The 72,089-nt window shown below is 45.2% G+C and overlaps 1 protein-coding gene across 1 annotated transcript; it reads right to left on the reverse strand.

Annotated features, from left to right (window-relative positions):
• Positions 1–9,242: 9,242 nt before the first annotated feature.
• LRFN1 (leucine rich repeat and fibronectin type III domain containing 1) lies at positions 9,243–55,127 on the reverse strand. The gene is made up of 2 exons (XM_033956568.1): positions 53,737–55,127; positions 9,243–10,347 (listed from the first exon to the last, which is right to left on the reverse strand). Exons 1-2 carry the CDS (start codon positions 55,110–55,112, stop codon positions 9,444–9,446), a joined length of 2,280 nt encoding a protein of 759 aa, XP_033812459.1. The 5' UTR covers positions 55,113–55,127; the 3' UTR covers positions 9,243–9,443.
• Positions 55,128–72,089: the final 16,962 nt, after the last annotated feature.

The following is a 72,089-nucleotide window of genomic DNA, read 5'->3' on the forward strand; positions in this document are numbered from 1 at the left end:
TCTGGCGAAGGACGTAAGAAGACTTGAAACGCTCCAGAGGAGGGTGACGAAAATGATAGGAGGCTTGCGCCAGAAGACATATGGGGAGAGACTGGAAGCCCTGAATATGTATACCCTAGAGCAGTGGTTCCCAACCCTGTCCTGGAGGAACACCAGGCCAATCGGGTTTTCAGGCTAGCCCTAATGAATATGCATGAAGCAAATTTGCATGCCTATCACTTCCATCATATGCAAATCTCTCTCATGCATATTCATTAGTGTTAGCCTGAAAACCCGATTGGCCTGGTGTTCCTCCAGGACAGGGTTGGGAATCACTGCCCTAGAGCAGGGGTAGGGAACTCCGGTCCTCGAGAGCCGTATTCCAGTTGGGTTTTCAGGATTTCCCCAATGACTATGCATTGAAAGCAGTGCATGCACATAGATCTCATGCGTATTCATTGGGGAAATCCTGAAAACCCGACTTGAATATGGCTCTCGAGGACCGGGGTTCCCTACCCCTGCCCTAGAGGAAAGGAGAGATAGGGGAGAAATGATTCAGACGTTCAAATACTTGAAGGGTATTAACGTAGAACATAATCTTTTCCAGAGAAAGGAAAATGGTAAAACCAGAGGACATAATTTGAGGTTGAGGGGTGGTAGATTCAAAGGCAATGTTAGGAAGTTCTACTTTACGGAGAGGGTGGTGGATGCCTGGAATGCGCTCCCGAGAGAGGTGGTGGAGAGGAAAGCTGTGACTGAGTTCAAAGAAGCGTGGGATGAACACAGAGGATCTAGAATCAGAAAATAATATTAAAAATTGAACTAAGGCCAGTACTGGGCAGACTTGCAAGGTCTGTGTCTGTATATGGCCATTTGGTGGAAGATGGGCTGGGGAGGGCTTCAATGGCTGGGAGGGTATAGATGGGCTGAAGTAGGTTTTAATGGAGATTTCGGCAGTAGGAACCCAAGCACAGTACCGGGTAGAGCTTTGGATTCTTGCCCAGAAATAGCCAAAAAGAAAAAAAAAATTTTTAAATTTAAATTGAATCAGGTTGGGCAGACTGGATGGACCATTCGGGTCTTTATCTGCCGTCATCTACTATGTTACTATGTTTGGGAGGGGGGGATGGATGGAGGAAGGGTGGATCGGAGGCGAGGCTGTATTTTGTTCAAGTGGGAAGGAAGGAGGGATTGGAACAACAAGGCTGGGATCTGAAAGTTAACCAAACACCAGTTGATATTCAAACCAATGCTCTGTTAACTCTTTGTGTAAAGTCAAGAGAGGCATTTTTCTGTCTTAACATCATTATTTGAGGACGTTTCTTTTGAATAGATGAAGAGTACTGTTTAATGAGGAATGATAGTTGCTGGATGAATAATTTTATGCTAGTTTATTGTTTATTTTATATCATTTGATTTTACTGTATTTTATGTATATATTTTGTAACCTGCTTAGATTTTAGGGAGGATATAGGTCTATTAAATAGCTAAGTGCCGAGTCTGCCCCTGGACAGCCCCCAAATAACTGGTTCTTAGTTCGGCATTAACCAGTTATTTCCAGCAGCACCAACCAGCGGTCAGCCCTGAACAGGTGATTTAACTAGCTATGAGTCATTTCTGGCTGGTTCATTTGTTCTGGGATATTAACCCCTTTGAGTTAAAATGTATGCACTCAGCCCTTGTAAATATTCAAAGAGGCCTATTTATGAGCATAACTCATATATTTCAGGTGCAAACTGTTTGTTTCATACTTTTCCAGAGCAAAATGAGAAAGAACAAAAAAAGCTAAAAGGAATTTTATTTTGGTTCTTAGAAAAGAGGTGAGAGGCCTGGGTCACTTGGAAAGCCCATCTCTCTAGCAGATGAAGAGAAGGGGAGAGCCTGGAGCTGCCAGGATGGTAAATGTGAAGCGGGAAGGGTAAAAAGAGATCAAAGTGGAACAGATGGTGGGGGTTGGTAGCAAACGGTCAAGCAGAGGCTACTGGGAAGGGGTAAAACGCGGACCTTACGGATCTAAAACCGCACATCCTTAAAAATCTGAGGTCCATGCCACTTGTAGATTCTGGCTCCGACAGACCTCTATGACATTTTAGCTCTGACGGATCCTAATGCTTTTCCCTCCCTATGCTGAGCCTAGCGGCAAAACTTTTGCCCTGAGGTCTGTGCCACTTTTAGTCTCAGCATAGGGAGGGAAAAGCATTAGGATCCGTCAGAGCTAAAATGTCATAGAGGTCTGTTAGAGCCAGAGACTAAAAGTGGCGCGGACCTCAGATTTTTAAGGATTGTGCAGTTCAGATCCGTGAGGTCCGCGAGGTCAGATGCACTGCAGATCTTTGCACGCAATTTTTAAACCCCCCTCCAACCCAGCTATTTGCCATCCAGTGTCATATTGCGGGGGCTCTCAGAATCAGCGCGGAGGGAGAGATCTGGAGGAAGGGACGATCGGGCTAATTAGCAAAAGCCACGGTGTGCCTCCTCCCTCCTTAGCCATTCGGGAAGGCAGAGCCGGGGGCCTGAGCTGCAGGGAAAGTGGTGGAATAAGGGTATGGGTAAAACAAGCTAAAAGGCGGGCTTGTCAATGCACGGACCTCAGATTTTTAAGGACGTGCAGTTTTAGACCCGCGAGGTCCGTGAGGTCCACGTTTTACCCCTTCCCGAGGCTACTAGTGAGCTGTCAGGGGGGAAAGCATGTACAGATGCTGAGAAGAGTGGTCTATTTTGGTTTCTATCACATTCAGGATGAAGGCCTTCACTGGTTGTAATAGAGAGGCAGGAGAACAGCCAAAACTAAAGCACATTTTTAAACAAAGAACTGGAGGAAGCAGAATTTGAAAACAAAACTCCCCCCTCCCCCCCCCCCCCCCCGCCCCCGGCACTGCCCTGTTTCCTGGTAAATGCAGTACTAGCTGAGCTGACATCTTTTAAGGATGATCTGATTCACTCCAGGCCTAGAATTCATCCCACATCACTCCCATCTGCTTCACCCTTCCGCCCCACCCCCTCCAGCTTTGGTTTCCAGGAACTGTGTACAACTCTATATATACCAAGGCTTCCAATTAGAGCATCTCCTCAGGCGGTCTGAGAAGAGTGTCTCAAAGTGGACGTCTCTCATTGCTCCCAGAAAAACATGAGGCACAGAGAGAGCATCTAATAAAGACGGGAGGCGAGGCTGATCACCTCCGGGGCGCCTTCACTCTCACACACAAACTTTATTGGAAAGGTGACCACTGCGGTATTGAAGTCCCTCCAAGAAGCAGCCCTGGACCTGATCAAAAAGAGAATGCTGCAGGAGGAGGGGAGGGGGGGGGGGGGCCTAAGTGCACTGCCCACAGCTAGAATAGACAAGTCAGAAACGGATCCCAAGTGTGGAAACCAAGAGCAATGTTCGGGTCTGCCCTGTAGTTCCATCAGTTACCAGATGGGAAGGAGGGACTATGAAACCCTTCTGCTGATCCCTGTAATCTTCACAAGGCAGTGGAGGAGGAAGAGCGCCTGCAGGGATCAGATATGCCATTAATATTTTATCAACTTTATATTAAAACACCAAGAAAAAAAAAAAAAAAAAGCCCACACTACCTAATGTTAGAATCCCAATCGGAGTGAGTTCTGCAGTGGTTGGCATGTTCACCCGTGCCCCATCATCTCTGTGTGTGAGACTACCTGGGTCTGTTCGTTATGCTCAGATATGAACGCACCCTAATGCTACTTGGCCTTGCAGAAGCTGTTTAACTCTCTCGGCTTTAACTTTTGTTAGTACAAACCCCATCTAAAGCATCGAGTTTTAAGCAGACTGGCATTTTGAGCTGGCTGATTTCCTGTCCGGGGAATGCTGCAGAGGGGTTGTTACGTTAGCTGTTTGTTGCAGTGTTATCGTTCGCTTCTCAGACTGCCAGGATCCTGCTATCGGAGTTGCCGAGTTGCCCAGTACCAGGAGGGAGCGCTTTTGGCCAGTGTGGACAAGTTTCAAGTTTATTAGGTGACTTGATCAATCGCTTAATCAAATATTCTAAGCGATGTACACTTTAAAATTTACAATTATTAAATATAAAAAAACAAACAATACAGTACATACAATTACTTAAAAAAATGGGTAAGAACTCTAGATTTTAACATTGATAAACATGGGAAAGGAGGGATGAACTACAATTCATAAAGTAAAGAAGAAACATTGAGGGAAAACATAAAGGGAAATAGTTAACACAGGGCTCATATAGGAAAACATGATACTGAAACTAAAATTATGTTGTAAAAGCATCTTTAAAAAGGAAGGTTTTAAGTTCAGTTTTAAATTTTCCAAGCTCTTTTTCCTCTCGTAAAAAAATAGGGAGGGCGTTCCATGTTTGCGGTGCAGTACATGAAAAAATAAATTGTCTCCTTGTATTGATAATTTTTAATGAAGGGATAGATAGCAGATTTTGTTCGCTAGAACGTAGAATTCTCTTTGTAGAATATGGAATAAGAAATCTATATAAAAATGCAGGGGTCTTATTGATTTAAAGATAATTAAACATAATTTATAAGTGATTCTGTAATTAACAGGGAGCCAATGAGCCTCTTTGAGGAGTGGTGTTACATGATCAAATTTTTTTGAATTGGTTATTAATTTTATAGCTGTATTTTGTATGATTTGTAATCGTTTAATTTCATATAGTGCAATTCCCTTAAATAAAGAATTGCAATAATCAATTTTAGACATCACCAAAGAGTGAATCAATATTGTAAGTGATTTGGGACAAAGAAATTTCGAAATGGAACGTATTTTTCAGGGTCATTAGAAATCTAGGCCTGGTCTAGCTCGTAGTTAGAGCAGGGGTGTCAAACTTTTTTGGTGTACAGGAAATGGCACTGGTGTGTCCAACTGGAGGCTCCCATCTATAGATTTCCCTCTCAGACTGAATGCCTGGAATATCCTGCCAGGGGAAATGTGTGTGGGGAGGGGTCAGAATTCAAAAGTATGTGGGATGCTTTAACCCTTTCACTGGCAGATGGTGAAACGGCCGCTTTACGTAACTTGAGGTTGAACGAGAGGAACAGTGCCAAGTAAACAGGCATTTGGAGATACAGCCATAAGAGCCATAGAAGACACATGTTGCTTCTGAGCAACAATGCCAAATAAAGGGTCAATATATTTTACAGAAGAGGATCTGTCTATATAGTATTCTCTAATTGTATTTTGGTGCACAGGAAATGGCACTGGTGTGTCCAACTGGAGGATCCCATCTATAGAATTTCCCTCTTAGATTGTAAGGGTGATGGATGCCTGGAATATCCTGCCAGGGGAAATGGAGGGGGGGAGATGGAATTTAAAAGTTATGTAGGATACACATCGAGTACCCTATATAGAAAGAGGACAGAATCAAAGGGTCCAGAGAAGAGCGACTAAGATGGTTAAGGGGCTTGAGGAGTTGCCGTACAGCGAAAGATTAGAGAAACTGGGCCTTTTCTCCCTCGAACAGAGGAGACTGAGAGGGGACATGATCGAAACATTCAAGGTACTGAAGGGGATAGACTTTGTAGATAAGGACAGGTTGTTCACCTTCTCCAAGGTAGAGAGAACGAGAGGGCACTCTCTAAAGTTGAAAGGGGATAGATTCCGTACAAATATAAGGAAGTTCTTCTTCACCTAGGGAGTGGTAGAAAACTGGAACGCTCTTCCGGAGGCTGTCATAGGGGAAAACACCCTCCAAGGATTCAAGACAAAGTTAGACAAGTTCCTGCTGAACCGGAACGTACGCAGGTAAGGCTAGTCTCAGTTAGGGCGCCGGTCTTTGACCAGAGAGCCGCCGCGTGAGCAGACTGCTGGGCACGATGGACCACTGGTCTGACCCAGCAACGGCAATTCTCATGTTAAAGCAGAAGTTAAGTGACCTCTTAGCTCTTGATGTTCTATGATGGTCAGGAGTGGTGCTTCAAAGGCAACTCCAGTCGGGAAATAAGGTGAAGGCTGGGCACACGAAATGGCAAGGAGAAATCAAGATCAAGTGTGCGTATTGTATACCGCATTCCTATCATAGGCAGTGGGTGCGGTGTATCCCAGTGGGGGAGGGGAAGAAACCTTATGGTTAAAATTAGTGAGTAAAAATGGTGCTAGCCACATTGTCAGATTTATCATGGTTCGGTAATAAATGTGACTATGCTGCAGCCATAACAATAAAAAACACTTTCCAGACTATTGCCACTGTGTTGTGATATTGTGTTCCAAGACTGCTTCATATGGCTCTAGGAAAAAGGAGGATGGATTGAGACACCCGGGTTGTGTTTCCATTGCTTTCGCCTGAAGTAAAGCCCAATGTCTCAATCCGTCCTCCTTTTTTCTGGAGCCATAGGGTAACCCTATTCATATATAGCTATGTGCATGTGATTGGCATCGTGGTGAACTGCCAACCGCTCTGCTTGTGATGCCAGGACCGGTCATCTGTATAGAGCAGCAAGTACATGTTTGGCTGCCTTGTTTGGCAGACTGGATGGACCCTACGGGTCTTTATCTGCCATCATTTACTACGGGATCCACTTAGTGGCCGCTAATGGAATTAGGATACGCTAAATGCTGCATGTCTGACCTATTTTATACATATGTACCACATGGCACTCAGCATATTAAGCTTTAGTAGAAGAGCTCCTATGTTACTATACTAAGATCTCCCTCCTGGGATTGGAAGTTCTCCTGTAAAAAAAAAAAGGATTGTGCCTTTCATACTACATTCCCTGTCTATTAAGCATTTTCCCCATAGCCAGAAAATGGTAGAAAGCCTTTAGAACACAGACCTCCAAAAGTCCCAATTAAGAATGGCATGGGGACAAATTTTTCCCATCCCCGTGGGATCTCTCTGTCCCCGTCCCATTATTGTAAGCTCCGTCCTCCTCTGCACAAGCCTCAAACACTTTAAAATCCTAAGTAGGAACATTCTAGAGCTCAGATTGTGATGTCATAATGCCTCATTCCACCAATGCCTAAGCTCCGTCCTCATTAAAATCCTAAGTAGCAACATTCTAGAACTCAGATTGTGATGTCATAATGCCTCATTCCACCAATGCCTAAGCTCCGTCCTCAAACACTTTAAAATCCTAAGTAGCAACATTCTAGAGCTCAGATTGTGATGTCATAATGCCTCATTCCACCAATGCCTAAGCTCCGTCCTCAAACACTTTAAAATCCTAAGTAGCAACATTCTAGAACTCAGATTGTGATGTCATAATGCCTCATTCCACCAATGCCTAAGCTCCGTCCTCAAACACTTTAAAATCCTAAGTAGCAACATTCTAGAGCTCAGATTGTGATGTCATAATGCCTCATTCCACCAATGCCTAAGCTCCGTCCTCATCTGCACAAACCTCAAACACTTTAAAATCCTAAGTAGCAACATTCTAGAGCTCAGATTGTGATGTCATAATGCCTCATTCCACCAATGCCTAAGCTCTGTCCTCATCTGCACAAGCCTCAAACACTTTAAAAATCATAAGTAGCAACATTCTAGAGCTCAGATTGTGATGTTATAATGCAGTTAAAGCAGAGCTTACAGGAATGGGACAGGGACAGAACTTGCGGGGACGGGATGGGGATATTGAGATCCTCTCTTTCTTCATCTTCTCCTTCCTTCCTTCTAGTTCACCCCTAATTACAGTCAGGGCAAACCTTTTGACCAGCCCTGGTTTTGAACCTTCATCTCAAAATTCTGTGGTATTTTGCTGTTCCAGATTGTACACATTAAAATCAGTGCTGCGGGTCCCACAATGTACGATAGGTTGTTAGAAATCCAGGACTGACCTACAGTCTCTCTTCTGGAACTGGGCAACTTGGCTGCTCTGAAATAATATTCTTTTGTGACTAGAGTTCCCTGGGATTTATTGCCTATCTTATAGAATGAAATGATGTAGGAGTCAGCCACGGAGCTGGGGCCGGGCTGTCACCAAGAAAGAGCGAGTGAAACTCTAGGCCGGCTATTCCTGCTCCCCACCCAACCCCAGCCCCAAAACTTACAAAAGTGGCCTTATCTGCAGCTTGGTTGTTCTTTTAAATTAGTTCATGAGAAAAAGACCCAGCGGGAGAAATAAAGAGAAAACAGTCCCAGCTCTGCCAAAGTGCCAGAGCAGCATCTATATTCCATGAATTTCCATTGTTAAAGTTAATTAAGGAGGGAAAACGTCTAAAGCTTCATGTGTATATTCTTGTCGGCTGCAGTCTGCTGAGTTTCAAAACAACAGGGTCTGCTTCTCATTGACGCATTACCCCGTTTTCCATTAAACCACGCAAAAGCAGAAAGATAAGCAGATGGTAAACAGAGTCTGTGAGCTCCCCTTACAGGGATTATGTACAACAATGCCTTCTCCGGGACTACGGAAGCTGTGACGTCTTCCTGCACTATCCCCTACAGCACTGCCTGCTGGGAGAGCCTGGGACTGCAGGTGCTATGAGAATATTTGGGACTTTTTTTGTTTTCTGATTTTGAATCTGTGATTTGTTGGTAAGCCATCTTACCCCCCTATGCCTCCAGGTCAAGGTGAAAACAAGGCATTTGACTTTTCTGGTAAACAATTAAATTGTCATTTTTATTAGAATAATACAGCTTCACAAATCTGGTTATAGTCTCCTACCATTCTCTCCAACAGCTAATGAAAACTCATTCCCAGCTCTCCTTTGCAAATGGCTGTGGGACAGATTTGAACTGCCTCCAGTTCCTCTCCCCATGATTTCCCCAGCCACAAAGAAAGGGTCCCACACCTCCCATGGTTTACACAGAAAGGTTTTTTAATAACCTCCTTTGATGAGCAATGCTCCAAATGGATTAGTAAAGATGAGAAAAATGCAATGGGCACAGGTTTTTAATGTAAAAACTTGTGTTTAGCACTCAGACTTTTTCGGTCCATGGATAGCCATGATGCGGGCGATAACTCGTTTGATACTGAACACACAGAACACCAAAGATTATCTAGACCAGCCAGATACATGAAATATTCACTGGGAGAGTCTGCAACTGGGCAGTCCCTTCTTTTTATCTCTCCAGTTTTCTTTTGAAATAGAATATTTTTTTTTAATTATCTTTTACAGTTGTGCATAAAGATTTAAACAGAATTATTATTTGAATTTTCGTGTCTTATGTGCATATGTCCAAATTGTAACCCTCCCCCCCCCCCCCTCCCTCAGCACTGAGATCCCAAAACCCTGGGAAGTCCCCTCAGTTGACAGGAATAGAAATTACAAGAAGCTCCACCTCTCCCCCACCCTCCTCCCTTCCCCTTGTAACAAATGTAAATATTTGCCTCCCTCTCCCGCTCAGCAGCAGCAGTCAAGCTTACGGGTTTCCTCTCATTTCAATTGCAGATTTAAGGCACTGCTGCAAGGGGGCAATGATGCTTGGAACCATGAAGTTCTACAGGCTGGTTGGTCCTCCTGAGTAGGATTGGAGTCCTCCTCCCTTTCCTCGCTTCCTGTCTGCCTGGGAAGGTTCAGAAACACTGCTGAATCCTCAGACTGTGCTTTCCAACATCCACTCAGTGCTGCTAAAGGTGACCCTCCTGTTACTGAGGGAGGACTCCTCTGAGTTCAGCTGGGAAGTGGACATGTGCCTCTTTGTCCGTGCCCTCCTGGGGTAACTGTGGCTCTGAAACAAAGAATAGTCCCCATCAAAGGAGAACCTGTGGTGGTGAGTTCTTGATATCTCTCTGGGTAGAAGGTCTGTATTGCTTAGTTTGCTTAGCTTTCCCCGATTGGACACAACCTCACGGTTGGAGTCTATCAAGCATAAAGACATGGTGGAACCAGCTGCACTGCCCTCACTTTGGCCTTCCTCAGAGGACAACAAAGCAATTGTCTGCAAGTCATTAGTGGTTCTAGTTTTCCTCTTGTTCATCTCAGTCAACATAATCTCCGATGTATTTTGAGTTCCTCGAGAGGGATCAGCTTTCTTGGGCTCAGAACTTAGAGCCTCATTAGGGGCCTCTTTGGCTGCAATAGTGGTAGATTGTTGAAGGTTCTCATACTTGTCTTCTCCAAGCTTGGAGGTAGGCTGAGACTGGGACCCCGACTGGTTGCCGTTGGTCTGGGAATAAACATTGCTAACTTTTGCCTTCTGTTGCTCTTCTTGGTTGCTGTAGACCTTGTACCTGATCATTAAGATGATGATAAAAACCAAGACCGAGGCCACGATGATGCCACCGATGATGATGATCATGGTGCCTCCGAGGAACTGCGTGTGGATGGACTGGCAGTGAGTATTCTCACTTTCAGTGGTGAACTGCACGCATCCCACAACCCTAGTAGCAGTCAAGGAGGTGATTCCGTCATCATAGACAGCCAGGACACATAGGTCATACTCACGGCCTGCTGCCAAGTCATTCACACGGAAGGTCTTATTGGTTGAAGGGATCATCCTGAAAGACAAGAAAAGATCAGTCTGTTATATGTACCCAAATTCCCACAGACATTTGTATCCTTGTAAATCAGTTTTCACGTGTTTTCCTTCAAACGGTCCTCAGTAAAGCAGCAATAAGTCAAAGTGACTTCACAAAAGGCACCTAGCAGTCTCCGATGTGATCTCTTGTGTCTAGTTGACCTCTCTAATTCTCTTTTAGCCCCCATGCTAAAAGGGTATAAATTAAGAAAAAGTCCCCCTGGCCTCACCATGGGGGAGCTCTATCTGAGGAGTAGAGGACCACCTCCAGCCCCAATACTAGTCTTCTTCCCTGCCCCTTTCTACAAAGCCCCCCCCCCCCCATTAAATACTAAAGCTGAGCCCTCCTTCCCCAGTTCACCAGCTTATTCCAAAGTGTCTCTGGAGTAAAAGGGACAGGATCAATTTCCATTCACTCCTACCTATCAGCTACCTCTTCTAAAATGGCCCCACTTGAATCCCCCGAATTCTATAACACTGCGTGCAACCTTAGTGAATGCCCCTGCCCCCACCCATGGCTTTGCGACCTTTCCAGTTGCATGCTAAAAAATTTACACACACATCTTTATAGAAGAGCGCCTAGCAAGATGCATGAGTAAATCCAAATTGTTGCCAATTGTTTATTGGCACTCAATTATTAGTGGTAATTGGCATGTTAACTATATTGAACAGATTGGCAACATGCCCACATTTGCACACACATTTCTGAGCGCCATTTATATAATGGAGGTAGGTGCCTATTACAGAGGTGCCCACACTATTTGGGCTTGCGAGCTATTTTTAAAATGACCAAGTCAAAATGATCTACCAACAATAAAAATTTTTTAAAAACACAAAGCACACTGTACGCTGAGAAAATGTTAATTATCATTCCTATTCCGGGGTTTTTTCAAAGAGGTCAAGGCAGATGACTCTGTGCACTGTCACCTCAGTAACAACCATACAAAAAAAGACAAATATACCCCCTCCCTTTTAACTAAACCACAATAGCAGTTTTTAGCGCAGGGAGCTGCACTGAATGTCCAGTGCTGCTCTCAATGCTCAAAGGCTCCCTGCGCTAAAAACCGCTATTGTGGTTTAGTAAAAGAGGGCCATAGTGCAAAATATAGACAGCAGATATAAATTCAGATACATTTTGATCACTAAATTTAAAATAAAATCATTTTTTCCTACCTTTGTTGTCTGGTGATTTCATGAGTCTCTGGTTGCACTTTCTTCTTCTGACTGTGCATCCAATCTTTCTTCCCTGCTTTCAGCCTGAATGCTTCCTCTCCTCCAGGCCTCATTCCCTCCCCCAACTTTTTCTTCCTCTCTCCCTGCCTCCCTTTCTTTTTTTCTCTCTTCATGCCCCCTTTCTTTTTTTTCTGTTTCCCTTCTTTCCTTCTGTCTCCTTGCCTACCCCCTTTCTCTCTTTCTTTCTTTCTTCATGCCCTTCCCCAAGCCACTGCCACCGCCATCGGGGAACAGGCCCCAAAGCCGCCGCTGCCCCAAGCTCTCCCTGCGTCGGGCTGACCAGCATTCCTCTCCCCGACGTCAATTCTGCCGTTGGAGAGGAAGTTCCGGCCCAGCCAGGCAGCGATTGGCTGGCCTGAACTTCCTCTCCGATGGCAGAATTGACGTCGGGGAGAGGAAGGCTGATCTGCTTGGTAGATCGCCAAGGCAAAGTGAGTCTATCACAGAGCCCGGGATGGGTTCCGCGATCGACTCACTTTGCCTTGACGATCTACCGGTCGATCGCGATCGACCTATTGGGCACCCCTGGCCTATAATATTATTTGGCTGTTTATGTTTACTGATAACCACTTTGATTTTCAAATTGGCCATATGCAAATAATGAAGTGAATGAAATAGGCTCCTGTACATTCTTCTGATATGTAGGGGGTAATTTTATAACAATAAAGGTTGCATCTTTTATGCTTATTTTGTAAAGGTAATATTAGAAAAAACACCTCTTCAAATGTGCAGGCACTCAGTAACTTACAAAACATAAAATTTAAATAGGACCATTATAGCAGAGGTATCAAACTCCCCCAAGTGAAACTTCTCATGTGCAATGCTACCTCTAAGTTAAGTCCTCCAGCCATATTCCTGGCCAGTGGAGGGTGATGCTTCAATATCATATTTTTAGTCACTAGGGACAAGCAGGTCCTCTGGAGTCCTGCAGAACTTGCCTGTCTCTCACTATTGAAAAAGTCTCTTGCCTGTCTCTCGATATTGAAACAGCATCACCACTGGTAGGTATGTAGGTGGAGGACTCCTCCACAGCTTAGAGCAGTGGTCTCAAACCCACGGCTTGGGAGCCACATGCGGCCCGCCAGGTACTATTTTGATGCCCTCGGTATGTTTATCATCATCACAAAAATAAAATAAAACAGTTTCTTGATCATATGTCTCTTTAGCAATAAATTACAATATTATTATTAAGACTTAGCCTAAAGGAAAGATTTATAAACTATAAAGAGTTTTACCTCATGCAAAATTGTCATTTCTTTAATAAGACATTAACTATTTTTTTTTCCTGAGGCCCTCCAAGTACCTACAAATCCAAAATATGGCCCTGCAAAGGGTTTAGAGGGAACATCGCTCACATGGGAATAATTTCTGTAGCTACAATAATCAAGTTGACAATATTTCAAAGTAGTTATTTAACAACATTCAAAGGTGCATTATTTGTATTATTTTAGTGCATTGCTTTGCTTTATATAATTATCGGTACTAATGATTTATTTTCTGTCGTTTCAATATAATTGACTCTTGAATTGCAAAGCCCTGAAGCAGAGCCAGTGCACAAAATGGAATTGTGTTGGTGTTTTTGTTTCCCAATAAAATAAGAGCCAGATTCTGTAATGGGCGCCTATCACACGTCAATCACTCTTAGATGCCCATTCCAGAATCACGCTTAGCGGCGCCTACCTTAAAACTTAGACGTCTGTAATATAGGCCAGATTTTAAAAGGCCTACATTATATGTGCCTAAGTCCTTTACAGAATCACTTCTTGCAGTGCTTAAGTCACTCTCCACCCTTAAACATGCCTACTTTCCTGTTAGGCGCCATGCGATAGGTGCCTATCTTTTTAGAATCACGCCTAAGATGATAGGTGCCTATAGCCCAGTTAATTTTTTTTTTTCAATTATTAACTTGTTAAAGCTCATAACTGAAGCCAATTTACTAATTAAGATAGGCACCCTTTATAGAATTTGACCCTTAGTGCCTTTCTGCTATATTTTTCTGCACTTTATGAAATTTTGTTACGTAATTACTTTGAAATATTATGGACCTGATGATTATAGCTACAGAAGGTGATTTCCATGTTCCCTCTAAGCTGTGTGGGAGTCCTCCACTTACATTCCTGCCAATGGTGGTGGTGCTGTTTGGAATATCACATTTTCAAAAGCAAAAGACAGGCAAGTTCTGAAGGACGCCAGACAGAGGACCTGCTTGTCCCTAGCGATTAAAAATACAATATTGAACCATCGCCCTCTACTGGCAGGAATGTAAGTGGAGGACTCCCACACAGCTTAAAGGGAGCATTGCATGTGAGAAGTTTCCACTGAGGAAGTTTGATGCCTCTGCTGTGATGATTCTATTTAAATTTTATGTTTTGTAAGTTGTTGTGTGCCTGCATGTTTGAGGAGGTGGATGGGGGTTTGTTTGTTTTTTGTAACATTGTTTTGTTTTTTCACCTTTTGCTAGACAATACACCTGGTTCCACCTATGCATGGTTATCTTTAAGCACATATATACACACATATGCTCCCACACAATTGTATGTGAGCCCTTTTCTGCATGAAAACCACTACTCCCGTAGCGGTCATGTCTATTTACTGTCCTCAGTCTAAGAGAACTAATGGGTCTGATGTTCAAAAGCATTTATACATACTGAAGCAGATGCTGTCCTCCTAACTCTGCTTGCAAGATTTTGTGCTTAGAAACATAGAAATATGACAGCAGATAAAAGCCAAATGGCCGATCCAGTCTGCTAATCTGCAACATCCATTATCTCCTCATCTCCCTAAGAGATCATAGAAATATAGAAACATAGAGTATGACGGCAGAAAAGGGCCATCAGCCCAACAAGTCTGCCCACTCAAAGAACCCTCCCTCAACAAAAACCCTCCTTCTAAGCATTTCTCCGGAGCGAACCCACATGTTTGTCCCATCGTCCCTTGAAGTCGAGCGCGTTACTGGCCTCAACTACCTGACGTGGAAGACCATTCCATTGATCAATCACCCTTTCGGCGAAGAAGTATTTTCTGATGTCACCATGAAATCTCTCACCCTTGAGTTTGAGCGGATGCCCTCTTGTTGCCGTGGGACATGTAAGGAAAAAGATATCTTCCTCCACCTCAATATGGCCCGTGAGATATTTGAATGTCTCTATTATGTCTCCCCTCTCTCTGCGTTCTTCGAGAGAATATAATTGCAGCCTGCTTAGACGTTCTTCATATGGGAGATCCTTAAGTCCTGAGACCATCTTGGTGGCCATTCGCTGAACCGACTCCATTCTCTTCACATCCTTTTGATAATGTGGCCTCCAAAACTGAACACAGTACTCCAGATGAGGTCTCACCATGGACCTGTACAATGGCATTATAACTTCAGGCTTTCGATTGATAAAACTTCTTTGGTTGCAACTCAGCATTTGTCTAGCCTTAGCTGAAGCTTTCTCCACCCGATTGGCAGTTTTCATATCTTCACTAATGATTACACCCACATGCATGTCCCCTGCTTTCTTACATTCAGACACAGTCTTTGTCTCCACTACCTCTACGCGAAGACTATTTCACTCATCTACCACCCGAACTGTAAAGTATTTCCTTAGATTATTCCTGAGCCTGTCACCTTTTAACCTCATTCTATGCCCTCTCACTCTGGAGATTCCTTTCAATTGAAAGAGACTCATCTTATGCCACATAGGTATTTAAACGTCTCTATCATATCTCCCCTCTCCCGTCTTTCCTCAAAAGTATACATATTGAGATCTTCAAGTCTTTCCCCGCACGCCGTATGACATAGACCAACAACCATTTTAGCTACCTTCTTCTGGATTGACTCCATCCATCTTTTTGAAGGTGCAGTCTCCAGAATTGTACACATGTTCTAAATGAAGTCTCACCAGAGTCTTTAAAAGGGGCATCAGTACCTCCCTTTTCCTATTGGCTATTCTTCTCCCTATGCATCTTTTAACTTTCGCTGTCACCTTTTCAACCTGTTTGGCCACCTTAAGATCATTACATAATATCACACCCAAGTCTCGTTCCTCTTCCGTGCACAAAAGTTCTTCACCCCTTAAACTGTACTGTTCCCGCAGGTTTTTGCAGCATAAATGCATGACCTTGCATTTCTTAGCATTAAATCTTAGCTTCACTAGATCCTTCCTCATGTTATTCACACCATCAGGGGTGTCTACTCTATTACAGATTTTGGTATCATTTGCAAAAAGGCAAATCTTACCAGTCAGCCCTTCAGCAATATCGCTTACAAAAATCTTAAAAAGACCAGGCCCAAAAACCAAATCTTGAGGCACACTATACAAGTTACAGAATAGGATCAGTTACATGCATAAATTAATAATTGGCTGCTAATTAGCATTAAGAAATAATTATTGGGGACACCTGGCACTAATTTGCAGTTACTTAAGTAACTGCCCTTAGTCTCTTTCTTCTAATTGTGCACGCAAAACCCAAAACGTGCAACTGGAAGGGAGTAGATCTGGTAGGGGCACAGGCAAGTCAGTTAGATGCAAGTCTATACCAGCCATAGAGTTGGCTTAAGTGTTGCACCTAAAATTAGGCACACAACTGTTGACTTACACTACCATTCTGTAGCAGCAATTACGTGCATAATTGCTGAAATAGAATTTGTTTTTAGCGCACATCACCCGGTGCCTAACTGTATGTGATCTTTTGAGAATTACACCTTCTAAGGAAAATTCTAGAATAGAGTACAGTGGTACCTTGGATTACGAGCATAATCCGTTCCAGGAGCATGCTCGTAATCCAAAATGCTCGTTTATCAAAGCAAGTTTCCCCATAGGAAATAATGGAAACTTGCTTTGATACGTTCCCACCACCCCACCGAGGCCAGCAGTGCTGCTCCCCCCCCCCCCCCACGAGAACCAGCATTGCTCCCCCCAAAGGCCCCGCGATCCGACACCCTCCCCCCGCGATACGACACCCCCCCGCCGCCATCGGACAACCTCCCGCTGCCATTGGGAACCCCCCGCCGCAACCTGAGTCCCCCAGAGCCCTCTTCTTACTTTAATGTAGCACCGGCATGTCGGCCTCCTCTTCTGTGCTGGCCTTGAGCATGTGCGCATGCTCAAGGCCTGCGAGTTCACGTTCTCTCCGAGAACATGCGCACATGCTCAAGGCCAGCACAGAAGAGAAGGCCGACATGCCGGTGCTACATTAAAGTAAGAAGAGGGCTCTGGGGGACTTCAGGTTGCGGCGGGGGGTACCCAATGGCGGCAGGGGGTTGCCCGATGGCGGCGGGGGGGGGGGGTGCCGGATCGTGGGGGGGATGATACCGGTTCGCGGGGGGGGGGGGGGGAAACGCTTGCAAATCGAGGTGCGCTCGGTTTCCAAGGTGCCGATTTTGCAAATGTTTTGCTCATCTTGCAAAACACTCGCAAACCGGTGCACTAGTAAACCGAGGTACCACTGTACTTGCGGTTAGGTGCACTTTGTGGAGCATAACTGCACCAGTTAGCACCAGGTACATACCCAAGTGCAATATGTCTAATATATAAGGTAGCACATAAGTGTGAGTGTGAGCACATTTGTGCAGAGCATGGATAGACTAGAGATGTGACACCAATCTATGCATTTGCACTAGCCACTTCTGGTCTTTCATATTCAGTTTAAGTAGGGTTACCAGATTTTGTTCTGATAAAACTTGGACACGTGGCCCCACCCCCACCCCATTCTACCCTAGTCCGGCCCCATCCCACTCAAGCCACACCCTGTTACACTCCAGCCCTGCCCCCAAACCTTTTCTCCAGCTTGAGGCTGCATCTGGAGGGCCTCCGAGCAGATGTGATACAATGACATCACGCACATGCGTGTGACATCATCGTGTCACGCCCACTCGTGCTCAGAGGCCCTCCAGATGCAGGGCCAATCTTGAAAACCCGGACGAACTGCTACTTTTCAAGAATCCGTCCAGACAGTCCTCTGAAAAGAGAACATGTCTGGGTATATGCAGAGGGCTGGTAACCCTAAGTTTAAGGGCTACGAAGGGGTCTCTGTCTGTTGTTTTGGCTTCTACTGTGAATGCTTATCAGCCATTTCAGTCTTTGCATTCTGGTGATTAAAGGCTGCTGATGGTTCCTTCTAAATTGTCAGCGTGTTTGGCGCAGTATTGAAAGTCTACTTTTTCTGTAATTGCTCTGCAACTTTGGAATGGAAGTTGAGAGATATCCAAAAGGGGAGCTTGTTTTGGAAAGAAATTAAGACTTTGCTTTTTTTGTCGGCTTTTGCAGAATGTTGAGTACCTATGTGCCACTGGGCCTGGTGGGCACTATTGCTTGATTTTGCTGGGGTTTTTTTTGTATATACTGTATATTTGAGACATTTGCTTGGATTTTAATTGTGAATGTTTGATATGTGAATTGCCTAGTGCGGTATATAAGATTTTTTTTTTTAAATAAATAAATGTAACCTATAGTATACAATTAATTATACTCACTTCAACACACTCTTATAGGCCTAGCCTAAGTGGCCATTCGAGTGTGGCACCCTGGGGTTGTGGGTTCAAACCCATGCTGCTCCTTGTGACCCTGGGCAAGTCACTTAATTCACCCATTGCCCCAGGTACATTAGATACATTGTGAGCCCACCGGGACAGACAGTGAAAAATGATTGAGCACCTGAATAAACCCATGCAAACCATTCTGAGCTCTCCTGGGAGAATGGTCTAGAAAATTGAAAAAATAAAATAAATACAATGGAACCTTGGTTTACGAGCATAATTCGTTCCAGAAGCATGCTCGTAAACCAAATTGCTCGTATATCAAAGCAAGTTTCCCCATAGGAAGTAAGGGAAACTGCTTTGATTGGTTCCACCTCCTCCCCCCCCCCCCCCCCCGAGGCTACCGGCGCAGCTCCATTCTCCCCCCCCTTGAGGAATCCGACGCTGTTCCAACCCCCCCCCCCCCCCGGTGATCCAGCATCCCCCCCCGGCTCGCGTTGCCCCCCTCCACCGTGATCCTACTTCCCCCACCCCGAGCAGTCAATGACACCCTTTACCCGACTTGGCACCAGTGCCGGTGCCCGAAGATCCTCCCTCTTCTGGCGCGGCTGGGCGGTGCGTCGGAGATCCTCCTTCTTCTGGTCTGGGCTGGGCTGGACTGGCTTTGAGATTGAGATTGAGATTGAGATTGAGAGATTGAGAGCGAGACCAGAAGGCTTTGAGCATGCGCAAATGCTCAAAGCCAGTCCAGCCCAGCCCAGCCCAGAAGAAGGAGGATCTCCGACGCACCGCCCAGCCCAGGCCGCGCCAGAAGAGGGAGGATCTTCGGGCACCGGCACTGGTGCCAAGTCGGGTAAAGGGTGTCATTGACTGCTCGGGGGGGGGGGGGGATGAAGGATCGCTGGGGGAGATGCCGGATCACGGGGGGAGGGCGCTCGTACAGCGAGGTAAGCTTGGTTTACGAGGCACCAAGTTTGCGAATGTTTTACTCGTCTTGCAAAACACTCGCAAACTGGTGCACTCGTAAACCGAGGTACCACTGTATAGGCACATCAATCCTGACTTGTCAAAATGCCATGGTGCCAGTGTGCAGCACTGGGGCACCAAGTTATAGAATTGCCCCCATATACAGGCAAGTGTCCTAGCCATGAGTTTTCACTAGCACAATGAAAACAGTGCTGCTGAAAATTCTTACAGGCTACCCTGACACTATCCAGATAGGGGGAATTGCCCATACACCTTCTTTGCACTAATTCTACTGATACTCTGCAATATTCAGCTGCTATCTGAAAATTTATATAGCCATCGTAAAATAAAAGCATAAATACCAGAACAAGTGCGACAACAAAGGGCAAAGAGTTAGTCATGGACAACGAAGATAAACCACACAGAATCCATTGATGAGAACCAGTGCAGAATTCCTTATTTACGACCCCGCATGGATGGTGTTCCAACCTCAGCCTGTCAGAGTGTGGTAGTCTGAAAATATGGAGGGTATTTGCAACAACAGCATGTGTGAACAGTACCCTAACCTTAGCTATTCTTAATTAAACCGTATAGCTATTGGGCAGGGATCTCAAAGTCCCTCCTTGAGGGCCGCAATCCAGTCGGGTTTTCAGGATTTCCCCAATGACTATGCATTGAAAGCAGTGCATGCACATAGATCTCATGCATATTCATTGGGGAAATCCTGAAAACCCGACTGGATTGCGGCCCTCAAGGAGGGACTTTGAGACTTCTGTTAAAGGGGGTAGCAGCAAAATATTGCTGTTTTCTATATTGTCAGTGCCAGCCAGCAATCTCTTTATATACAGTATATTCAGCATTGCTCACTATATATAGTTGCACTGAATGCACTGTACACAGTGGGGCATTTCCAAATGCATTCTCTTTGTCTTGTTGAGAAATGCCTTTCCCTTCAAACTATTCCTTCCATTCACTTCCCCCTTTCTGCTGTAATAGGGCTACCATATTTTACTTTAGTAAATTCTGGGCCCCTAGACCGGTCCCCCCAGTTCCACCCATCCCCGCCCCATTACGCCTCCAATCCAGCCCTAGCCACCATCCTCCTCCCCCCCCCCCCCCCCCCGCTGCCTGCTCTATTCGGGCAGGAGGCCATCCGCACATGCCCAACGCAATTTCGAGGAAGCTTTTCAAAACCTGGACAAAGTGCCGGGTTCTGAAAAGCCGTCAAGACTCCTTGAAAAGGACGACATGTCCGGGGAAAGCTGGACTTCTGGTAACCCTATGCTGTGAGCTTGGAAAGAAAGGCAGAGAAAGTAGCATCGTAACGGGGGTGGTGTGGTGGTGGAACGTCACTGAAAGTCTTGGCCGGGGCACCAGCATCTCTCCTCCCCCTCCCCCCCTTTCCAGCTGTGATGGGAGGGTCTCTTAGATGCACTCCCTCATATCTCTTCCAGGGGTGTAGCTACAGGGCAGGCCTGGCCCACCCAGCAGCAGAGGAATTTGACTTCACAGGCTGCTGGCAGCAGTTGCTACATGGCAACTGACTCGTAAGCCTTCCCTGTGATGCATTTGTGTTTTACGCCAAAGGGTAGGCTTCGGTAGGGTTACCAGACGTCCAGGGGTCCGGACAGCTTTTCAAAACTTGGCGCTTTGACCGGGTTTTGAAAAGCTTCTTCGACATCGCGTCAAGCAGTTAGGCACGGATACCACTTGCAAGTACAGATACCACACGCACGTAAGCGTAAGATCAGTCCTTCTTCAGTTTGTAACCTCAGCTCACAAACAGCTGTGCTAAATCTAGAAGTCATTTAGAATATATGTTCATTTGCCACATTCTAATTAGCGAAGTTGGGAGTGGGGGTGGGTTTCTCTCTCTCTGCTGCCTAGTTATTTCTCCCCACCCCCCACCCCAGCCTCTTCGGGTTTCTCTGTTCTTTCCCCTCTCCCTACCTTTAAGCAGCAGTCTGCCTTCTGCAATTCTCTCCCGACTCCTCAACTCCTAGCAAGACTCCCAAGCCCAAATGCACTAAACCAGCGATCGTCGCTAAATCCGTTTGAACAGCTTTAGCGACGATCGCATTTGCCGACCCGATTCAGAAAATGGCTCACGGCCTGGTTTTCTGCACGATCGCTCATTCCCCGATCTGACCATGCAAATAAGCTAATTAATATTAAAATGCTACGTAAACTAGTAGAGCGATTGATGCCCTAACATGGCTTACCGATGCACTAAAAACAAAGTTATCACTTTTAGCGATCAAAAAAAGCAAATGGACGCAGATGCTGTGTATGTTATGCATGCACAATATCTGTCCCATTAGAAAAAAAAGGAAAAAAGGCACCTCCCCACCAATGACGGCCCTCCCCAATGAAGGCACTGTGAAATGCCCCCCACCCCCGCACCAGTGAAAATGGCAGGAGGAATGCCCACTTCCTCCTGCCATGCCAAATCCCCCCTCCACTCAAAAAAATTGGTAGGAGGGATGCCCACTCCCTCCTGACAAGATGAGCCCCCTTGGCAGCGATATGGAAAGGCCCACTCCTCTGTCCCCCCAAATATCTCCTACCCTTCCTCCCCAAAAGGCAGGCGGGATACCCACTCCCTCCTGCCACTGAAGGTCCCCTGCCATCCCCTGCCACCCCCAACCCCCCTGTACCTTTTTAGACACATTGGAGCAGGACGGAAGCTCAGTCCGTTCTGCCCATAGGCCCGCCGCTCCAAAATGATGGACCTTTCCCTCCCTGGTGCATCATTTGATGCACAGGGTGGGGCCTAAGGCCCTGCCCCTTAGATTCAGATGCTTAAGGCCCTGCTTAGACTTTAACCTTGGTTTTATATTTACAGTATATTAAATAAATTGAACTTGAACTTTAGGCATTGAGCCAATCAGGGCCTTAGGCTCCTCCCTCAGTATCCCGTGATACAAGGGGGAGAAGCTTAAAGCCCTGATTGGCTCAGATGCCTCAGGCATCCCTCCTGCCTTTTTTGGGGCGGGGGAAAGTGGGAGATATTTGAGGAGGATGCAGAGTGAGGGGGTTGTATTGGCAGGAGGGAGTGGGCATCCCTCCTGCCAATTTTATTTCGTGTTGGGGTGGATTTGGCATGGTAGAAGGAAGTGGGCATTCCTCCTGCTGTTTCACTGGTGTGTGTGGGGGGGGGGGAGGGGGCAGTTAGTGGTGGCTTCGTTGGGGAGGGTCGTTATCGGCGGGAGTGAGGGTGGGTTCTTTTTTTTAATGGGGCAGATATTGTGCGTGTGAGAGAGTCGTTCTCATTGCAGTCAATCGGATGGCAGAGTCGGGGATTACGAGGAATGTCCACAGGAATCATTTGCATGCAAACATTTTAGTGCATCAATAGGACTTTCTAAATCAGCCCAAAAATTGGAAATGTGCAGACCCACACGGTCTTACCGATCCTCTTAGTGTATCTGGCCCCCAGTTCTTTCTGTCTCTTAAGATTGCCCTGCAGGCACATATCCCCATCTTTTCTTTCTTTCCTCATCTCATTTTCTACCCACCCTGCACCTCTCCTTTCTCCCTCCAGATGTACATCCCATGCTTCTGCTTCTTTCTCCACCCCCCCAGACATGCAGTGCCCTAGCTCTGCTTCTTTCTCCCACACTTCCCCCTCCTCATTACACTGGTTTAACTTTCTCAACCCCACCATCCTTTGGCATACCCCCAAGCTTGCTCTCCCCCACTCCCTATGACATATCTCCTAGTTTTTTTTTTTCCAGCCCACCCCTACTCCTACGCCTCCCAGCTTTTTCTACCCCCTCCAATGGCACACATACCCACATCCTTTGCACACTCCCAAGCTCACTCTCCCCACAACCCCTGTGGCATACCTCCCCCTAGTTTTCTCCAATCCTCCTCCCCTGCAGCAATGCTCCCCTCAGCTTTCTCCATGAGTCTCTGTTTCATGTCCCTGTGCTTGATTCTTTTAAGTCTATCTGTCTTTGTCTCTCTCGTCATGTCTGCATCTTTCTCTGCTTCTGTCCCTCTATACATATTCATTTTTCTCTTTTCCCTCCTAATTTGCATGCAAGTCAGAGGAACCAGAGCAACATGTCAGAATAAAAAATATTGCTCAATTGCTCAAGCAGACCTTTGGATAAGTCATTGAACATAACACCTAAAAACCTGAACGCACGATGCCTCTACTGGAGCATCTGGTGAATCAGCTGCAGGAGCACAACACCAGGCAAACTGCTAATGGTATATACGTAAATAGTTTTTAAAAAAATCTTTTCACCTTTATCACCTACCACCCTTTGGAAGTAGGTGATAAAGGTGGTATTAGGGATAGGGTTTCCAGACATATAGGAAAACTCGGACATGTCCTCTTTTTAGAGAACTGTCCAGGTCCCTGATGGACTTTCCAAAACACAGCAGTTTGTCCGGGTTTTGGAAAGCCCTGATAAGCTCTGGCCACATCTGGAGGGCCTCTGAGCATGCGTGGATGAAGCCACACACATCCGTGCATGCTCCAGGCCCTCCAGACACGACCGGAGCATGTCAGGGAAGAAGAGAGGAGGTTTGTAGGGGCAGAACTGGAGGCTGATCTGGGAGGGCCTGGAGCAGAGCCGAAGGCTGAACTGGGCAGGGCCAGAGGCAGAACAGGGCGGGGCCATGTGTCTGGGGTTTTGCAGCTCAAAATATGGTAGCCCTAATCAAGGACGGGTTGGCAGGGCCCAGACCAGTGGTTTTCAACCCAGTCCTCAGAGTGTTCAGGATATCTACAATTAATGTGCATGAGAGAGATTTGCATACCAATAAGGCAGTGCCTGCAAATCTTTCTCATGTATATTCATTGTGGAAGTCCTGAAAATCTGACTGGCCAAGTGGTCCCTGGGGACTGGGTCGAAAGCCACTGGCCTAGATGGAGCAGCTAAGACAGAAATGATCAACTCTGGTCAGCGCCACACCAAGACCTGTGCAGCAAGTGAGGCAGTGTGGGTTGCAGAAATGGAGGGGGGGGGTGTGTGTGTGTGTGAAAAAATTGCATTGGTAGCAAAATGGGTGGGCTGGAGGGGGCACAAAGGGTGAATTGCACAGGACACAGCTATAGCTTGCTTAGGGTTTGACTAGTGATTGAAAATTGAAAGAAGGCCTACTTTCTAGGATAGGCAAATTAACCCTATTTTTGTTTAAAATAGACACATTAGGTCTCGTTATGTATAGGACACCTGGTCTCAGCAGCCACCTAAGTGGCTTTTGAGGATCGCACATGGGCGTCCTACACAGAACTGTCTGTCCGTTAACCCACCTAACCACCCTGAGTCTCTAACTGGCATCCATGTCATATGTGCCGTTTAGAGAATCGCCTTGCCGCTGAACTGGTGATGGCAAGGGAATCTCCCTGCTGCAAGCAGCTCAGCGGCGGCAGCAGAGATCCCCACCGCAAGTCAGCTGGCAGGAGGCATGCCCACTCCCTCCCACCGCCACCCACAAACCATCCCACACACTGTCCATGGCATGAGGGATGCTCACTTCCTCCTGCTGCAAACCCTGACACCACCCCCAGCAGGAGGGATGCCCAATCAGATTTCAGGTTTATTTAAGATTGGATAGTATCGCCTATTAAAATTTCTAGGCAATGTACATAATAAAAACATAATCATTATATAACAGCTTAAAAATTTTTAAACAAACTAAGACAAGGACTAACTTGATACAAAAGGAAAAGGGGTAATGTAATGTAATGTAATTTATTTCTTATATATCGCTAAACTCCGTTAGGATTCTAAGCGGTTTACAGAAAAATAGACAATATTTTTTTTTTATTTTTGGTGCATTAAAATTATAAGTAAAATAGGTACTTAGAAATTCCCTTACTGTCCCGAAGGCTCCCAATCTAACTAAAGTACCTGGAAAAATGACAATTAGTAGAGTAATGAAGAAATAAAACAGAGAATTGATGAGAAAAATAAGAAAATAAACATTCTAATAAGACTACAATGATCTAAAGGACTTTGAAAGGTTGAAAAAAGAGGGGAGATAAGAATAGATGCAGAGGGAGAACCGTTGAAGCAATAGAATTCTGGAGAAATTTAAATGAAATTTGAATGATAAAATAAAACAAAACAAGTGGTAAAACAATAAGTGAGATTAAAAAAATATATCATAAACTAAAAAGAAGTGAAAATAAAATCAAAACATTCAAAACTGAAGTCCAGCTTGAACGGGCCCCCGAGCTGACCGTTGGTCCGATGGCCGGACTGCAGCCCTCCTCCATCGGCTCTCCCCTGCTGGAATGGGGGAAGAGCGAAGACAGTGTCGGGTGCCCCGCTGGAACGGGCCCCCGAGCCAACCGTTGGTCCGATGGCCGGACTGCAGCCGTGGGGTAGAAGTACATTAGTTATAGGACAGTAACATGTAAGGGAAAGTACAATTAGGATTAGAGAGGGAAATAAGCATGGCCTCTTTACTTCAGATTTTAGGCACTTAGGGCCATATTCTGTAACCAGAGCCTAATATTAGCCTTGTATTTTGGAGGTGCCCAACTACATAAGCGCCTATCTAAACTGACTAACAAGCTCAATTAAGCTTTTTTTAATCAGCACTAATTGAAACTTAGGCGCCTATCAAGAAAGAGCGCGTCTAAAAATTTAGGCAGCCTTCAAAAAAAATAGGCGCTACGCATGATAGGCGCGGCTTCGTGTTAGGCGCCTTGTGACAGAATCGCTGCTCTTAAGTGTGCTTAAGCGCTCGCTTGGGCGCCTGACTTTTAGTTGCGCCTAGAGCCGGCCTATTTATTGGGCGCCTCCAAAATAGATGCCGCTCAGCGGGATTCACTAAACAGCGCCCGATTTTACACGAACCGCGCCGAACGGTGCCTAATTCAGCGCCTACCTTTTGAGCGCTTCTTATAGAATCCGCCCTTTATCCTTTCAGATAAAATAAAGTAAAAAAAGAGTCAAACAGAGATTTAGTCTTCCAAAGCATCTTTATATAAGAAAGTTTTTAAGGAACTCTTGGCACACTTCTACGAGGAGAAGGCATAGAGTTCCATAGTTGAGGAGCCTACACTGTGACTATCTCATTTCATCTTGTATTAATTCTTTTTAGGGAGGATATTGTGAGTAAATTTTGATCCACCGACCGCAAAGTTTTAAGAGGGATATATGGAATTAATAATCAATCCCTCCTTCCGCAAACCCCGAAACAATCCCCTCTTCTGACGCCAGATGAGGGGCGGGACCACGGCGGAGGAAACAGCCGAAGCAGGCAAAGATCGCTGGCATCGCGATCTTGCTGCAGGCTGTTTCCCCAGGCAAATGGTGCGGGGAGGCCAGGGGGATGAGCAGTCCTTCGTGGTGGTGGTGGGGGCGAGCGGTCCTTCGAGGTGGTGGGGGGCAAGCGGTCCTTCGAGGTGGTGGGGGGTGCGAGTGGTCCTTCGGGGGGGCAGCAGTTCTTCAGGGTGGGGCGGGCAGGGAGGCCTTGTGGGGGGGAGAAAGGCCTTCAGGGGGACATGCCTTCAAGGGGGGGGGACAGGCCTTCAAGGGGAACAGGCAGGCAGGCCTTCAAGGGGAGGGAACAGGCAAGCAGGCCTTCAAGGGGGGATAGGCCTTCAAGGGGGGGGACAGGCCTTCAAGGGAAACAGGCAGGCTGGCCTTTGGGGGGTGCAGGCCTTCGGGGGTGGCATGTTGGTAGGCCTTCAAGGGGGGACAGGCCTTCAAGGGGAACAGGCAGGCAGGCCTTCAAGGGGGGGGGACAGGCCTTTGGGGGGTTGCAGGCCTTCAAGGGGGGGGGACAAGCCTTCAGGGGTGGGATGCAGACCTTTAAGGGGTGGACATGCCTTCAGGGGAGGGGGGCCCTGGTGTAGAAGTACACGGAGGGAAGGGGGAGGGGTTCAAAGAGACATGCATATGCCGGACTTTGGGTGGGAAGAAATAATGGGTCTGAAAATAGAGGAGAGGGAGAGAGATGATGTACCATGGGTTTTAGGGAGGGAAGGAACAGAAAGGGAGAGAAGTTGGACACAAGGGATGGTGTGGAGGGGAGGATAGAGATACTGGTTAGGAGGGTAGTTGGGAAAATAAAGGGAGAGATGGTGGACCCTGGGGTGGTGGGGAAGGAGGGAGAGCTGCTGGATGAAAGGGTAGTTAAGAAAAGGTGGATCTGTGAAGGGAGACGAAAAAAAGGACATCCGGGGGAGGGAAGGGAAACGGAAGGGGAGGACAGAGATGGCAGATGGTTGGTTAGCACGGAGAAAGAAGAAAGAAGGAGACCCTGGCAAGCATGTTATCAGAAGACAACCAGAGCCTTGGACCAACAAGATTTAAAAAATAACCAGACAACAAAAGGTAGAGAAACTAATTTTATTTTCTGTTTTGTGATTACAATATGTCAGATTTGGAATGTGTATCCTGCCAGAGCTAATGTTAGATCGCAACGTGAGCTAGGATTTAACAGAGAGAGGAAAAGTCCTTTTTGTTTTTTTATTTACACCACAGCGCCAGTGTGGTTAGGAGAAGCCAAAGGGGGTTGAAAAAGTTATAAAATAAACCTGCCAGGATGTTTGAAAAAAACACCCAATTGGGCAGGAAAATCGAATCGATAAACCAATTCAATAGGCTGAATCGAATCGAAATTTTTTTTTCCTGAATCTGGCAGCACTAGTTTGCACTACTGTCTTAGACTTTAGGACCTGGGATTGGGGAGAGATGGCATCCTCAGTACTTTATAATTCAAGTGAAACGAGGATTTGGCCAGACTTTTGAAGGGTCTGCAGAAGAAAAATATTGTATAGGCCGGGGACATGAGACATCAGGAAATGGGAACTTTTCTTCCTTCTATTTTTGTGAATGGAAAGGCTGAGGATGTCAGAGAGTTCAGTTAAAATATGTGCTTTATAAGAAAATATAATATTGTGTTTTATAAAGTTTATAGCATTGCTGGCTTACTCGGTAAGGTGTTCCTAGTGGTGGTGGTGGCAGCGTGTCAATGTGTTGAGAGGAAGAGGTGGTCTGGGAAATTCTGCTGAGCAAACTCCAGGCCCATTTCCACCCCCCAGTTAGTCCACTCCACTCAACTGGTTCACACACTGAGTGGGTCTTTGGGTGTTGTTCCTAGGTAGTTGTTTTGGGGTCTCTTCCAGTGGTTTGTCAGTATCTCCTTCTGGTCCAAGGAAGGAAACTTTGTTAACCTTAGCATTGACCTACAGAATATGTTTGTAACAGCGCTGCTTGTGTGGCATTAGGCTATGTAGTGATCGAAAGAAAAAAACAGACCTTTGCACATTTTTGCACTATAAGGTGGGTGAATGAGGAGATTCACATTTCCTGCACAGCTAAGTCTGTGTGAAGTTACCTTGTGCTGTATTTGACATCTAGCAAGGTCTCTGTTTGGAAGGAAAGATCTAAACTTAAAAATGAAGTGGCCAGAAGTTATGGTAAAAGCAGAGAGTGTAGCTGGTTTTAAGAAAGATTTGGACAAATTCCTGGAGGAAAAGTCCATAGTCTGTTATTAACACATGGGGGAAGTGTCTGCTTGCCCTGGATCGGTAGCATGGAATGTTGCTACTCTTTGGGTTTTGACCAGGTATTAGTGTCCTGGATTGGCTACCATGAGAATGGGCTACTGGGCATGATGGACCATTGGTCTGACCCAGTTAGGCTATTCTTATGTTATGTTCTCATCTGTAGGGGCCTTTGTTTTCACTTCTTATTTTAATGTATTTTTTTCTGGGAACTTATCAGTGTTTTTTATAATGGGAACAAAAATGAAAGAGAATTAATGTGTGTGGGATGAGGGGGTAACTAATTTCTTCAGCTAAATAATTAAATCCACTTCAAACAGACATAGGAGAACTCACGCACCATTCACACACCCTCCAACCAAAAACGTCAAAAGAAAAAAACTGTTCGACAACCTCCTAGCCATTCGAGCTGCAACACTCGACCCCCAACTCTACAACCAATTGACATCGACCACAGACTGCAAAACCTTCAAAAAGAAATAAAAACCCTTCTATTCAAAAAACACATAAAACCGAACTAACACAATCAGAACTGTCCCAAGCATCACCTGCAACTACTCCATATGTACTTCTGATGTCATGACAATTCAGACATAATTTATGTTATGTTATGTTTGGAATATAAGAAAATTTTCACTGCCTGTTTCTATTCTGACCATTTATTCCGTTTCATGGTCATTACAAAAAATATTTTTTTATATGGGGGGGGGGGGGTGTCAAAAAATGATGGGCCCCGGGTGCCACATACCCTAGGTACGCCACTGTTGGGGCCCTTTGTTTGTTTGTTCCTGCTCCCCAAAAATTGGCAATCGGAAGTATGGCTCTCCCGACTTCCCCACCTACCACCTCCCCATCGCTGTAATTTAAAATCTTTGGGTAGCCGGTGGCACAACAAAGCGAGCCTCTTGCCATCTGCCTGACCTGGAAGTGTTCTTTCTGCAGCATCCTACCTAGGAGGGAAGAGGAAGTGTTGCAGAAAGAACACTTCCGGGGCAGTTCGACAGCGGAAGTCTCACTTTGTTGCGTTGCCGGCTGTCTGAAAATTTTAATGCAATGTCATCTATACGAGGGATTGATATTGGAAACACTACTTTTAAACTTTCGGCTTTTGCAGATGATATTTTAGTACACCTCACAGATTCTTTGTCTTCTTTATCGGCAATATTGGAATTGATTAAAGAATACGGTGATTATGCAGGTTTCCGTATAAATTTTGGTAAATCTGAGGCGCTTGAATCCTCTCTGGCGGTAAAGGCTTTATGGGGGTCGGAGTTTCGATTGACTTGGGCACAAGGGCAATTTATGTATTTGGGGACAGTAATGACTATGTTGACTTCTCAATTATATCATCTTAATGTGGATAGGCTTCAACAGAATATGGAAATATTGTTGGATATCTGGCAGATGTTGCTCTTTCTTTAATGGGTCGCATCTGCTTGGTTAACTTGTTTATCTTTCCTAAATGGTTGTATATGTTACAAACTTTGCCATTATGTTTACTCAAGAGGGATTTAAAGATCTTATATTAAAAAAATTACTCATTTCTGTTGGGCTGCTAAGAAACCTAAATTAAAGTTGACATATTTGCTGGGTAATTGGAATAGAGGGGGGTTGGGTTTACCGGATATGCGGATTTATAATTATCTAATCTAATCTAATCCTTAGGTTTGTATACCGCATCATCTCCACGTTCGTAGAGCTCGACGCGGTTTACAGTAGGAGAAATAGGAAGGGTTAGAGGTAGAAGTGTGAAGAAAATTTAGAGGACTTGGGATGCCAAGATATAAGAGTTTCCTTGATTCCTAAGTTGGACGGAGACTTACATTTTTTGAGAAAAGCCAGGTTTTCAGATGTTTGCGGAAAACTTGGAGAGAGCTCAAGTTCCGAAGAGGGGAGGTAAGGTTGTTCCAGAGCTCAGTGATTTTGAAGTGGAGGGAGGTCCCTAGCTTTCCTGTGTGGGAAATGCCTTTTAGCGAGGGGAAGGATAGTTTGATGTTGTATTTGATGATATTTGCATCAATAAAAACTGTTTGAATCTAAATTACAGCAGTGGGGAGGTGGTAGGTGGGGGAGTCAGGAACTGGAGATAGGTTGTGCCATATGATCCAACTGGGGGGGGGGGGCTGGGGTTGGGAATGGAGGGAATGACAGATGCTGCACAAGCTGAGGGGATTGGAAAGGCAAGAAGGACAGATATTGCACGGAGTGGGAAGGGTTTGAGAAGGAAGGAAAGAACAGATGCTCATGAGCTGGGGGGTTGGATAAGGAGGAAAGGACAGATACTGTACGGGTTGGGGGGGCTTGGGAAGGACAGATGCTGCATTTTAGGCAGCCACTGATACCGGTGCCATTTGTAGAATCCGGCCCTCAATGTGCTGCACATGTATAGAGGGCATTCAGACTGAGCTAAGGGAAGGAGATGCGTGGTTCATGTGAGGGTGGGGCTGAGGGAAGGTAGCTAGGGCAGAATGGGAGGGGGAGGCAGGTATCCTCTTTTTTTTTAAGAGGAAATCTGATAACCCTACTCCTACATGTCTCAGACACGATGCTCTTTAAAGCACTGTCTCTATGGTACACTTGAGTCATTCTAGCAATCATTCAGCAATGCAGAGAGAAATCTCTAGTAGAACCAGGCCATACAGACTCAAGTCTCTGGTGGGTGAGACAAGAATTGTGTAGAAAATCTGTTCCGAGACTGTGGAGTCTTGCTTTCTTGCATCTCTCGAGGGCCCGGAATCCAATCGGGTTTTCAGGATTCCCCCAACGAATATGCATGAGATCTATTTGCATGCACTGCTTTCAATGCATATTCATTAGGGAACTTCTGAAAACCCGATTGGATTCCGGCCCTCGAGGACCAGAGTTGCCCATGTCTGTCCTACACCCTAGTGCTCAGATGTCAGCATTAAATGTGTGTCTGAGTTAAAATATATATATATATATATATATATATATATAACCCGCTTTTTACAGAGTGATTTACAAAATAAAACATGCAGAATAAGGTGTGTTGGTTGGGGCTTAAAGGCTTCTCTTGGTCCACTAATGCCGTGCCTTGGGCTCCCAGGTTTAGAACAATGAAATCTTTTTGCTTTGGGTTTTTATGTTCTCTCTTTGGATGTTATGGTAAAGCACAATTTCTCAGTCTCAACGATCCTAATGACGAACTGGAAAATATATTTTCACATTTCAAATAACTCCTGCAGTCATGATGAAAAGAGAGCCAGGAAAGTAAAGCGAGCAGGAGGGAAAGAGAGAGAGAGAGAGAGCAATATTATAAAACCCTCCAGAGAGTGAGGAGAAAATAAAGTTAAAGTGAAGTACTGCAGTATTACATTTCCGAAGAAAAATCTAACGGGTATTATAGCAAAGGGAGAGTCAGGAATGCATAATGCACCAGCAGTAAAAAAACAAACAAACAAAAAAAGCCCAAATAATTTAACTGAAAATATGAAGGTTTATGAGGGGGTGCTGAAAAGTTCTCGGCCCAACCAACCCACTTCCTAAATTCTGAGCGTTATTTTGCCACTGTGACCGAAAAGAGCGTTATCTTATTTCATTAAGTGCCAATTTGAAGAAACAAAATTCTATGTTTTGACATCGTTTCAGATCATTGATTGAACCATATCCACGTCATTCTCTTCTTGGTTGGCCTGAGAACTTTTCAGCACCCCCTCGTAGTGTGAAGACTTTCAGTCTCTGGTAACCAGAGCTGAGATTGTGATGTCATAATGCCTCATTCCACCAATAAGAGCCAACTTCGTCAGCGATGTCACAATGGCTTGATTGTCCTATACTTGGCTCATTTTTATGACTTACAATGGGATGCTGAAAAGTACTCAGCCCAACCAACCGACTTTCTAAATTCTGAGCGTTATTTTGCCACTGTGACGGAAAAGAGTATTATCTTATTTTGTGAAGTGCCAATTTGCAGAGACCAAATTCTATGTTTTGACATTGTTTCAGATCATTGATTGAACCATATCCACACGTGCATGATGGTTCACAGATGCTCAGCTGTTTGTACACATGTGCACTATCATAAAAGAGTGCACTCTTTTTCTAAAGTAGTGCATCCTCTTTGTAATGAGTATGCAACAAATGTAATATTTTCTGCTTAGCTTTGTTTGTCAATAATAGAAACATAGAAGATGACGGCAGAAAAGGGCCATAGCCCATCAAGTCTGCCCACTCCATTAACCCTCCCCTAACAACCTCCTAAGGGGTCGCTCACAGGTGGTATCACCTCTACACTGCCCTCGTAAAGATCCGACGTGGGCATCCCATTTTTTCTTAAAATCTTGTATGCTGCTGGCCACGATCACTTGCTCTGGGAGTTTGTTCCAATGGTCTACCACTCTTTCTGTAAAGAAGTACTTCCTGGTATCCCCATGAAATTTCCCACCCCTGATTCTCAGCGGATGTCCTCTTGTGGCCGACGGACCCTTGAAAGAGAAAATGTTGTCTTCCACCTCTATGCGGCCAGTGATGTACTTAAACGTCTCAATCATGTCTCCCCTCTCCCTACGCTCTTCGAGAGAGTATAGCCGCAATCTGTGCAGCCTGTCCTCGTATGAGAAATCCTTAAGCCCCAAGATCATCCTAGTGGCCATGCGCTGAACCGACTCGACTCTCAGTACGTCCTTACGGGTAGTGTGGACTCCAGAATTGCACACAGTACTCCAGATGAGGTCTCACCATGGTTCTGTACAATGGCATTATGACCTCCGGCTTCCGGCTAACAAAGCTTCTACGGATACAACCCAGCATTTGTCTAACCTTGGATGCAGCCTTTTCCACTTGGATGGCTGTTTTCATGTCTTTACTAATGACCACCCCTAAGTCCCGCTCTGCTGCCGTCCTAGCCAAGGTCTCGCCGTTCAGTGTGTATGTTCTGCACGGATTATTGTTGCCAAGGTGCATGATCTTGCATTTTTTCGCGTTGAAGCCCAGCTGCCAGGTCGTGGACCAATGTTCCAGTAAAAGCAGGTCTTGCTTCATGCATCAACATAGAATATGTCATTTTGTCATTTTCCCTCTCATTGCTAGAAACAGCCCATCCTTACTGGAGGTACTGTACACAGTGGCATCGTAAGGGGGTGAGGGTGGGAGAGGGGGGCAGTCCGCCCTGGGCGCCATGTTGGTGGGGACACTGACACCTCTCCTCCCGCTCCTCCCCTTCCCCCATACCTCTAGTTGTTCACCGCTATGAGAAACAACTTCAATATGTTCCTCACGACCGCATCAGCTCTCCTGTTAACGTCACTTCCTGGTGCCGCGCATAGGAAGTGACAGAGGGAGAGCCACCGGGGTTGCAAGGAGCACGTTGAAGTTGTTACTCGTGGCGAACGAGAGGTACGGGGGAAGGGGGGTGTATGGCAGGAGGGGGATCAGGGAAGGAGCAGAGTTGTGGAGACAAAGGTGGCAGAGGGGCGCCTCTACCTCGGGCGTTTCTCACCCTCGCTACACCACTGACTGTACATGTGACCGAGGTGAAGTCCAAGACTGTTTTTTCAGCACCATGATACCCGAGAACATCCCCTCTCCCCCAAAACCCTCTAGGAAATGAAAGGGAAAAAACCCCTAAATCAATCATTCTCTGACCTTGTGACCCCTGTATCCATTCCATTGCAAGGACTGTGAAACTGACATTGAAGTAGGCTTCAGAAACCCCACTGTTTTTGAAATACTCAATTAGTTTGCCTTCATTAAAGAAAGGCTAATAAAGAGTCCTCCACATGGCAGGTAATTAAATGGACACCAGAGGCAGAATGGAACCAGGTTTCATTTCGGTCTGGAATGTGGCTTAATGAATTAATAACAAGCTTTGCATTGGTGGGAAGGGGGGACAGCAGGCTGAAGTGAGTTCTGTCCTTAATCAGTTCTGATTGAATGAGTTCTGGAAATTGCGACTAGTGATGACATAAGCGGCGCTCAGATTAGCTCTAGGTGGTAGAAGTCCATTCATGTTTGTACTGTTTGGTTTGAGCTTCACAGTGACATTAAAATCTGGGATGGAATACGATAGGGTAGAGGAATATTTTTTATCATGTTGCTGCATTATGTTTGTTCATAGGTCTGGTTGTACAGGACTTTTGGGTCATTGTCTACAGCAGTGTTTTTCAACCTTTTTATACCTATGGACCGGCAGAAATAAAAGAATTATTCTGTGGACCGGCATCGGTCCGTGGACCGGCGGTTGAAGAACACTGGGCTAAGGCGTGGGCCAGACCCCGCCCATCTCTACCCAATCTCCACCCCAGACCCCACCCCCATAATAGTACTAATTGTACCTTGCACGTCCCGTGCCTCATCTGGAGGCCTTCCCTCTGACGTTGCAACGTCAGAGAGAAGGCTTGTGGTTCAGACGCAGGATGCCCGTAGGAGCCACTGCCCATGGCTTTGTGCACTGAATCAGTTAGGAAGAGGGTGTTGGCTCGAAGATAACGCCACATCAATCGCACCGTGGACCGGCGGTTGAAGAACTCTGTTTTGGGCAGAAAATTTCTGTGGATCGGCACTGGTCCATGGACCGGTGGTTGAAGAACACTGGTCTACAGGACTTTTTATAAATTTGGACTTTTTATGTGATTGTATATGTATTATATTTGTGAGTTGATTTCTACGAATAAAGATTGTCTACCCCACTCTCCACTTGTTCTTCTGGTATTTGACTTCACGTGGGGTTTCTGTCCCTTTATTGAGTGTGGAAGGAAAAGAAGAGCAGAGGAACCTTGGGGAAGTGAAGTAATCGGAGGTGACTTCTCGGCCTGTTCACACCTCTGCAATAAAGCATTTTAACCGACTACCAACATATGTGCTTCTTCATTTTCCATTCTTCTGGGACTAGCGGATTGCTTGCCCATCTGTTTTTGGGGACCAGCCCATGGCCCTCCATGGCTACATAGATGCACATGCTTTTCTTGGTTTGTGTACTCTGATGTTATTTTAAGTTATGTAGGACTTGCCTTTATCACTACTATGTTTATAAAGTCAAATTTTTTTGTACGTTTTCTGTGTGAACCACACAGGATATATGCAGTATATAAACTTTTTAAATAAATAAATATTCAATAAATGGATGCAATACCATGTATACAGGACTCCCTCAAGCATCAGACAAGAAATTGCAGACAGTTCAAAATACTGCAATTAGAGTTATCACAAATGCTCGTCAATAAGATCACGTAACCCCCCATTATTTAAGGAATGTCACTGGCTACCAATAAAATCCACGCTGATGTTTAAAGCATTAACCTTGGTCTTTAAAGTATTAAACGGTGGGCAACCTGACTACACTTCTCCCTCCATATTCGCGTTTTCAACCATCGCGGTTTCGATTAATCACGGGTTTTAGCTCGCTGGCTCCTCCCCTCAAATTACATCAGCATGCATAGAAAAATCACGGATTCCCGGCACTTTCTTCACCGTGTTTTGCATCTCCTTCAGAAACAAGATAAGGTCTCCCACCATGTTATTTGCGGTTTCACCATATTCACGATGGTTTTTAATAGAAAACGGCGAATAACATATGAAAAAGTTATTCGCGGTTTTTCTGTATTTGTGGTTCTGTTAATCCCCTATCACCGCGAATACGGAGGGAGAAGTGTATGTTGTGAAACGTCAAGCCCCATACAAACCTCCACGGACATCGAGGTTGTCAACTTTAAATAGATCGACAGTGCCATCAATTCACCTGGTTAAACTTAAGTCAACTCAAAATTCAGCATTTTTTTGCATCAGTACCTTTCTTGTGGAACTCACTTCCTAATGAACTTCGTGGTAAACTTAATTATATTATATTTAGAGCCAAATTAAAAACTTACCCATTTGGATTGGCATGTCCCTCTTAGGTTTTTTTTTTTTTTTCTTTAGTGCCTCACACAACGGACGCCTCGCACAGCGCACGCTGCGCACAACGAACTTTATGTCTTGATTTGTACAACGAACTTCGTTTCACACAACGAAGTCGCCCGAGCTGCATCCTTCCGCGCAGGCACTGCGCTTAACTGCCCTCTCTCCGCCTGGCTCCCTCTTGCCCCCCCGACTCCCCGACACGATCGGGGCAAAAAGGAGCCCAAGCCCTCTTGCCCCGCCGATTCCCCAACTCCCCGACAATATCGGGCCAGGAGGGAGCCCAAGTCCTCCTGGCCACGGCGACCCCCTAACCCCACCCTGCAATACATTACGGGCAGGAGGGATCCCAGGCCCTCCTGCCCTCGACGCAAACCCCCCCTCCCCCCAACGACCGCCCCCCCAAGAACCTCCGACCGCCCCCCCAGCCGACCCGCGACCCCCCTGGCCGACCCCCACGACACCCCCAACCCCCTTCCCCGTACCTTTCTGTAGTTGGCCGGACAGACGGGAGCCAAACCCGCCTGTCCGGCAGGCAGCCAACGACGGAATGAGGCCGGATTGGCCCATCCGTCCCAAAGCTCCGCCTACTGGTGGGGCCTAAGGCGCCTGGGCCAATCAGAATAGGCCCGGGAGCCTTAGGTCCCTCCTGGGGGCGGGGCCTGAGGCACATGGGCCCAACCCGACCATGTGCCTCAGGCCCTGCCCCCAGGAGGGACCTAAGGCTCCCGGGCCTATTCTGATTGGCCCAGGCGCCTTAGGCCCCACCAGTAGGCGGAGCTTTGGGACGGATGGGCCAATCCGGCCTCATTCCGTCGTTGGCTGCCTGCCGGACAGGCGGGTTTGGCTCCCGTCTGTCCGGCCAACTACAGAAAGGTACGGGGAAGGGGGTTGGGGGTGTCGTGGGGGTCGGCTGGGGGGGCGGTCGGAGGTTCTTGGGGGGGGGCGGTCGTTGGGGGGAGGGGGGTTTGCGTCGAGGGCAGGAGGGCCTGGGATCCCTCCTGCCCGTAATGTAGTGCAGGGTGGGGTTAGGGGGTCGCCGTGGCCAGGAGGACTTGGGCTCCCTCCTGGCCCGATATTGTCGGGGAGTTGGGGAATCGGCGGGGCAAGAGGGCTTGGGCTCCCTTTTGCCCCGATCGTGTCGGGGAGTCGGGGGGGGCAAGAGGGCTTGAGCTCCCTTTTGCCCCGATCGTGTCGGGGAGTCGGGGGGGCAAGAGGGCTTGAGCTCCCTCTTGCCCCGATCGTGTCGGGGAGTCGGGGGGGCAAGAGGGCTTGAGCTCCCTCTTGCCCCGATCGTGTCGGGGGTGCCAGGGACCACACGGAGTCACCCACCGTACCACCCGATTCGGGTAAGCGCAGGTATCGGTGGGTGGCTTATTTGCGGGGGGGTGCCTTATTTTACATTTTTTTCTAAAAAGGGGGGGCTGTCTTATTTGATGGCCCTGCCTTATCATCGGGGAAACACGGTAGAAAAAAAAAAAAAAATGAACAGCGGATGGAAAGAGACAAGGGGAATTGCAAGTAATCAACGCCTGGATGAGACGATGGTGCGAAGAAGAAGGCTTCGACTTCGTGCGCAACTGGACGGCGTTCTGGGGAAAAAGCAAGTACTACAGAAGGGACGGACTACACCTCAACAAGGAAGGAGCAAGAGTTTTGGCAGGCAACATGAAGAAGGCAATCGAGAAGGCTTTAAACTGAAAGATAGGGGAAAGCCGACAGTCGACCACCGGTCGATGGTACGGATAGCAGGATGCCCCGACGAAGAAGCCAAGGACAACTACACCTACACAAGAGAAGACGACCTCACAGCCAATAAGGGAGAAAAAGCAGGAAGGGACAACTCAGACACAGGAGGGGACGACCACACAGCAAACAAGGGTGATAACACAGGAGCAGTAAAGGATACCGTAATTGAAACTACCGGGACGGCCAAGAGTAGAAGGTCCAAAAAGGTAACACGAAGGGAACTTAGATGTATGTATACGAATGCTAGAAGTCTGGGTAACAAAATGGGGGAACTAGAGACAATAGCAAGACATGACATATTGGATATCATTGGCATAACAGAAACATGGTGGAATGAAGAAAACAAATGGGACACAGTACTACAGGGATACAAACTGTATAGAAGAGATCGAGTAGGGCAGAAAGGTGGAGGTATTGCTCTATATGTTAAGGAGGGAATAGATTCTGTTGAAATGGTTACAACAGAAATGAAAGAGAAGCTTGAGTCACTCTGGATCAAGATTCCTGGTCAATTTGGAGCAGATACGAAAATTGGCCTTTACTATCGTCCCCCAGGACAGGCGGAGGAAACTGACTCAGAAATGATGGAGGAAATCAAACAAGAATGCAAGACGGGCAATGTAATTATATTGGGAGACTTCAATTTCCCAGGGATAGACTGGAAACTAGCAACCTCCAACTGCGGCAAGGAAGCCAAGTTCCTGGAGGTGCTAGGGGATTGCTTCCTGGAACAAATGGTAAAAGAGCCGACAAGAGGCAACGCCACCTTGGACTTGGTCCTAAATGGCCTCACGGGACCGATAACAGAAGTGGAAGTCATGGTTCCACTGGGAACGAGTGATCACAATGTAATCAACTTTAAACTTGACATCGGGAAAGGGAAACATGCCAAAACCTTAACCACCACCTTGAACTTTAAAAAGGGTAAATACGATAGCATGAGAACCATGGTAGAAAAACGACTCGAGAAGATGGTGGACAAACTTGAAACGGTTGATCAGGCATGGACCCTACTGAAAAATACTATCACAGAATCACAAGATCTCTACATTCCGAGGATTTCCAAAGATCGGAGAACAAAGAGCAAAAGAGAACCGGCATGGCTTACCATACAGGTGAAGGAAGCCATAAAAGAAAAGAAGGACTCTTTCAAAAAATGGAAATGCATAAAGACAACCGAAGCCTGGAACAAACATAAAGATGATCAGAAGAAATGTCACAAGGCGGTGAGGGATGCAAAACAGGAATATGAGGAAAAAATAGCCCAGGAGGCCAAAAACTTCAAGCCCTTCTTTAGATACGTGAAAGGGAAAAAACCTGCAAAAGAGGCAGTGGGACCCCTGGACGACCAGGGAAGAAAAGGGTACATCAAGGAAGATAAACAAATCGCAGACAAACTAAATTCCTTCTTTGCGTCCGTCTTTACGAAGGAGGACACCTCAACAATACCTGAAGCGGAGAAAGTGTTTGCAGGAGAAATAGAAGACAGCCTCACCACAGTTGAAGTGGACTTAGACCAGATATACTATCAGATCGACAAACTTAAAAGTGACAAATCCCCTGGACCGGATGGGATTCATCCGAGAGTCTTAAAGGAATTGAAGGTTGAAATCGGAGAGTTATTGCAAAAACTTGCAAACCTGACAATCAGAACTGGACAGATACCGGACGACTGGAGGATAGCGAACGTCACCCCAATTTTCAAAAAAGGATCGAGAGGGGAACCGGGCAACTATAGACCTGTGAGTCTTACGTCTGTCCCTGGCAAGATGGTTGAAGCACTGATCAAGGATAGCATAGTCCGGCACTTGGACGCACATGACTTGATGAAACCCAGTCAACATGGATTCAGGAAAGGGAAATCATGTTTGACGAATTTACTCCAATTTTTTGAGACCGTGAACGAGCAAATTGATAGTGGGAAGCCGGTGGACATAATATACTTGGACTTCCAGAAAGCGTTCGACAAAGTTCCACACGAAAGACTTCTCAGGAAACTACAAAGCCATGGCATAGAGGGGGATATACAAAGATGGATAGGCAAATGGCTGGAAAACCGAAAGCAGAGAGTGGGCATAAATGGGAAGTTCTCCGACTGGGAGAAAGTGACTAGTGGTGTACCCCAGGGCTCGGTACTTGGGCCGATCCTTTTTAATATTTACATCAATGACCTGGAGGAAGGAACATCCAGTGAGATCATCAAGTTTGCAGACGATACAAAACTATGCCGGGCAATCAGATCGCAGGATGATAGAGAGAAACTCCAGAGCGACTTGTGTCGGTTAGAAACATGGGCGGAGAAATGGCAGATGAAGTTCAATGTGGAGAAATGCAAGGTAATGCATTTAGGCAATAAAAATAAGGAATACGAGTATACAATGTCAGGTGCAACTCTGGGGAAGAGTGAACAAGAAAAGGACCTGGGTGTACTGATAGATAGGACCCTGAAGCCGTCGGCACAATGCGCGGCAGCGGCAAAGAAGGCAAATAGAATGTTGGGCATGATAAAGAAAGGAATCTCGAGTAGATCGGAGAAAGTTATAATGCCGCTTTATAGGGCAATGGTCAGACCACACTTGGAATACTGCGTCCAACATTGGTCTCCCTACCTAAAGAAGGATATAAAACTGCTGGAGAGGGTGCAGAGACGAGCAACAAAACTGGTGAAGGGTATGGAGAAACTGGAATACGAGGACAGACTTATAACACTAGGATTGTTCTCCCTTGAGAAAAGGAGACTGCGTGGGGATATGATCGAGACCTTCAAAATACTGAAAGGAATCGACAAAATAGAGCAGAGAAGATTATTTACATTGTCCAATTTGACACGGACTAGAGGACATGTAATGAAGCTAAGGGGGGACAGGTTCAGGACTAATGTCAGGAAGTTCTGCTTCACTCAGAGAGTGGTTGACACCTGGAATGCCCTCCCAGAGGAGATTATGACGGAATCGACCGTCCTAGGCTTCAAGAGCAAACTAGATGCATATCTCCTTAAGAGAGGCATATAAGGATATGGTGGACTATAAATTAAGCCAGGTGTACACCTGGCAGGGCCTCCGCGTGTGCGGATCGCCGGACTTGATGGACCGAAGGTCTGATCCGGAGAAGGCAGTTCTTATGTCCCAGTTTTTGCCGCTGAGACTCTGCCCTCTCTCACTGTAAAATTAGACTCTACTTAGTCTGTCTTTAAATTTAAAAAATGTGTGTTGTTTTAAAAAACAATTATGTTTTTAGATGTATCTAAATAAAAATAATAACAAAAAATTTATCTTTTTTTATGTCATCTTAGCATATTTTATGCTACAGAACGAATTATTTTTTTTAACATGTATTGTTATGGGAAAACGCGTTTCACATAACGAACTTTTCGCATAACAAACTTGCTCCTGGAACGAATTAAGTTCGTTGTGTGAGGCACCACTGTATGTTTTTAATTTCTTTTATGACTTATTTTAATTCTCAATTAGGTATCTATCTCTCAATACAGCAACTAAATGCCCTTTAAAAAATAATTTATTTATTCTCTTTCTTTTTTTCTACCTTGTATCATGATTGTTTGCCATTCTTTTTCTTTTTTAACTGAGCTCACCGCACTGATGCTATAACGAAGAGCGGTATATAAATACAAATACACAAACACGAGTGTGTTTTTACAGAGATTTGCAGGGTTTTTTTTTGTCTTATTTCAGTGCCTTGCAACTCTTAGAAGACTCTTTGGACTAGATTCACTAAGCAAACCGATCATGTACTGATCGGCTTGCGAGCCCTTTGCGACCCGATTTCCCTCTGACCTGATTCACTAACCTGTGTACCGATCAGTTTCCAATCTGTGCATGCAAATGAGGGGAAATGGCATGCAAAGTAGGCAAGGTAAGTTATAGGGAGAGGATTAGAGGCAGTAGAAAAATTAGACAGGGGCACTGTTCAGGCAATTAGGCCTGATGGGCCGCCACGGGTGCGGGTGCGGACCGCTGGGGAAGATGGACCTCTGGTCTGCCTCAGCGGAGGCAACTTCTTATGTTCTTAAAAAAAAAAAAAGAGGGCCACCAACTGGGTTGACCAATCCCAAATAAGCGACTGCTGAGGACCAGTCGTTCAGGTCCTTTCCGACTGCCCTGCCTGCCCCGATCTCCTGCTCTCAGTCCTGATCTGCTGCCTGCCCTGATCTCCTGCTCTCACCCGCGATCTCCTGCTCTCGCCCCGAATCTCTCCTGCCCTTCCCCGCAGTGCAAGGCCGAAGTTTTAACCCGCACGCGCAGACCATCTACAGGCAAGGAAGATGGTCTGCGCATGCTCAAGGATCGCTCTCTAGCGATCCGTGCAGTCGGTGGGGTGTGTGCCATCCATCGCCCCCATTTGCATGCAGGCCTTTAGTGAATTTGGCGGCCTGCATGTAAACAAACACGGATAGAAGGTAAGTGAATCTAGCCCTTTATTATTTCACAGAAGCAGCCCCTAACGTGTGGTGCCATAAAATAGAATTTTCCCCCATAGAGTGCAATTCTATAAATAATAATAATAATAATAATTTATTCTTACATACCACCATACCCAGCGAGTTCTAGGCGGTTCACATTAATTAGGCTAGGCTCCGCATTGACATGCAGATTAACAACAAATTATCAGATTTACAACAAATTTAGTCGAACTTGGCAGAGGAAGAAGGAAGAGGGAAGAAGAGGGTAGAAGGGAAGGGGGAAAGAAGCGATCGTGAGGGAGTAGAAGAGCCTCGCGAAGGGCCAGGTGATTGCCGGGAGGGGACGGTTAAGGGTCTTGTTTGATGAATAGGTGAGTTTTGAGTAGTTTTCTGAAGCCGAGGTAAGTGGGGGCCTCGAGTATCATTTGGGCTAGCCATGGATTCAGCTTGGCTGCTTGGAAGGCGAAGGTTTTGTCTAGGAATCTTTTGAGATGACACAGCTTTAGCGAAGGGAAGGCGAACAGCTGTATTTTGCGGGATTTCTTGTTGGTGCAGTAAATGTTAAAGTGGGGATTGATGTATCTTGGCGAAAAGCCATTTACCGATTTGTAGCAGAGGCATGCGAACTTGAAAAGCACTCTGGATTCGAATGGCAGCCAGTGGAGTTGGTGGTAAAACGGGGTGATATGTTCCCATTTCTTTAGGCCGTAGATGAGACGAACGGCGGTGTTTTGGATCATTTTTAGTCGCCTGGTAGTTTTCTTCGTGGCATTCAGGTAGATAATATTGCAGTAGTCTAGAATGCTGAGAATGGAGGATTGCACTAGTAGGCGGAAAGAGGTGTCATCGAAGTTTTTTTTTTATGGTGCGGAGTTTCCAAAGTGCCGAGAAGCATTTCCTGACTATGAGGTCGGTGTGATTTTCTATGGATAAATTTTTGTCCAAAGTGACTCCCAGAATTTTTAAGGTATGTTCGAGGGGGAAAGTCATGCTAAAAGGCTGCCAAAAGTTAGGTGACAAAATTTTGAGCGCCGAGTGGCAAATTTGCACGCTAAATCTGTTATAGAATACTAGTGTGTTGGTAGTTGTATGCCAACATATAGGTGCATCCCCTTATAGAATCAATGCAGTTCATTTAATCATGAATTTTTGATGGGTATGACTGGTGGGCAGACTGGATGGACCGTTCAGGTCTTTACCTGCCGTCATTTACTATGTTACTATTACAAAATTCAGCAGCTAGGCTTCTATTCAAGGATAATGTATATGATGATATCACTCCTCTGTTGATAAGTTTACACTGGTTGCCTGTACATTACAGATCTCAATTTAAATTCTTCACCAGACTTTTAAATCTCTCTACATTATGCAGCTCCATCATACTTGGCTGCTGTAACCGTCCCTTATACACTAACATGTACATCACGGTCAGTTAACTCTCAGAGACTGGTACTTCCTTCGCCAAAAATGGCTCATGATGAATCGACTCGTAATTCTGCTTTTTTTCCCTTATTATCTCCATCCTTATGGAACGACCTTCCACAAGATATTCGAAGTGAACAGTCTAGGTTGAAAACTCATTTTTTTTAAAATTTGGTATGTAATTTTGAGGTCATTTTTAGACTGTCAGTGGACATGAGGAGACTGCATTCACGAGACCACAACTAAAAGAGGGGTGGGTTTTTTTTCTTTCTCGCTCTCCAGTATTTAGATTAGGTTTTTCCTATTGATAATGGTGTTCTTTTCTGGCTGTATTGACATTGATCTGTTGTAAATTGCAGGATACCAAATTTTAATAAACATAAATGTATAGCAAGCATAAATAGAAACAGAGAAACACGATGGCAGATAAAGGCCAAATGGCCCATCCAGTTTCTCATCCACAGCATCCACTATCTCCTTCTCTCCCTATTGGCTAAGGCTCTTAACATTTGCATCTCCTCTTCCTATAGGCTAAGGCTCTTTACACCTGCATTGTGAGGTCATAGAGCTGCCCATCCCCAGTAACCATTATCTCTTCCTCTCTCTAAGAGATACCACGTGCCTATCCCACGCTTTCTTGAATTCAGACACAGTCTTTGTCTCCACCACCTCTTCCACGCATTTGCCACCCTTTCTGTAAAAAACTATTTTCTTAGATTACTCCAGAGCCTATTGCCTCTTAACTTCATCCTATGCCCTCTCATTGCAGTTTCCTTTCAAATGAAAGAGACTCGACTCAGGCGCATTTATGCCATGTAGGTATTGAAACGTCTCTATCATATCTCCCCTCTCCAGCCTTTCCTCCAAAGTATACAGATTGAGATCGTTAAGTCTGTCCCCATAAGCCTTATGATGAAGACCACGTACCATTTTAGTAGCCAGCCACTGACAGTATTCTTTATGTTATGCATGTCGCTTGACAACAAGCCCAAGGCCCACCTATGTCTCTCCCATGCGACCATCCTCCCTACAGTTACATGCTAGAATACTTAGTCACCATGTTACAGAATAGCACTTTAGTGCACGTAAACCTGATATTTCACCTTCTGTTTTGGTGCCATTCTAGTATCAAAGTCAGGCATCGAATTGGTGCCTAACATCTGGTACTTTACATAGAATGAAGGGGATATTGCATACCTTGCCATTTATTGGAGACCCACTGCATGCACATCTCTCTCATGTATATTCATTATGCTAATCTTGAAAACCCAACTGGCTAGGTGTACCTTCGGGAGAGGGTTGAGAAGCACTGGTCTAGAAGCCTAGGCTCCTTCCAGTGCTTGGCTTCGTTGTCGAGCCCTAATGGTAGTTGTCATTGCTAGACCTGGAATAATAACAGATCAGTGGCATGCCGAGGGTGAGAGGCGCCGGGGGCGATGGCGCCCCTTTCCCGTCCTCGTCTAAGCCCCCTCCTTCCCCGCTCCCTGTAGCATGCACGCCCCCTTCCCCTCTTTAACAGTGGTCTCAAACTTGCGGCCTGCCGGGCACTATTTTGAGGCCCTCGGTATGTTTATCATAATCAGAAAAGTCAAATAAAACAGTTTATTGATCATATGTCTCTTTAGTTATAAATGACAACATTGTTATTAAGACTGAGCCAAAAGGAAAGATTTATAAACTATAAAGAGTTTTACCTCATGCAAAATTGTCATTTCTGAAGGATCCCTAGCTAGCTGACATAGCTGGGTCACGGTGTAGATGAAGAAATTCCATCCTATGATCAGTGGGTCATAATTAGTACAAAGAACAACTTGTGACTCCATTTTATTGCTCTGAGAAATCACGTATGCATGCAGGCCTGTTCTATGTATCTGTCTTAGTGCCTGGCACGGCAAGGAGGCATCAGGATGTAGATGCTAGTTAGCCTTGATGTATAGATTATAGGATGGATTTATGGTTTTGTTTTTCTCTCTGCTGTTACCTTTTGGTCAGAGCTGGTTAGACTGGTTTGAACTGGTTAGGATCCTATATAACTTTTGTGTCCGAGATCCTCAGGGTCTTCTGTTTATGCAGCCAGTTCTGCCCAGAAGTCCAGCATATATGCTTGTTTAATAAAAGCCTTTTTAAATCTCTTCAGTCTCTGGCTCAAGTCTCTGCACTACTAACGGAGGGCCTTATCCTAAAAGGTACCTTCATTTGGCGCAGCCGAACAGGGACTTGATCTACAGACTTGAGCCTGTTTGGCACGATCGTCTCCCTCGGAGGATTTCAAACCTTGCCTCCTACGAGACCCGTAATAGCCGGCATTAACCTGGTGGTTGACCAGGAACGGTTTCTCGTCGAAGACAACGGATTGCACCTCGAGAAGGAACGAATCGGTGGAGATTTCTGGCTCCTGGTTTTGTTGTGCCGGTACCGGACCTGTCTTGGTAAGTGAGAAGTTGATTCCTTCTCTATCCTGTCTCTACCTCTTCTGTCTAGTAACTTCTTAATCCGTTGTGAAGCACAGAGAGGTATATAGGATTCTGGTTTCTGGAAATTGGAACTTTTGTTGGGTGCATATATAGATTGTATAATATGGGTCAGATCACCACCGACCCCCTTCAGATCATGCTTAAATATTTTACAACTGCCTTTTCTGGCGATTATGGCGACCCTAAGATTTTTTATTGTTTTCTTCATCCTTATTTTTATTGTTGTCAAAGGCTTAGTATTTGGAATATAATCAACTTTTTGTCATACTTGTCAAATTAAAAAAACAAAAGCTCTGGGGACACCTGACAAGACACAGAGAACGAGAAATTGGTGATGTTGAGAAATTACCCGGGGAGATGGAAATAGCATTTAGGTTGGAAACCTGGGAAAAGTTGGTAAAGCAAGCCAGCATGATTGTTTTGCTGAAAGTTGCAGACAGGATAGTGTAAGTTGCTTAACAGGGTAAAATGCATGTGGATCAAGACAGAATTAAGAATGTGAGTTCGCACTGATGAACGAGAATAAGGACTGTGATTTTAGATATATGTTGCGTGCAGTGGATTTGTTACAGACAGTGAGTAATTTAAAGAAAGTTGAGCCAGATAGTTTACGTGTTCTCGCAGTTGTCAAAGTGTGTCTGCTGGTAATAAAAAAAGAAAAAAAAAAAAGCAACCGTTTGTCAGACATGTGGGGTTTGTGTTGGGCACATCCCTGCCTTTGTATCCCAGCGTTGGGGGATTTAAAGTACAAGACTAACAATGATAGAGGTTAAGTATCCATATTTTTCTGAAAATTGAAATATTTGCTAAACATAGGCTTGATAATTCAAGTTCAAGTTTCAAGTTTTATTATTATTTGATGAATCGCCTATACAAACATTCTAAGCGCTGAACAATTAAAAAAAAACAAAACACATTTTAGAGGACAAACAATTTTAAGACAAGTACAAAGTTAAATAACAAAGTTTTTCAGAGTTTTATAAAAGAGATAAGATCTTTTTCTTTTCTGATGTACAGTAGCAGTGCATTCCACGTTTGTGGCGCTGTAACAGAAAACATGTCATTTCTTCTTGTACCCACAATTTTTAAGGAAGGGACAGTTAATAAGTCTTGTGATGATGATCGTAGAGAACGAGGGGCATAATAAGGAATGATCATTCTAGACATGAATTGCGGTGTAATGTGGTCAACTTTTTTTTTTTTCCTTTATGAATGAGTTTTATTGATAACGGATGGATTGAGATTACTTCTTTTGTGCTAACAGTCTCCCTTGCTTTCCCGTATTGTGTCTTTATCCTGGTGTTCTTTATGAATTCTTTCTTCCCATGCATGTTTGTATAAAGTGTTATTATCAATCTGATTTTAAATACAATTGGAAACAGAAATACCTTTCAAATAAACTTGGTAGCTCAAACTCCAGAGGAAGGGGGTAGTTATTATGTAAGGACAGTGCAGAGTAAAGTAGCTACATCTAGTCTGCAGCAGTGCCCACTCCTCAGAGTGTAGCGGGACCCAGGTGGCAGACAAGGGTTCCAGGTCTGCCTGCAGGGAACATGGCTAAGTGACCTCAGGGGTGGTGTCACGTTAAAATGTCTCTTCTTTTCCTTCGCAGTCATACATACAGAGCTGTTCTGGACCTGTTACAATGAGCCTTTTTCTACCCAGAGAAGGAGGACAATGTTCTGCTTTCAGTAACCTTGAAATGACCTTGCACTTAACATTTAACATGTTTCTTTTTTTTTTTTTTTCCTTTGAATTGACATTGCCATACTTCAGAATACCTCTATATTTAACATTGTACACTGTATCTTACTTTACCTAGTAAGTTTTGCTTAATTTTCAAGATTGAAGCACACCCTAGCAGTTGCGTCCCTGTCTGCCTTATGAATGTAATTGGCAGGGCACCAAGCCAGAGTGATAACATTCTTACGTTTTCTCTTTCGGACGTTCCAGTAACCATTTAGATGCCTTTTATGATTATGTGATTATTATGCCATGTGCTATATCACACTTTACTTTGTCACTGTGTGCACCCAATTATGATTCGTGCTATGATGGATGTTTGTTTTTGTATCACTGTGCATTTCTCTGCAGATCTAAGTTCAGCTCTGAATCCTTGCCAGCTGGAAGAAAAGTTCCACGCCTTTTCTGTTTTCTATGTTTGTTTATGCCCTGTAATCTTTGTGTTGTCTATCTGTTTGGTTTGTAGGGTGCCCCAGGGAAACCAACCATACCATTGGCCATTTTTGGAGATTTTTCTCTCCCTTTTTGCATTTTTGTTTTTTTCCTATCTATATTGCCTTTCTAGCTGTTCACGCCCACGCTGCCCTCTGGCGCCAGCGCTCCTTCCTCACCTCCTCTGGATCCCCTATCCAACACCACCAACTCATCCTGGACCTTTTGGATGCTATCTTGTTACCCTCCAAAGTTTCTATCATGCACTGCCGGGCCCACCGTCGCCTCTGTGATTTCATCAGCCGCGGTAATGCCTTGGCTGACCGCTCGGCTCGCCAGGCGGCCCTCCAAGGTCCGCCCACACCCCCTCTTCTGTTATCCCTTTCCTCCCCTCAACCTTTCCTTCATTCCCTTTCCCCAGTACACTGACCCCGAGCGCAAGTGGGCCACGCAGCAATCTGGCCATTGCACCCTCCCATCTGGATGGATTACTATACCCTCCTCCCACACATCCACCCCCCTCCTGTACGTCCCTCAACTCCTGGCCCTCACTGTTGTCCAACGTGCACACGATTTTTCTCATGCCGGTAACCCAGCTCTCCGCACTCTTCTCCGACAGAATTTCTATATCCCGAATCTCTCTCAACTCATCTCCCATGTTCTGCTCCGCTGTGTCATTTGCCTCCGACACACCCCTCTTCTGTCAGATCCCCCGTTCCTGGTCACCAGCCTATCGGTTCACATCCCATGCAAGTCCTCTCTACTGATTTTACCCACTTGCCCCCCTCCCATGGGTTCCGTTACCTCCTGGTTTTCATTGATTCCCACACTGGGTGGCCAGAGGCCTACCCAGTGCGCACAGAGAAAAGTAGGGAAATAGTAAAGGCTTTACTCCGTGACATCATCCCTCGCTATGGCCTGCCCCTAGTGATTGGCAGCGATAATGGCCCCGCCTACATATCACAAGTCACACAAGCTGTCTCTCGGGCTCTGCAAATCACCTGGAAATTACATGCGGCCTATCACCCCCAGAGCTCTGGCCAAGTTGAACGCATCAACAGAACTATTAAAACCCTCCTCGGAAAAGCGGCAGAGGAAAGCCGCCTGCCATGGCCCAAACTGATCCCTTCTGTTCTATTTTGCATCCGCTGTACCCCAGGTAAACGCAATCGGTTGTCCCCATTTGAGCTCATGTATGGCCGACCCCCGCCGATAGTCAGTCTAGACCCCGAGTCTCTTGAACAGATAGGGAACGCTATCACAGACGCAGAGATAAAGCAGCTAGGAAAGACCATTATGAAATTGCAGAACTGGGTCATTTCTAGAGCCCCGCTACCAATTACAACCCCTGTTCACCTCTACAAACCTGGGGATCAAGTGTGGCTAAAAGTATGGAAGAAAGAACCGCTGAAACCCCTTTGGACAGGGCCTTTCACTGTCTTACTTGCTTCTCCCACAGCTGTCAAATTGTCCCGCCACGAGTCTTGGATTCACTACAGCCGTGTGAAGCCCGCTGCTGAGTATATTTGTGAAAAAGGGCCTACTGACCTTCAACTGAAAATCACGCGGCTGCCCCACACTCTGGAAGAGTAATCACGCATGTCTGATCCGGAGATCTGACAAGATATTTAATATGAACTCTTGTATATTTACTGCTTGTGATTTACGTCTTGCCAACATTGTCCATGTCCCCTACCCCTCCCACGCCTGGGTGTGCCCCTTGTGTGGCACTAGTGGACAATGGGGGCAAAACGGAAAATGTTATTAGATTTCAAACTAATTATGAGTGTAAGGGTCAACTAGTGACCCCTGTATGTATATAAAACAAGGTTGAATATTCTATATGTAATAATGGAGATTCACAGATCTGTTTCGACCCCAAAGCAACTAATAGGGATACTTGGATAGAGGTCACACTAATCCCTATGTCCCAGCCTCAGTCCTCTTTGATGCTTGCCATGCCATGGACCAAAACCCCACCTTCCTTGGACGTTGTGGTGCCCTAGCATGGAGGAGGGAATATATGCACAACGATAAATACATGTGCCTGGCGGGACAGATGCCGTCCCACTGTGAAGGGTCTTCCGAACACTACTACTGTAACTACTGGAAATGTGTATCCTGGGCTACTTGGGGTATGACCCGACTGCCCACCACCCGAGCCATATTATCCAAAGTGGTGACTACCTCTGACTGTGGCCTCCAGAACTGTAATCCACTTAACTTCACTATCCTACAGCCGTTTAAATGGAACCTCGATGATAGCCTCCGGAAAGCTCGCTATCTTGTGGGCCTACAGATATATGGTAAAGGCACGGACCCTGGTACTGTCTTACACATCAAACTCGTTGAGAGACACCGGATCCCTGAACAACACAGCATTGTGTTTCCTGACTTTTATGAACATATGAAACTTGACCAACAAGACTTTGTGCCCTCTGTCACCACCTGCAACCTTTTCATACAGTTCGCTGAAGCCATAGGAGCCACCTTAAATCTGACAAACTGTTATGTCTGCGGGGGCACCCAGCTGGCCTCTGAAAAACTCCATTCTGGCAAAACACTGCATACAGCGTCTCGGACCATCCTTTACCACTCGTGTTGGACACCTGCAGTGCCAATCCTTATGGACTAAAAACAGCACCTCTCAGCCCGGTTGGACTTATTGGACCGGAGATCCTAAGTTAAAAATACCCAGACGATGGAATACTACTGGCAATGCTACCACATTAAATGTCTACCTCAACCTGCCTGCTTCTGCCCCTTGGGCTGCACCAGAAGGATACTACTGGATCTGTGGGGAAAACGGCATACCCCACTCTACCCTCAAATTGGACTGGCACTTGTGTTCTGGGCACTATCAAACCAGCCTTCTTCCTCCTCCCATTATCCGAAGGAGAACATCTGGCTGTCCCAGTATTCGATCAACGGGCCCGTTCTGAAAGAAGTTTGGAAATTGGTAAATGGGATGACACTTGGCCCCCGGAGCGCATCATTGCTGTCTACGGTCCTGCTACTTGGGCTGATGATGGTATGTTTGGGTACCGGACCCCAATCTACATGCTTAACCGCCTCATACGACTGCAGGCGGTTTTAGAAGTTATCACCAATGAAACAGCTAGGGCCCTGGGAGCCCTGGCCAAAGCGAACACTATGATGCGTACCGCCATCTATCAGAACCGACTGGCCTTAGACTATCTATTGGCCGCTGAAGGAGGGGTATGTGGCAAATTCAATCTTTCCAACTGCTGTCTACAACTAGATGATGAAGGATTTGTGGTTGAAGAGGTCATAGATAAAATTACCAGATTAGCTCACGTTCCTGTCCAGACTTGGAAGGGTTTTTCTGCTGATATGTTTGGACTCAACTCACTGACTGATTGGGCCTCCAAACCGGGACTCTTTAAAGCCCTCACCATAATTTTCCTGGTATTCTCTGTCATATTTTGTGTTCTTCCTTGCCTGTTACCATGTTTATTGAAAACCCTTAACCATACTATTAGGACTACGATTGATAAAAGTACCACCGCCCTAGTCCTGGCCCTTTCCTCCTATCACCCAGTCCCCACCTCTGATACAGATGGCCCTGACCTCCCATAACCCAGCTAGTCAGCTAGCCTACAGAAGAAAAGTTGGGAATGAAGGATCCCTAGCTAGCTGACATAGCTGGGTCACGGTGTAGATGAAGAAATTCCATCCTATGATCAGTGGGTCATAATTAGTACAAAGAACAACTTGTGACTCCATTTTATTGCTCTGAGAAATCACGTATGCATGCAGGCCTGTTCTATGTATCTGTCTTAGTGCCTGGCACGGCAAGGAGGCATCAGGATGTAGATGCTAGTTAGCCTTGATGTATAGATTATAGGATGGATTTATGGTTTTGTTTTTCTCTCTGCTGTTACCTTTTGGTCAGAGCTGGTTAGACTGGTTTGAACTGGTTAGGATCCTATATAACTTTTGTGTCCGAGATCCTCAGGGTCTTCTGTTTATGCAGCCAGTTCTGCCCAGAAGTCCAGCATATATGCTTGTTTAATAAAAGCCTTTTTAAATCTCTTCAGTCTCTGGCTCAAGTCTCTGCACTACTAACGGAGGGCCTTATCCTAAAAGGTACCTTCAATTTCTTCAATAAGACATTAACTATTTTTTCCGAGGCCCTCCAAGCACCTACAAATCCAAAATGTGGCCCTGCAAAGGGTTTGAGTTTGAGACCACTGGCTTAACTATAAAGACATCCTGTTTGTCTTTGGGAAGCAGAGCTGAGATTGTGATGTCATAATGCCTCATTCCAATAAGAGCCAACCTCATCAGTGATGTCACAATGGCTTGATTGTCCTGTACTCCCCTCTGGCCTCAACCCAGCCAGCAGATTAACCGTTCCTTTTAACTCAGTTGTCTCAAACTCTTTAATAAGACATTAACTATTTTTCCGAGGCCCTCCAAGTACCTACAAATCCAAAATGTGGCCCTGCAAAGGGTTTGAGTTTGAGACCACTGCTCTTTAACTTCCCCGGCACAAGCAACATCACCAGCTTGCTGCCCATGCCCACGTCAGCTCTCTCTCTCTCTGACGTCATTTCCTTGGCACAAGACCTGGAAATAACGTCAAAGGGAGAGCCGACGCTGGCGTGAGAAGCACATTGATGCTGCTGCTCGCACCAGCGAAGAGCTAAAGGTATGTGAAGGGGAAGTGAAAGCATGCGCACAGTGGGGGTGGGGGGGGGGAAGACTGGGAAAGAGCAAGGGGCGGGGAGGAGGAGGACGGTGCCTAGGGCGGACTGCATCCCCACTGTGACAGACACTGGATTTTTTTTTTGTAGGTCACTATAGGGTTCAGTATCATCTTTTCCTTGACTGTGCCACTGATACCAGTGACTGTCATTGAGAAGAATAATTCATGGGAGACAATAGTCAATGCTGTAAAAATATATTAATGATCATTATAGACAATGTAAGATGGTGTGTGTGTATGTATGTAAGTGTCACAGAACATATAAAATGGCTACACTCTTTTGGCTTTGCATTATGGAAGTCCTTGCAATGTCATAATACAGTACTGATTATGGTTTGTATTCTGTCGGAACTTATTAAGAATGGTTAGAAAATGAAGTACATTCCCTTCTTAAATTTACCTGTAAACCAGAGAGTCATCCAGAGAGCTGTTGTACTGTATCTGATACATTCGAATCCCAGGGATGTGTCGCTCAGAAGGCCAGTGAATAACGACAGATGTGCTGGTCAAGTCTGCAGCCACAATTTTCTTATCCAAATGGTTCTTTGTGTCATTGGAACCAGACTTGGTAGAGGTGGTAATATCAGATGAACCTGGATCTGGCCCCTTCATATGGTTTGTGTTGTTCACCAAAAGCGGGAGAGGAACAATGTTGACCTCCACAGGGGCTGTGGCTTCTCCTGCTGCATTTGAGGCAATGCAAGTGAAGACCCCGTTGTCCTTAAGTGTGGTGATCGAAATGTCCAAAGTGCCATTGTCATAAACAATGGCCCTGGTAGTGCTATGAATCAGTTTCCCATCTGGAGCTATCCAGTGGATGGAGGGATCAGGGTCTCCCACAGCTTTACACTTAAGACTTACTGCTTGACCCTCCATGATGAAAAGTTTAGTTGAATAATGCCGTGTGATCAGTGGTGGGTCACAAATGAACTCTTCTTCCTGGATGGACCAAAAATATTTATCCATAAGCTGTTCTGGTGAAGCGCAGGTCTCCAAATCATCTTCCCGGGTCAAGCGCCGAAGCCAGAGGAGTTCACAGTTACAATGCAGAGGGTTTCCTCCAAAACTGATGGCCAATGAGGATGGGTGAGAACCCCGGGCATTTGCCAGCACTTGAGCCCTTAGAAAAAGATTGTCTGGGGGGAGTTTGTGTAGACGGTTGGATGTCATGTCCAGACGAACCAATTTGTGGAGCAAAGAAAAGGTACCTTCTGCAATGTGGTCAATGAGGTTGTGGTCCAAAGTGAGAGTGTTTAGGTTGATCATCTGTCCAATGGCCTCCCAGGGGAGACCTTCTAAGTTGTTGTAAGAAAGGTCAAGATCCTCCACGGTGGACAGGAATTCATCAAAGGAAGACTGTTCAATGAAACCGATTTGGTTGTTGCTCAATATTAAGTGTCGAAGATTTGCCAGTCCTTTAAAATGCTCATTGCGGAGGGATGCCAACCGGTTGCTGTTCATGTGCAGGGCACGTAAGGCACGCAGGTCGGCAAAGGCTAGGGGCATGATCTGGCTAATAGTGTTTCTGGATAATGTGAGGTGAACGAGGTTGGTCATGTTGACAAAGTCTTTTCGCCTGATGACAGTGATGAAATTGTCTGTGAGTCGGAGCTCCACAGTCCGTCTGTCAATTGCCATTGGCACAAATAGAAGTCCTGTTTTGGCACAGAGCATAGTTAGTGTAGGAGAGATGTTCTGGCAAATACAACGACCAGGACAGTGTTGGGCCTTCACCAGTGTGCCAAGCATCAGCAGGTACAAGGCCAGCTTTTCCATGGTATGGCCACGTCCCAGGTTCTACAACGACAAAACCATACAAGAATGCATTAATATATATATATATTTTTTTGTATAATATTTCTTTATTGAGCAAACCAGTACATACAGAACAGAACAGAGTAAATGGACATCCATCAATCCAGAAAAAACCGCCCTACCGGGCATACAGAGAGCAAAGGTCATAAACACAACCAAGATCAGATGTTTCAGGATCAAGAGGTGCTCAATACAATTTTTCATGTTAAACCCTCTGAAACCCCCCCCCCCAGGACAGATCATAACCCCCCAATACTATAACATACATTAGAATACACCATGGAAAACCGGATCCAAACCACCCCCCAACCCCCCACCCACCCCTACTCCCGACCTGTGAAATATATAGATATACGAAATACACAAAATAGACAAAATGGGGAGGAAAACTAGGTCAAAAAGGGAAGAAGAAGAGGAAAAAATAAAGAGAAAGAGAAATGAACCCCCATAAGAGAATCCAAGTAAGAATGACTCTGAAGAGGGATAGTATAGAAGAGGACAGAAGACCCCAGTAGATGCTAACAGTTCAATAGTAGACTCCTCTCGCGATGGGGAAGGGACAGCCAGTACTCCTCCCATACATCCTGAAATCGAAACCTCCTTCGTTCATCCCGAGTGCCCGTAGCCCGTCTTTCCAAGAGAGCTAAGTCATAAAGAGACCCCTGCATTAATATTTTAATAACTTATATTATAATCCATTAGATTCCAGTTTTGTATCCCCAGATCCGAGAATCCATTGAAACTATACATATTCTGTATACAAACAAGGATCTATGTTGCACAGTGTTCACGAGGCTCCATAGATTCTGTTAGCATGTTGAATAGGTTTGGGTTCACATTTTTAACTGTAGAAGCCAGGCATCCCCTTTACATAGAGCATAGCATTGAAGCCTTTATTGCTTTTAACATGAAATAGGACAATTTTGACAACACTGACTTCTCTATGAAATCCTCCTACAGAAATAAAATGGTTTCATAGTAAATGAGAAGGAAAGCATGAAACTGGCTGACACCTTTGCCATGATTTAACTAATTAACAATGTCAACATTCCCATGCATTTCAGTGTCCTCTCTAGCTCAAGATGTAAATAGAAATTCATATGATTGGAAAAACCTTAACAAACATTATAGTTTGGAGTTTCTGTGTTTTCAGACAGACTTCTTGGGTCACCAGGCCGCCCAGTGGTACAAAGTGTTAAGTGGATTTAATAAAAAGAAATTAAAAACTGGTTTAAGAGATATTTGGAGCATTGAGATTAACCATGAAATTACTGCATCTCAATGGCTACGAATTTGGTCTTGGAGGATGAAATGTACGGTGTCGGCATCTATGAGACAAACTTGTTTTTTTCTGTTGCATAGAGCGTTGTGGATCCCTGTTAGGTTACAAAAATTAGATAGTTCTTTGTCTAATAGATGTTGGCATTGTCATCTGGAAGCAGGAACTTTAGATCATTTACTGTTTCATTGCCCATTTATTATGAATTTTTGGAAATCAATTTGGGACCAAATTAATAATTTATTAGATAACCCAGTGGCATTATCCTATGATACGGTGATATTTGGTATGGAAATGAGAGCAAAAAGTCAGATTTCTGCGAATAATAATAAATTACTACTTATAATGACCGGTGTTGCCATTCAGCAAATTAGATATATTGGAAGGATTGGAGGAGATTAAATTATAACTTCTGGTGGAACTCTTTATGCCATATTTATAAAATGGAAAGGTTTATTGCATTGCAACGGGATTTTTTAAGAAGTTTTAGGATGTGTGGAAACCATTAACAAAGTATTGTAAAGATTAATTTGAAATTGTTTCCCTTATACTTATCGATTTAAGGGGTAGGGAGGGGGGAATTTTATTATTACATGCTTTATATGATAATGGAATATAAGGGTGGGTGGGGTGGGAAAAGGGAAGGGATATGTTTTTATGTAATATATCAATGATTGTTTGTAAGTGATGTTAATCTGAATGAATATATTTAACACTTAATGTAATTTTGAAAATGAATAAAGAATTAAAAAAGAAAGAAAGAAATTCATATGATTATCAATAACAGCAACAATAATATAAAGGCTATAGGGCCCTCTGATGTCACAGCCAGTAGCGTCCCTTAATTCAGAAGATAAGCACAGTCAGAAGAAATAAAATGCTTGAGCAGTCACCTGTTGGCTCAGGGAAATGACCCTTTCGGAGCAGTAATGGCACAGGCTAGGAGGTTCATTTTTTCAACAAATTTGGTAAATGCATCCTCTATTTCTGAAGTTAATGTTGCATGATCAAAATATGGATTGCAAATATCTAGCTTTCTGCAATTGATCACCTTCATGACATCCCTCGCTGAAAAATTCTCTGGCTGCTCCCGCATGGGAAAGCAGGTTTCCTGCCCCTCCAAAAGGTTGTCATTGACCCTCACACACAGCGACATGCCTGACTCGCTCACAGCGTAAGAACATAAGAGCTGCCAAACTGGGACAGACTGAAGGTCCATCAAGCTCAGTATCCTGTTTCCAACAGTGGCCAACCAAGGTCACAAGTACCTGGCAAGATCGCAGAGCAAATCATATTTACACTGTTTATCCTACAATAAAACAAAAAAAATGCTCCACTCTATTAGCTAAGGGTAAACATAGAAACATAGAAGATGACGGCAGAAAAGGGCTACAGCCCATCAAGTCTGCCCACTCTGCTTACCCACCCCCTGTCTATGCCCTAATGACCCAATTTCCTTATCTTGACCCTCGTAGGGATCCCACATGGGTATCCCATTTATTCTTAAAGTCTGGAAGAAAAAGCCTCAGGTTTGTCTAGGCAGGGCATACGTGCTCAAGCCTCCTCCACCCACATCATTGGCTACAAAAAACTTCCGTGAAGACTTTACACTTGCCGCTAGCCTAAATTTCAGTTTGGGACACAAATCGCTTAATTAGCAATGCTGTTAAAAGTGTTCAAGTATAAACATGGCGTCTCTCAAAAGCCAACGTTTCACGGATCAATACCACTTATTCAGGGCTTACTGACACCCCACTTCTTTACACAGTTCTGTAAAACAAAGTGTAATTCTGTCTCGTATCTTAAACCAACTCCCTCTAATTTGCAGGAAGAAAATAATGCCAGTACTAACTGTGCTGTTTGCTTACGCGATTTCTTCTGCGTCCTGCTTCACGAGCGGCACTCAGCAATTTTAAAACGGGATCCACCAATAACTCACCTCCACGTCACTCATACGGAGAGAGTTTAGGGCTACCCTTTTTGGTGGAATTCATTATGCTTGTGTTATAAATACAAGAAAATGAATTCTGAACAAATGGGTAATAAGTTGTTTAAACTGATGTGGGGTGGGGTCCATTGTCCAATTTTATTAATTTTAATTAAATGGATTATTCCCCTATTACCGGTTTGATTTGCACATCCAGGGAAGGGGGGAGGGAGAGGGATATTATATTAGGATTTGTTCATTAATTACATGCATGTACTGCTGAATGGTTTTATTGTATACATTGGAATTAGGGTGGGCGGGAGGGGGGAGAAAATGGTTTCTCAGGCATATAAACTTAAGGTTTAGATTAGATTAGATTAGATTTATTGATGGATGTAAGTGCTATTTTTCAAATTATTTATATGTATCCCTTTATGCACTGTGCTTAGAATGAAAAATTAATAAATATATATATACGTCCTGCCGATCTGATCGTCCAAGTCACTAAATCGTCCATCTTTATACCACATTTTCGTCCAACTTTTCGTCCAAGTCCAAAATACTTAGAACAAGCCCTGTTGGACATTGGAGGGGTCTGCAAAGTGATGGACTGAACATCCAGACATAGCACCTAAATAGTGGGGTACCTTACAGGGCACTGCTGTGAACTTCACAAAAAGGGTGCCATATCTTCTCCTCACTACAGCTCCCTTATAGGTCATGGTGAGCCCCCCAAACCACCTCCAGAATCCCCTAGACCCACTTATCTACCACCCTAATAGCCCTTATGGCTGCAGGAGCCAGATATATGCCAGTACAAAAGGGTTTTGGGGGTGTATAGGGGAGTGCATGTGTTTAAGTATCAATGCAGTGATTACAGGGGCTTATGGGCATGGGTCCTCCTCTCCATGGGTCCCTAACCCACCCCCAAGATGGCTTAAGCTGCCTCTGTGCTGTACGATTAGGCTTTCCTATGCCAGGCTGCCAGATGATAATGGTCTGGAGGCTGAATTTTAAAGGTGTGATTAATATTTTTATGGGGTTGGGGGGGGGTTGGTGATCACTGGGGTAGTGTCTGGGGGTCTGTTTTATGCGTTTGCAGTGCTTATCTGGTGACTTTAGGTGGGTTTTTGTGACTTAGACCATGTTTTAGATGGTCTAAGTCACAACGTCCAAGTTCTGTCAATCCTGGGCTGTATAACTTTCGGTTATACATGCTGTACGACTAAGTCTAAGCTGGCCCACGTCTTGCCCAACTCCCACCCTCGAAACGCCCTGTTTAGCTTTGGTCATTCAGCGGCACTATGAAGGCCTAGGTCATTTACAAATACATCCAAAACTCCGTTTTTATTATCGGCACTTGGACGTATTTGGGAAATGTTCGTCCAAGTGCTGACTTAGGCTGTTTTTTGGATGTTTTTCTCTTTCGATTGTGAGCTCCATAGATTCTGTTCTAATCTCCTGTATAATTTTGTTAACCGAGTCGAGCTCTCCTGTTGGGATGAATCGGTATAAAAAAATCAAAGATTAGATTAGATTAGTACCTGGGGCAATGGAGGGTTAAGTGACTCGCCCAGGGTCACATGGAGCAGCCTTGGGATTGAACTCATAACCTCAGGTTGGCCAAGGCCGCAGCTTAACCACTGGACCATGCCTCCCTTGAACTGGCATCAGGCCGCCCAGTGGTATAAATTAATATCTGAATATTCTTGAATAAAAAACCAAAAACTAGTCTTAGAGACATTGGGAGCATTGAAATACAGTAGCATATTTCTGCGACTCAATGGCCACGAATTTGGACTTGGAGGACGAGATGTTCAGCGTCAGCGTCTAAGAGACAAACTTGTTTTTTTTTTTTTGTTACATAGAAGTTTCTGGACCCTTGTTCGTTTGCAGAAATTAGACAGTTCAAATTCTAATAATCTAATCTAATCCTTAGGTTTGTATACCGCATCATCTTCACGTTCGTAGAGCTCGGTGCGGTTTACAGTAGATAAAATAGGAAGGAACTGCAACAAAGGGTTAGAGGTCAAAGTATGAAGAATATTTAGAGGACTTGGGATGCCAGATATGAAGAGTTTTGGAGGACTTGGGATACCAAAGTTGGAGAGAGGCTTACATTTTTGAGAAAAGCCAGGTTTTTAGATGTTTGCGGAAAACTTGGAGAGAGCTCAAGTTCCGAAGAGGGGAGGTAAGGTTGTTCCAGAGCTCAGTGATTTTGAAGGGGAGGGAGGTCCCTAGCTTTCCTGTATGGGAAATGCCTTTTAGCGAGGGGAAGGATAGTTTTAATTTGTGGGAGGGTCTGGTGGTATTAGGGTTTGAAGAATTCCAGGAAAGAGGGATAAAGGGAGGGAGGATACCGTGTAGGATTTTGAAAGCTAGACAGGCGCATTTAAAGTGGACCCTGGCGATTATCGGAAGCCAGTGAAGCTTGGACAGGAGCGGGGAGACATGGTCAAATTTATTTTTAGCGAAGATGAGCTTGGCCGCGGCATTCTGAATCCGCTGAAGTCTGTGAAGGTTTTTCTTAGTTAGGCTTAAGTAGATAGAGTTGCAATAGTCCAATCTGGAAAGGATGATGGATTGGACAAGGAGGGTAAAATGTTTTTGATGGAAGCAGGATCTAACTTTCCTCGGCATGTGAAGGCTGAAAAAGCATTTTTTTTTTACCAAGGATTGGAGGTGGTAATTGAAGGACAATGTGGAATCAATGATGACGCCCAAGACATTGCTCGAGAACTCAAGCTGCAGAGTGGAGCCAGAGGGTAGTGGGATGGAGGTAGGTAGTTGGTCTAGTTTTGGGCCGAGCCAAAGAAGTCTTGTTTTGGACTCGTTCAGTTTCATTTGCACAGTGTGGGCCCAGGATTGTAGGTTCATTATACAAGAGGATATGTTCTTAGACAGGTTGGTGAGGTTCAAATCGGTCTCGAGGAGGACGAGGATGTCGTCAGCATAAGTGTAAATTGTTTCAAAGGGGGATAGATAGAGGAGTTTTAGGGAGGACATATAGATGTTGAAAAGGATAGGAGATAGGGGAGAGCCTTGCGGGACTCCACAATTCAGTTTCCAGGGGGAGGATGAGGTGCCATTCATGCTGACAGTGTAAGAATGAGTGCGGAGGAATTTAGAGAACCAGTCTGTGGAGTTACTGCCTATCTCAGAGAGTTGGTAAACAAGAATATCATGGTGGACAACGTCGAAAGCAGCGGAAAGGTCAAATTGTAGGAGGACGGCGGACTTGTTTCGAGAGTGAAGTTGTTGAACCTTTGAGATCAGGGAGGATAGTAGGGATTCAGTGCTGAAGTTAGGATGAAAGCCATATTGATAGGGTAGAAGAATAGAGAATCTCTCTAAGTATGATGAGAGTTGGGTAGAAATGATGGACTTTAGCATCTTGGTTAGGAGAGGGATATTTGCAATTGGGCGATAACTGGATGGTATGGAAGAGTCAAGGTCAGATTTTTTCAGTAGTGGAGTCAAGGCAACATGACCCATTTCTGGGGAGAAAAGGCCCGACTGAAGGGCGGAGTTTATGAATTGGTAATAGAAGAGATGGCTAGTGCGGGAATATTCTCGTATAGGTAGGAGGGGAATGGGTCCAGGGAACAGTTACAGGATTTCAGTTTGAGGCAGAGATTGAGGACCAGGGATTCAGATGCTAGCACTGTCATCTTGATATAGAGACGCTGGATCATCTACTGTTCTATTGTCCTTTGATACTCAACTTTTGGAAGTCAATATGGGGACAGATTAATACCATACTGGAATCATCAATTCCATTGACATATGAGGTAGTCATATGTGTAACATTATTGCATATTAATCTCCCACCATGAACCGCTATAAATGCTGGCTTTTCCTAATTATGACTGGGATAACTATGCAGACAGTAACTCGGAATTGGAAAAATTATGATCGCCTCAATATTTCTTTTTGATGGACTAATTTATGCTCCGGCTATAGGTATGAAAAATGAATGCTGACATGTTGGGGCAAAGTAATTTATTTAAACTGGTTTGAGGCCTGTTGACGTCTTTTATTACTTCATTACACCATACCAGGGGGATGGTGGAATTACATTACTATTTTAAATAGGGAAAGGTTATTGATATGTATATGTTTAATATAATGGTATTATGTTTTTAGTTTGTTTTATACAAACGATGTCTCATTTTAATATTTTATTATTTTTAATTCTGTAATTATATATATGGTTTTTATGTTTTGAATTATTTTATTTTGTACACCCCCCCTGAGGCAGGCCTTGCGGTTGAAACACATACGTGTCGGGTCTTGAGTGAATAAAAAGATTGAGCATCACAAGGTCTCCTCTTTTGTTTTCCTTTGTTCTACCTGGAGGAGGTAGACTCTCCTGTTTCGGTGTACAGTATTGTACTGAGAAGCAGGCAGGCCAGGGTTCAAATCCCACGGACCATTCCTTGAGACCTTGGGCAAATCGCTTTACCTTCTACAGCACAACCTCAAGTAAAAGGTGCATGCTTAATTCACGTAAATATCAAAATGACTTTCCAGAGAAGCTAACAGTCTTAGAATCCTTTCTTTGCACGAAAGAAAGGAGCAGATTGGAGTGGGGTGGATGCACAGGCTTCCTCCTGGAAGGATGGCAAACAGCAGCTGCCTTTTCCTAACAAGAGACGCTGTTTACCGCTTAATGTAAGAGCCATATCAGACCCGGCACCTGGACTTCCTCATTTGCATATCTGCCAAAGGCTGACGGGAGGTTGCGAGGGAACTGAAGGCCAACACGGGATAATACATAGCGACAGTCCAATTAAGTGCAGATGAGGAAAATCAGTGCTCCTGGTACAAACCACTGCCGTAGATCTGGAGGTGGGAAGGAAGGCAGGGTAAAGGCGGACGGGAGTAAAAATACGAAGGAAAGAGGGTTGATGATGATGTTAGCCCTGCAGCCGGTTGCCAGAAGGCCTGCAAAAAGGCTGAATTCTCAAAATATCACTAAAATTTAGGTATGGGGATAAGGAATGCTAAACATAAATTCGATAACAGCTCTTGTGCATGCAGCTGCCAATACAGACTGTGACATGACTAACTTTAGACTTTAGCACTTTTAAAAAAAATTCTCTATTGATTTTCCAAATATTAACAGTGCAATACATAAGTGTATAAACTATATGGTATCCTCCCTCCCTTTATCCCTCTTTCTTGGAATTCCTCAAACCCTAATACCACCAGATCCTCCCACAAATTAAAACTATCCTTCCCCTCGCTAAAAGGCATTTCCCACACAGGATAGCTAGGGACCTCCCTCCACTTCAAAATCACTGAGCTCTGGAACAACCTTACCTCAGCTCAATGCTGGTGTTAAGGTCTAGTACAGGGGTGTCAAAGTCCCTCCTCGAGGGCCGCAATCCAGTCGGGTTTTCAGGATTTCCCCAATGAATATGCATGAGATCTATATGCATGCACTGCTTTCAATGCATATTCATTGGGGAAATCCTGAAAACCCGACTGGATTGCGGCCCTCGAGGATGGACTTTGACACCCCTGGTCTAGTACGTGCTAAAATCGCTATCACAGCTTAGTAAAAGGAGCCCTAAGAATTTAAGAGCTCTTCCAGGAACTCAAGGGTGATAGTGCTGTCGTGTGTGTGTGTGCGTGTGTGTTTTTAAATAAAAAGAAATAAAGGAGGGGGGTTTCTTTCCTCTTCTCCAGAAGTGTGATTGAAGCTGTCAGTAGAACAGAACTTCAACCTCTTCTGTACAGAAGACAGGGAATTAGTACTGTGTTTCCCCGAAAATAAGCCCTAGTCCTGGGATTTGCTGGCAGTTTCCTTCCCTCCCTCCCATCCCTTGTGCAGCAGAACCTTCGCGCGAGCACCGCCCCTCCTCCCCCCCACTTCCGAGCCCTCGCACCCGTCGTGCAGCCGAATCATCAGTAACGCAACAGAGTGAATTCATGGGCAGCCAAGGCCGAAGCAGCCTGTTAGAGTGCTGCCGGCCCGACGTTGCGTAGGGAGGTAAGTAGGGCTCGCGGCGGGGTTCTGATGAGAGGGTGGAAAGGATGGGGATTCGGCTGTGCGGTGAGTGCTGGGGGGGGGGGGGCGGTGCTTGCTCAAGGGTTCTGCTGCACAACGGATGGGAAGGAGGGAAGGGAAGCTGGGTAAGAGTTCTGCTGCACGAGGGATGGGAGAGAGGGTAGGGATGCTGGGCAAGAGTTCTGCTGCATGAGGGATGGGAGGGAGGGAAGGGACGCTGGCAAGGGTTCTGCTGCACAAGGGTTGGGAGGGAGGGAAGGGACGCTGGGCAAGGTTCCTGCTGCACAAGGGAGGGGAGGAAAGATGCTGCACATGTGGGGGAGATAAAGGAAAGAGGAAGAATCAGGGTGAAGGAGAGGAAGGGAGAGATGATAATGTGCATACCCCGAAAATAAGAACTAGTGCCTTTTTTGGGTAAAAATTAATATAAGATACTGTCTTATTTTCGGGGAAACATGGAACTTTAGGACTCCTTTTAATAAACCGTGTTAGAGTTTTTTTATTGCAGGTCGGTGAGTTAAATGCTCCAACGTTCATTCAAATCCTATGAGTGTCAAAACATTTACCTCGCCAGCTCGCAGTAAAATGCTCTACCGCAGTTTAGTAAAAGTCAGCGATAGTGAAGTAAGAAAATTGAGACAGGGAATAAATTAATTTAATTTTTTGAAATTAGGATTTCTCAGTTCGAGTATCATGACAGGTAGGGCTCCCAACCTAGTCTACACACAGAGGGAGGGAGGTTTTTGCTTCTTTTTATTTTCATTCAAGCTACGTTTAGGGTGAAGACCAAGAGAAAACACAGTCAAGAAAGGAGAAGAACTGAAGAAAATTCAAGAAAGCAGGAAGTTAAGTACTTCTGAATTCAAGATTTATGGGACTGATGGTTCCGAGAGAGATTCACTCATAAATTTGGGGAGTCTGCCTGAATATGTTGGCTTGCTAGACTTATTAGTCTGCAAACACTTCTGAAAAATAAATTCAAGTTTTACTAATGTAGGCATGGGTGAATATTACGATGCACTAGAAGGTAAGGAGCAGTTTGTCCGGGTTTTGGAAGGCCCCGAGCTCAGGGTTGCCATATTAATCATGTGATACATGCCAAGGATTAGAGGTGGTGAATGATACAGAAAAAGAAAATACCTAAATAACAAGTCATATTACCTCTGAACTTATTTACTCATGTTATTAGGGACTCTGTTGGGATATGTTAAGGATAACAAAGTCCCCCTCAGAATTTTTCCAGGATCTCTTTCTTACAATTTGGAGTTTGCATACCAGAAAATGTAAGGCTATCAACCAAGGGTTCCAACCCTTACCCTTTGTCATACGTGATCATGAAAAACCAGGAGCAGGAGGCTGCCTCCTTTGTAACTATTACGCAGTAACATGGACCACCAGGATCATGGGCTTACCGTTACCAGCACAGCATTAGCAACTGGAGAGCTTGAGGGCAGAACTGGAGATAGTTTGTTTGGCCTCTTCAACCCAAAAAAGGTTTCCCTCCGCCCCTGGCAAGGAGAATTTGAGAATGCAGTACTCCGCTGCATTCCCAACACCAAGTAGCTGTTCCTAAAAGAGCCAAACTCTTCAACGTCTCACAAGATTTGAGCTATTTATCTGTCAAGACCATTGTCTCTCTCTACCAAATGGTACAGACCAACACTCTGCTAAGTACATCATTATTTCAAAGTCTAGCTATCAAGGGATGACTCGATGCATTCTCCAATAATATATTTACCACCACAATTGGACTACTGAAGCGGGAGGGGTAAAATCTAGTCATCCCAAGGGCTTTTATACATTGAGTTTCAGTTAGCAGGTAATTAGATTGGGTAGACTGATGAGTTTTTAAAGAATAGTATCAATTTGCTGCATAGCATTATGGGTAATTAAGAGAAATTCTAAGACCAGGCCAGAGATCTCTGAGAGTCGATATTCACAGAGCCCTCTATTAGACATTATTGTACATTCTTACCTGCCAATGCTTTCACTATCCCTGAAGGTACCACACAGTCTTTGTGACTATTACATTAACAGACAGTCTCTCTCTGTTTCTTCTGGTACTAGATCATCTAGGGTTATCATATGTCAGGTAAAACCCAGACATGTTCTTTTTTTAGAGGATTGTCCGGGTGTCCAGACAGTTTTTCTCAAATGAAGGAGTCTGTCGGGGTTCAGCTAGCTCTCCTGACTCCCCCACTTGCCTCCTCCCCAGCTGCTGTAATTCAATCTTCGGGCAGCTAGCAGTGGCAATGAGGTGAGCCTGCTGCCAAAGGCCTAACCCAGAAGCCACTTCTCTGCAGGTCCCTCCTACATGGGAACAGGAAGTCGCTGCAGAGAGGCAGCTTCCCAGGCAGGCTGGCAACAGCAAACTCATCTGTTGCTGCTGCCAGCTACCCAAAGATTGAATTACAATGGTCAGGGAGGAAGTAGATGGGGGATTTGGAAGTTAGAGAGAAAGGTCGTGAGGGGAAGTTAGTAGCATCGGAGGTTGGAGAAGGAAGGTCTGAAGAATCGAGATGAGGGGAGGGAAGGAGGGCTGGAGAAGCATTATGGAAAAAAAAAAATGCTGGAAAAAAGAGCATGGAGTAGGGTGGTTCTGGATTGGAAGGGAGAGACAGAAACAGTAGGAGAGGAGGTTGGAAGGAGAGAGAGAGAGAGAAAAGCACCTATAGGAGAGGGGGATTGAAGAAGAGAGAGAAGCACCCGTGGAGGAAGACAGTTGGAGAGAAGGAGAGAGAGAGTGATGCACTAAAAGTGTTCAGAGGACGGGAAGGTGGGCCAAGGAAATGAGTGAAAGGTGGTGGGGGAGGGGCAGCGGTCAGAGTATGGGTGGGGCTTTGAATGGAGCATGGGCGGGGCCATGTGTCCTTTTTTTCCCTCCACAAATATGGTAGCTATATCTCAGGGGTAGGCAATTCCAGTCCTCGAGAGCCAGAGCCAGGTCAGGTTTTCAGGATAGCCACAATAAATATGCATGAGATAGATTTGCATCTCAAGGAGGCAGTGCACGCAAATCCATCTCATACATATTCATGGTGGATATCCTGAAACCTGACCTGGCTCCGGCTCTCGAGGACCGGAATTGCCTACCCCTGCTCTATCTCTATCTATCACCATACCACAAACCTTTCTGTCCTACATGACATCACATAGTCCCCCTAGGCCAGGGGTGTCCAATGTCGGTCCTCGAGGGCCGCAATCCAGTCGGGTTTTCAGGATTTCCCCAATGAATATGCATTGAAAGCAGTGCATGCAAATAGATCTCATGCATATTCATTGGGGAAATCCTGAAAACCCGACTGGACTGCGGCCCTCGAGGACCGACATTGGACACCCCTGCCCTAGGCCTTGTGTATTAGTAGCTTTTTTGTGCTCTCTGGATCAAACAACTTTTGCCTCCCCTGAGAATAAGAACAAGATGCATAAAACTTAATCAACCATTCAGTGCATTTCCACATTTTTTTCTGCCCAGGCTTTGTTTTCCTCATGGCATTAGATGCTATTGCTTCCTACTGTTTTGCTCAGTTTACTGTCAAGCCCATTGTTTTAGCTCTATGGAGTTCCTTTAAAGAGGGCTTGCACAGCCCATTGGACTCTCCTAGCATGCAGGGTTTCATGGCTGCTGCTGTGCACTGTCTGTTAATTATGGATGGTCCATCCACGTCATACATGTCACCTGAACAGCAGAGATCCAGCCTGGATTAAATTAGCTACTATAAATTAACGAATTATACATTTCTGAATGAACACATTTTTTTTTTTTGCACTATTTCAAGCTGTGAACCACATTAAAATGCTGTAATGCTTCGGTCTTCCTGTACTGTTATTTATCAAAACAGATGGCACTGGAGCTGCGAGCTCCTCCACAGCTATTGCTCCTGCACTGTTCCTACAGCGCCTTCTGCTGAAAGGAGCGGGAATTTCAAGTGCTATGACCTGCCACTAGAAAGGGCTGGGACTGAGGGATCTGTGACCTTTCCAGCAGCTGTGCTGATCTGTACAGGAAAAGGTGCAGTAGCCTCATGGCTTCCACAACATAAACATACATGTTTTTCAGAAAAGGGATAAAAATCATAGGGCACAAGTCTAAAACCTCTGACTACAGAACATATTGATTGTGTCGACCACTCAAACGGTCCTGGGAAATGCAATCCTTGGAGGAGACTTGAATGGGACAGAGGGAGTGAGTCCAGGATTAGACTTTTATGGAACTGTGAGTTAATTACACAGCAACTAACTGACACTTTTCCAGAGCATCAACCTCAGTAAACCCTGTTAATCATCAGCAGATATTTAATTAGCTTCGGATAACTGTCTCATTAAATGTAATTAACTACTTGGGATACAGGAATCGGCTGCAGTTTCAAGACTCCCAGCGACAGCAGAAACATGTTCTTGCGTTCTGTCAACTTTTGGGTTTATTGGCTTTTAAGGAGAATTCAGGTTGCAGAGTAGGGTGTACTTAAGAAAAGGGGTCACCAAACGTCCGGATTTCCCCGGACATGTCCTCCTTTTTGAGGACATGTCGTGGGGGGGGGGGGTTTTGGCCGGGTTTTGAAAAGCTCCCAGCTGGCGGCAACGTCGTGACGGCATCCGTGCATGCCCGGATGCAACGCGGTGACGTCACGTGCGTGCGCACAAGTGCGCCATGTCATTGCATCACGCCAGCGCACGTGCACATGCCCTCCCGACAAGTGGCCAGGTTGAGGGGTGGGGCTGGGGGAGGGACTAAGGTGGAGCTGGGGGCAGAACGGGGAGTGACTCAGGCGGAATGGGGCGGGCCTGGGAGGTGGGACCATGGGTCCAGATTTTTGTTACCAAAAATCTGGTAACCCTATAATGCAGTTGTCAAACTATGGTCCACTTATCCGGTTCACTGGAACCGTGAGAAAAAAAACCAGGTATATGCATTCAATTAAAAGGAGCCACACTGACATGGCAAAATTTGTTTGTGGGGGTTGGGGGTCATATTATTTTGTTACGTTTTTTTGTGCGCTCTATTTACAAATGTCACACATTAGTTACAAATTGTGTTAGGTGCCATCGACTCATGCTATCGTGGCAGAATACAAAAGCAGATTGCCAGGCCTTTCTTCTGCGCAGTATAAATTCGATGTTGTCGCCGTTGTCGCATCAAATGCAATCCTCCGCCCCCAACACTGCCCAACTGCTGCCGCCATCGTTAGGCTGACATCTCTGCTGAAACCTGTACGCCAAATTATGAGCACAAAATTGAAACAGAAAATTACCCCCAACCCTGTATAACTCAGAAATGCTTTGACACGCAGCTCCTGATTGGTGAGGCCCGACTTTAGTACAGGAAGAGGCGGTCGGAGCATACAGCGAGTGATTTCCTTCACTCGCCAGCGCTCCGGTTGCCCTCTCCTGGTTGGAAAATACCACGAAAGACCGGGACTGCGAACCGCCGACCGTGAATTTGCAGGGGAGCACTGTATTCTTCCATGTCGCCTATAATAATATTGCATTTATTATACTGATATTTATCATATTTGTTACCGGTACGTGTTTTTTCTGCAGTGCTGTTAAATGTGTATATTTTTTATACCATTTCATGTTAGTCCTATTATCAGGATTCAATTTTCTGTTTCCATTGATTGTATCTTATATTTATATTTGGTCATTTTTACTATTATTTCTTTCCCGCCAAAACTCAAATTCATGACCAACAGACTTCCCTGTTCTCAGTCAGGTCAGCCCAACAAACATTCCCACCAAAAATTCAAATTTCTTGACCCACAGGTCCGTGAATCCACTGCAGACCTCACAACATACCCTGAAGAAAGCCACAGCATGATGGCCGAAACGTCGGTTCTTTCCACATAGACATGGCGAGACCCGAAAACCTACTACAATTATAATATAACAAATTCACTTATATACCAAAGTAACCTCTCAGTTCAATGTGGTTTTTAATCACATTCAGAAGAGTTTGTCAAATAAGTAGGTCTTCTGCATTTTTCTAAAGAAAAGATATGAGTTAGAGTTTGTTATCAGGACAGAAAAGAGTTTATCCCTTGAATCAGCTTGAAAAGATAAAATTATATGGAAAAATCTTTTGTATATGGAACCTTTTACAGAAGGAAAGGTAAATAATCTAAAATGCCGAGAAAAACGTTTTCTGTCAGTAAATTTAAAGTGATCAATAATATAACCCCCCTTTTATAAAACTGCGGAAGCAGTTTTTAGTGCAGGCCAGTGTGCTGAATGCTCTGCGCTGCTCCTGACACTCATAGAGTTCCTATGAGCATCAGAAGCAGCGCAACGCATTTAGCGCACCGGCCTGAGCTAAAAACCTCTTTCGCAGTTTTGTAAAAGGGGGAGGGGACAATGAGGTATAACGGCAAACAATGTCTTGTAACAGGTACAACCTAACTTGAATAATATCCTTGCCTCAACTGGAAGCAATGCTGGACAACAAAAGGGAGTTAAAAAGTTTGGTTAGAGTTTAAAAAATAAATGTAAATCATAGTTAAAATTTTAACAAATGAATCAGATTAAAAGCACACTAAATTGTTTATTGCTCTTTCAGCTCTGTTTTGATGTTTTTGTAATGCTTGAGCATATAAATAAAGACTGAACGCCTCCCTCCCCTCCCTCCATGCTCAGAGTCTTGAGGAGAGGCCCAGATTGGAAGAAGAAAGGACCCAGGAATAACTGTTATAGAGTGTAAGTGGAAAAGACTTTATTTTGAGCTTCTTGAGGCTGCAAGGTAAGCAAGACACTGCTTTTTTGTTTGTTTGTTGTAGCTCAATATGTTCCTTTTGATCTGCACCTGGCCACAGCTGGCTTATTTCACTTCCCCAGCCTCACTATGGCTCAGTGCTAAGATCACTCGTACCCATGCTATTCTTGTTGCTGTGAGGTGCCATCGACTCATGCTCGAATCCTAGAGACTTGATGAATTGCGGATCTAAAAGGAAATCGGTTTTGTGCTAGTCCGGAAGGTGTCAGGTCAAAAGTGCGCCGGGACAAAGGCACTAGCAGACAACTGAGTGCAGCGCGGAGGTGCGCGCCAAAGAAAATTACTGTTTTTAGGGCTCCAACGGGGGTGTGTGGGGGGAAACCCCCCACTTTACTTAATACAGATCACGCCGCATTGTGGGGGCATTGTGGGGGTTTGGGGGGTTGTAATCCCCCACATTTTACTGAAAGCTTCACTTTTTCCCTGTTACAACCCCCCAAACCCCCCACAACGCCGGCGCGATTTGTATTAAGTAAACTGGGGGTGCTCCCCAACAAAACCCCCCATCGGAGCCCCTAAAAACAGTAATTTTCTTTGGCGCGCGCCTCCGTCTTGCGCTCAGTTGTCGGCGCGCACCTTTGTCTTCCGTGTTGTTGTCTATGAACCAGTCCGGAAAGGTCCTCCAGCATCATCCCCATGGTTGTTTTCAACGTGTCCTGCCATCTTATTGCAGGTCGCCCTCTTCGCCTGCATCCTTCAGCCTTCCCAAACATGATGTCCTTCTCCAGTGATCTCTCTCTTCTGATGGTGTGACCAAAATAAGACAATCGTAATGTCATCATTTGGGCTTCGAGTGACATAGCCGGTTTGATCTTTTCCAGAATCAATTTGTTAGTTCTTTTGGTGCTCCACTGCATGCCTAAAATCCTTCTCCTCTTTGAATGTTAGAACGGCCGCAGAATGGAATGGTGTAAGCTAACAGTTGCAGCACTAGCCACGTCCTGAAGAAG

This window comes from Geotrypetes seraphini, chromosome 8 (genome assembly GCF_902459505.1).
Source record: "Geotrypetes seraphini chromosome 8, aGeoSer1.1, whole genome shotgun sequence".
In the NCBI taxonomy this organism is placed as follows: domain Eukaryota; kingdom Metazoa; phylum Chordata; class Amphibia; order Gymnophiona; family Dermophiidae; genus Geotrypetes; species Geotrypetes seraphini.

Coding starts and splice junctions, on each gene's coding strand:
- LRFN1 (XM_033956568.1), bottom strand. CDS start 55,112: ATGGAAAAGCTGGCCTTGTACCTGCTGATGCTTGGCACACTGGTGAAG. Junction 10,348..53,736: donor GATGACTCTCTGGTTTACAG/GTAAATTTAAGA, acceptor CTTGTCTTTCAG/GATGATCCCTTCAACCAATA.